The following is a 60948-nucleotide window of genomic DNA, read 5'->3' on the forward strand; positions in this document are numbered from 1 at the left end:
TAACACCATTACACTACTATCTCATTTTCACCTCCTTTAAGACTGTGGAATAAAGGCCATCAGGAGCTGGAGACTTATTGACCCACATATCCATCACTGTTTCCACTGTTCACCTGGGGACCTCTGGCAGGGACTGAGTTCCCAGTGGAGCTGTCGCTCTGGAAGTCTGAATGATGAGGGCCTTGATGTTGGACATGTTGTCTTGAGAGAGGCAGCTGCTTCTCGTATTTCTTGCTCCCACTTCATCCCAGTCCATTATCCCCAATTTCTGCTTCCTCCCTCCTAACCACACCTCTACACACATCAGGAGGTTATCTCCATTTTCTTGGGCTTTCCATTTTGCTAACAGTCTCTCAAGTGGAACCAAATTCAGCGCCTTCTGGAAATCCATAAATGTGAAAATGATGAGTTATCCTTTATCATCCATATTTGTAATGCTGCTCAAAACAATGAACATTGTTCATTGTATAAGGCATGCCTTTTACAAATGTATGCTGATTCCTTCTGTCATCTCAGATTTCTCCAAAGTTCCCAGTCACTCAATTCCCAGTAACTGATTTTTGCCATGGTTCCAGAGAGGCTGTTCATGACCAGATTAATCATTTCAAACTGATCCCTCTGTACTCTTAAATCAAGAATGGAAGTTCAGGGAACAACAGGGCCAACAACTGAAGGAGACGTTGGGATTAAAAGCAGAAGAGAGAGAAGAAACATCAGATGGTTGGATAACACTGTGGCACGGACTTAGGGAGGTTTGGTGAAGGCCAGAAAAAAAATTAACAACTCCAACTATAGCAATGGATGACTCACCCATAACCAGACCATTCTTTCAAACGTTTCAGTGGTGTTGGTTGTTTTCCAAATCCAAAGTGGCAATTCCTGAATGAAGAACATTTTTGAAGAATTTGATTAATCCATCATTTCCTCATTGGTTCCTCAAGGTACATGGAGCTGGAAACCATCAGAACCAGAACAGTTTACCAGCTTCAGTCCCATTATTTCCTCCACCTTTATTGAAACTTACACTGAATCTATTCAGCTCCCACTTGGAGAGTCTAGATTAGATTAGATTCCCTACAGTGTGGAAACAGGCCCTTCAGCCCAACATGTCCACACCGACCCTCTGAAGAGTAACCCGCTCAGACCCATTTCCCTCTGACTAATGCACCTAACACTATGGACAATTCACCTTACCAGCACATCTTTGGACAGTGGAAGGAAACGCACGCAAGACACAGGGAGAATGTGCAAACTCCACACAGACAGTCGCCCGAGGCTGGAATCGAACCTGGGACCCTGGCGCTGTGAGGCAGCAGTGCTAACCACTGAGCCATCAAGTCATTGAGTCATAGAGCACAGAAACAGACCCTTTGGTCCAACCATTCCATTTCGAACACAATCCCAAAATTGACTAGTCCCACCTGTCTGCTGCTGGCCCATATCCCACCAAACCTTCCTTATTCACGTATGTTTGAAGTGTCTTTTAAACATTGCACTTCTACCTACATCTACAACTTCCTCTGGAAGTTCATTTCTGAATTATTTCAAGTTTCCCTCAAAGGATCTGCGCTTCCCTCGAAGGATCTGGTTGGGCCTTAAGGATAAAAGTACAATGGCCTCACCATCCCATTCAGCAGGTACCAAGTTGCCAACTCAATAGACAATAGACAATAGATGCAGGAGTAGGCCATTCAGCCCTTCGAGCCTGCACCGCCATTCAATATGATCATGGCTGATCATTCCCAATCAGTATCCTGTTCCAGCCTTATCTCCATAACCCTTGACTCCACTATCTTTAAGAGCTCTATCCAATTCTTTCTTAAATGAATCCAGAGACTGGGCCTCCACTGCCCTCTGGGGCAGAGCATTCCACACAGCCACCACTCTCTGGGTGAAGTAGTTTCTCCTCATCTCTGTCCTAAATGGTCTACCCCGTATTTTTAAGTTGTGTCCTCTGGTTCGGCACTCCCCCATCAGCAGAAATATGTTTCCTCCTGCCAGAGTGTCCAATCCTTTCATAATCTTATACGTTTCAATCAGATCCCCTCTCAGTCTTCTTAACTCAAGGGTATACAAGCCCAGTCGCTCCAGTCTTTCCGTGTAAGGCAATCCTGCCATTCCAGGAATTGACCTCATGAACCTACGCTGCACTCCCTCAATAGCCAGAATGTCTTTCCTCAAATTTGGAGACCAGAACTGTACATAGTACTCCAGGTGTGGTCTCACCAGGGCCCTGTACAGCTGCAGAAGCACCTCTTTGCTTCTATACTCAATTCCTCTTGTTATGAAGACCAGCATGCTATTAGCCTTCTTCACGACCTGCTGTACCTGCATGCTTGCCTTCATTGACTGGTGGACAAGAACACCCAGATCTCTCTGAACAGCCCCTTTACCTAATTTGATACCATTGAGGTAGTAATCTGCCTTCCTGTTCTTGCCACCAAAGTGGATAACCAGACATTTATCCACATTAAACTGCATCTGCCATGCATCTGCCCACTCACCTAACTTGTCCAGGTTACCCTGTAATCTCCTAACATCCTTATCACATTTCACCCTACCACCCAGCTTTGTATCATCAGCAAATTTGCTAATGTTATTGCTGATACCATCTTCTGTATCATTAACATATATTGTAAAAAGCTGCGGTCCCAGCACGGATCCCTGCGGTACCCCACTGGTCACTGCCTGCCATTCCGAAATGGAGCCGTTAATCACTACCCTTTGTTTCCTATTAGCCAACCAATTCTCTATCCAATCTAGTACTTTGCCCCCAATACCGTGCGCCCTAATTTTACTCACTAATCTCTTGTGTGGGACTTTATCAAAAGCTTTCTGAAAGTCCAGGTACAGTACATCCACTGGATCTCCCTCGTCCATCTTCTGAGTTACATCCTCAAAAAATTCAAGAAGATTAGTCAAGCATGATTTCCCCTTCATAAATCCATGCTGACTCTGTCCTATCCTGTTACTATTATCCAGATGTGCCGTAATTTCATCCTTTATAATAGACTCCAGCGTCTTTCCCACCACTGAGGTCAGACTAACTGGTCTATAATTTCCTGCTTTCTCCCGCCCACCCTTCTTAAAAAGTGGCACAACATTAGCCGCCCTCCAATCCTCAGGAACCGACCCCGATTCTATTGAACTCTGGAAAATAATCACCAGCGCATCCACGATTTCCCGAGCCACCTCCTTCAGTACCCTGGGATGCAGGCCATCAGGTCCCGGAGACTTATCAACCTTCAGACCTAACAGTCTCTCCAACACCAAATCCTGGCAAATAGAAATTCCCTTAAGTTCAGGTCCTTCAGCCACTGTTACCTCAGGGAGATTGCTTGTGTCTTCCCCAGTGAACACAGATCTGAAGTACCCATTTAATTCCTCTGCCATTTCTTTGTTCCCAGTAATATATTCCCCTGTTTCTGTCTTCAAGGGCCCAATTTTTGTCCTAACCATTTTTTTGCCTTGGACATACCTAAAAAAGTTTTTACTATCCTCCTTTATATTCTTGGCCAGTTTACCTTCGTACCTCATTTTTTCTCTGCTTACTAATTTCTTCTTACTTATTTCCTTCTTACTAATCCTCTGTTGTTCTTTAAAAGCTTCCCAGTCCTCAGTTATCCCACTTATCTTCGCTAAGTTATGCTTTTTCTCTTTTAACTTTATGTGTTTCTTTACTTCCCTCGTCAGCCACGCCCGCCCATGTCTCCTCCTGGGATCTTTCTTCCTTTTAGGAATGAACTGATCCTGCAACTTCTGCATTATACACAGAAATATCCGCCATTGTTCCTCCACGGTCTTCCCTGTTAAGGTATTGCACCATTGAACTTTGGCCAGTTGCTCCCTCATAGCTCCATATTTCCCTTCATTCAACTGAAATATTGTCACTTCCGATTGTACCCACTCCCTCTCAAATTGCAGATTGAAACTTATTGTATTATGGTCACTACTTCCCAATGGCTCCTTCACTTCGAGGTCACTGACAAATTCTGGTTCGTTACACAATACCAGATCCAGAATCGCCTTATCCCTGGTCGGCTCCAGCACCAGCTGCTCTAAAAATCCATCTCTGAGGCACTCTACAAAGTCTCTTTCTTGAGGCCCGATACCATCCTGATTCTCCCAGTCTACCTGCATGTTAAAATCCCCCATAACAACTGTAGTAACATCTTTGCGACAAGCCAATTTCAGCTCCTGATTCAACTTACCTCCAACATCCAGACTACTGTTTGGGGGCCTGTAGATGACTCCCATGAGGGTCTTTTTACCCTTAGTGTTTCGAAGCTCTATCCACACTGACTCTACATCCCCTGACTCTAGGTCCCCCCGCGCAAGGGACTGAATATCCTCCCTTACCAACAAGGCCACCCCACCCCCTCTGCCCGTCAGTCTGTCCTTTCAATAGCACGTGTAGCCTTGAATATTCATTTCCCAGGCCCTGTCCCCATGAAGCCACGTCTCAGTTATCCCCACAATATCGTATCTGCCAATTTCCAAAAGAGCCTCAAGCTCATCCACCTTGTGTCTAATGCTTCGTGCATTCATATATAGAATTTTTAATTTGTTACTGCTCTCACCCTTATATCACTCAACTTTACAGCATGATGCCTTTTCCAGTTTTCTGCCTCCTTGATACAGTTGTCTTTCTTGACTTCTCTTGTTCTAACTACCCCTTCAATTTCCTTTTTAAACATCCAGCTTGTCCCCTCCCCCCCCGCTACTTAGTTTAAATGTAGCGGTGTTGCAGCAGAAAACCTGCCTGCCAGAATGCTGATCCCTGACCTGTTAAGGTGCAAGCCGTCTCTCTTGTAGAATTTATGGTTACCATAAAATATACCCCAGTGATCCAAGAACTTGAAACCTTGCTTCCTGCACCAGTTCCCCAACCACACGTTCAAGTCCATTATCTCCCGGTTTCTGGCCACACTAGCCCGAGGAACTGGAAGCAAACTGGAGATAACCACCTTGGACGTCCTGCTTTTTAGCCTTCTTCCTAGTTCTCCGAAGTCTCGCTGTAGTATGTTCCTCCTCTTCTTCCCGACATCATTTTTGCCGACGTGTACCACCACCTCAGGCTCTTCACCCTCGTCCTTGAGGATGTCCTGCACTCTGTCCGCGATGTCTTTCACTCTAGCACCAGGAAGGCAACACACCATCCTTAAATCCTGTCTGCTGCCACAAAAACCCCGGTCAGTTCCTCTCACGATGGAGTCCCCTATTATCACGGCTCTGTGCGATGTCCGACTCTTCCGCTCTGCTTCTGTGGCAACTTTTGATTGACAAACATGGCCGCCTTGCGAACTGGCAGTGTCATCAGACTCTACTGTTTCCAAAAGCTTCAACTTGTTCCTGACAGGTACTTCTCCCGGCGTCTCTTGCACCTGTCTCCTCTCTGCCTTCCTCATCGTCTGCACTCTTCTGGCATGATTGGTGTAATAACATCACTGAAGGTCTTGTCCAGAAAGATCTCGTTCTCTCGGATGAGCCTGAGGTCTTCGAGTTCTTTCGTCAGTGCTGCAATATGCTCGGTCAATTGCTGAATGTGCGCACACTTTCCACACATATACGAGCCAGACACACCAGAGTCGTTGACCTGCCACATCAAACACGTAGCGCACTGAACCAGCTGAGCAGTCATGCCTTCACCCTCTTCAACTGTGGCGTAATCTCTTTACTCAACCTCCTTATCAAGATTCCTGAGCTGAAGCCTCACTCTTCGATCTAAACTTCCTTAGACCCTCTTCCTATGGCAAGTCTGTGGACTCTTAATTGAGGTTAGAGGAGGAGGGAGGGAGACCCTACTTTGTAGGACCTGGGTTTTAGAACACACCCACTCTAATAACAATCACTTACCTAGCCGACCGGCTTTGCGCTCCGTCTGAACTTCCGCCCAGCTCCCGCCGCTCTCTGCTGCGAAAAGACCGTTGGTGTCGAGGTAAGTTCTTTATATAACAATCACTTACCTTCCCAACTCTAGTTGACCTGTGCCAATCCAAGCTCTCCTGCTATTCCCATTGGTCACTGAGCATGACTGACCTCAAGCCCTTTGGCCATGCCCAAGAAAATTTCACATCCCTGGCCCACCGGTCAATGCCAGTACCACCAACATGCTGATAACCGAGGAGGGTGAATGGATGGAGGCATATTTTGGCGTTTCGATTGGGATTGGGATTGGGATTGGGATTACCCCCCAATACGGAGTGAGTAAATCCATCTCGCCGTTGGCGCCAAGGGGCCATCCCGGGGACGGTTGGTGATGGGGCTGGGCGGGAAAGTTCGAACCTGCCGCGAGACAGGCCGCTGGGCGCACGCGCGGGAAGCCAACCGTCGCCCTCTCCCTTATTCACGGCTCCGCCCGCTTTTGGCGGCAGTTTTTTTTTCCCGCGGGATTCCCATTGGCGGGAGAGAGTCCTCATTGACCTGAGAGAGAGAGAGAGAAAGCAAGCAGGAAATTGGAGGGAGGGGATGTGAGAGCAGAGAGGAGGACCATCTGACTGAGAGAGAGAGAGAGAGAGGGAGGTGTGAGCGAGGGTGATGGGTGGGTGGGAGGGAGGGTATGAGGGAGGGAAGGATCGGAATGTGAGCAAAAGTGGAGGTTGAGAGAGAGAGATGGGAATGGGAAGGTTGAGGTGTTGAGGGAGGGAAATGTGAGAAGGAGGTTATGAAGGGGTGACGGAGGAATGGGATGTTGTGAGGATGAGTAATGGGGAGGATGGGGTAGAGGAAGGGACTGCGGATGAGGGAGATAAGGAGGAAGGGACCTGACAGGGAGGGCAGAGGGAATGTCAAGGAGGAGGGTGCTATGGGTAATATGTGTGGGGACATTTGCTGTTGAGAAGGGGGCTGACAGGGTGGGTGGTGTATGGGGTGCCGATGAGGAGAGAGGGGTAAGGAGTTGTGAGAGACGGGTGCATGAGTGGTAGGGTCTGAGAGGGTAGGAGGTAACACATTCCCTTCTTGAACCAAAAGTATTATGGAAGAGCTAACTGTTCCCTGGTGTATGCTCCATGACTAAATTTCAACCAATTGGAATTCACTTGCCAACCTATCAGCCCCTTGTTTCTCATACAGTATAAGTTGGTGTTCCCTTTGAAACTTGGTATTCCTACATCTGTCCTCAGCAAGACTCCCGTTTGTTCAGCCAAGGAATAGTGGGAAGGGCTTTCCTTGGATGAGAGACTGTGCTAATGAGAGTGCAGTATGAAGCTTGCAGGTAAGGCCTCTGGGTCAAATCATCCCAGCTGGATTTGTGAAAATTTCCTTTTCTATCCTCTCCTTGTCGATGCCATTTGCAAGGTGGTCACCAACAATCTGAAGAGGCACAACCAGAATTTGGGCTCCAAACACCATCACGACCAAGGTGGTGAGACCAAAGAAAAATTGCAGATGAAGGGTGTCAACCTGAAACGTTGATTTCTCCACCTCCTGAGTCTGCCTGCTTTGCTGTGTTCTTCCAGCCTCCTGTTTGTCTATCTTAACCCCAAGGTGTTGGTCTGATTAATAAAAAAAGTTATAAATTTACATATATTCATATCATTTTGGAGTTTAGATTTCAAAATAGTGGCATATACCTATATATGTTGGTGACTTTTGTGAGAGGATTTCCGAACAAAAGTATGGTCAGTGAGTCCTCCTGAAACAGTGACCTAATCTGGTATGTATCAAATTGCAGAAGACTGCAAAGCCCTGGAGTTTTAATGGAATAAGACGTATATACCTTGGGTTTACGATAGGTTGGATAAATTAATAAGTTCATTAGGTTTGTTTTCAGGTACAGTGAAGGTGTGATCAGCTGTTGTTTTAAATTTATCTTAGCAACAATTTGTTGTTTTAAATTCAGTTCATCCTACACCAGTAATGAGTTCAGAGGTCAATATAGTTTCTCCCCTTGAAGAAGGATTCAGGCAGTTCTGGGACTAAGTTACCTTCACAGTAGATTGTAAAAGTTTTAAGTGTGGTGGAGTTTGGCCAGAAGATTGCAGGTTATTGGAATTGAGAATGTGTTGGCTCTCAAATGTATATAAAAGTTCACATTGGCAGATTTGGAAAAGACTCATTGATTTGACTCTACACTCCAAGGCAAAAGAAAACTGTACAGAATCAGTTACGTAGAAGCAATGACATATATGGTGTGTGATTATATATGTTTAAATGTCATTTATTTTGAAATTAGAATTTTGAAGTAGTGGCATATGAATTTTCTATGTGATGGGAGAAGTTTAATGATTAATTTGTGAATATTTCTGTAAGCATGGTGATAAAACAGTTTGAATGAGATAGACTCAAAGATTTAGTGGGTTTTTATTCACAATGGGAAATTTTATGAGTTAACAAAGTACACAGCGCAGTTGGTTTGTGGAATGGTGGGCATCTTTGTAAAGGAGTGTTTTTGGGTTCTATAAAGTAATGTTTTGGGGATTCGTGGGCTTATGCTTTAACCATATTTATTGTGTTTAAAAATCTTTAAAAGTACTATATGCCAATAGTATCATTCATTCTATTTTTATCTTCAGTTCTTCTGTGTAATAAACTCGTTAAAGCAAATCTGTAATATCGCTTGCTTGTGTCCCAGTGTGAGACCATTTCATCAAAAATGAAGAAAAAGTGAAATGTGATCTGGAAAGTCAGGTTTCACTCTGGGATCTGACTTGGCCAGCTGTCCCATCAGCTGGGTTCTCAACAAGTGGGAGCTCTTACCTAGTTCTGAATTCATTGAAGTTAAGACGGATCTGAGTCTTGAGTTGCAACATAAGTTCAAAATCTGTCCCCTTGAGCAAGTCTATAGCCTTAAAGCTGTCTTTAAACATCTAGATTAAAATGTAGTGCTGAATTATAGAACACATTTGCTGCACTAAAAAATAGACAGGCAGGAAGGCTGTGATAAAGGGAGGGGGGGGGGTTTTAAGGAGTGCAGAAGAAAGGGACATCTGTGCTCACCAAGTGATAACAACAGGATGCTCTCAGGCAATTAAGAACATTTGCCTTAGCATCAGTGAATCTGTGTAAACAGGATACTAAGTGATACCATTCAAATGGTATTATCAAAGCCTTGTAATGAACGATCAGATCCTGTCAGTTATAATGGATTCTTATTACCCCTTGCAAGTGGGGCAAACACAGAGAGGAAAACATCTTCGCTGTTACAAGACCCTGACTTGAGAGTTCAAAAGGACACGAGAGAGAGAGAGAGAGAGAGAGAGATAGACCATTTTAGTGCTGATTTTGGATTAGTGGTACTGGAAGAGCACAGTAGTTCAGGCAACATCTGAGGAGCAGCAAAATCGACGTTTCGGGCAAAAGCCCTTCATCAGAAATAAAGGTAGAGAGCTTGAAACGTGGAGAGATAAGCTAGAGGAGGGTGGGGGTGGGGAGAATGTAGCATGGAGTACAATAGGTGAGTGGGGGAGGGGATGAAGGTGATAGGTCAGGGAGGAGGGTGGAGTGGATAGGTGGAAAAGAAGATAGGCAGGTAGGACAAGTCATGGAGACAGTGCTGAGCTGGAAGTTTGGAACTAGGGTGAGGTGGGGGGAAGGGGAAATGAGGAAACTGGTGAAGTCCACATTGATGCCCTGGGGTTGAAGTGTTCCGAGACGGAAGATGAGGCGTTCTTCCTCCAGGAGTCTGGTGGTGAGGAAGCGGCGGTGAAGGAGGCCCAGAACCTTCATGTCATCGGCAGAGTGGGAGGAGGAGTTGAAATGTTGGGCCACAGGGCGGAGTGGTTGATTGGTGCGGGTGTCCCAGAGATGTTCCCTAAGGCGCTCTGCTAGGAGGCATCCAGTCTCCCCAATGTAGAGGTGACCACATCGGGAGCAACGGATGCAATAAATGATATTGGTGGATGTGCAGGTAATACTTTGATGGATGTGGAAGGCTCCTTTAGGGCCTTGGATGGGGGTGAGGGAGGAGGTGTGAGCGCAGGTTTTGCAGTTCTTGCGGTGGCAGGGGAAGATGCCAGGATGGGAGGGTGGGTTGTAGGGGAGTGTGGACCTGACCAGGTAGTTACGGAGGGAATGGTCTTTGCGGAAGGCGGAAAGGGGTGGGGAGGGAAATATATCCCTGGTGGTGGGGTCTTTTTGGAGGTGGCGGAAATGTTGGCGGATGATTTGGTTTATGCGAAGGTTGGTAGGGTGGAAGGTGAGCAGCAGGGGCATTCTGTCTTTGTTACGGTTGGAGGGTTGGGGTCTGAGGGTGGAGGTACGGGATGTGGACGAGATGCGTTGGAGGGCGTCTTTAACCACTTGGGAGGGGAAATTGCGGTCTCTAAAGAAGGAGGCCATCTGGTGTGTTCTGTGGTGGAACTGATCCCCCTGGGAGCAGATACGGCAGAGGCGGAGGAATTGGGAATACGGGATGGCATTTTTGCAAGAGGTGGGGTGGGAAGAGGTGTAATCCAGGTAACTGTGGGAATCGGTGGGTTTGTAAAAAATGTCAATGTCAAGTCAGTCATCATTAATGGAGATGGAGAGGTCCAGGAAGGGGAGGGAGGTGTCAGAGATGGTCCAGGTAAATTTAAGGTCAGGGTGGAATGTGTTGGTGAAGTTGATGAATTGCTCAACCTCCTTACAGGAGCATGAGGTGGCGCCAATTCTGTCATCAATGTAGCGGAGGAAGAGGTGGGGAGTGGTGCTGGTGTAATTACGGAAGATCAACTGCTCTACATAGCCAACAAAGAGACAGGCATAGCTGGGGCTCATACATGTGCCCATGGCTACCCTTTTGGTCCAACTTTAAACCTGAAGAGTTCGGACCCGAACAGGTCAAACAGTACAGACTACAGATTCAAACACACCAGTAACAGTTCTCCTTCAAGATCCTCCGCTCCACGCTCGCACCTAACCTCTCTACAGTCAGCCCTGCTTCAGCTGAGGTCCACACTCTCTCAGAATTGCAAAGGACCCACTCTGTACTACATCCTCAGGAGAATTCATACTCTCAACAAACAATATTTCAACTCCATCTCAAACATCAAAAACTGTAAGCACAACAAACTTTTATCTACCCACCTCCATAACCAGCGCTCCTCAAACATTCCAGAAGATTCCCCTGGCCTCTGGAACTAGTTGGACCCCATTAGCCATGCGGCTGGTGCAGCTGCCACCCACACGCTGATTGATGATGTCACTTCCGCCCCAATCATGGCCACTCCCACAACCACTTCCGCCCCTCACAATTCCTCATACATCACATGTGACATCACTTCCGCCCCTCACATCATCTCTGATGTCACATGCTCAGTGACTTCCGACACCCTTACTGCCGTGTCTGCCACCACTTCCGCCCCCACCAACGCCACTCACCTGCATTCTGCAGACACACCTCCCACAGACCCCACTGTCACCATTCCCGGTCCCCAGATCCCTGAGGGGAGCACCACCCCTGCTCATGACTCCACCCCCATTCCCCCCACCTCCAGTTACAGGCTCTGCCCCCACTCCCAGCTCTACACCCACACCAGATCTTAGCTCCCAGCCCTGCCGAGTTTTCACCATCCCCCCCAGACCTTCCCCTCACTGAGGACGAACGATCAGTCCTCAGCAAAGGACTCACCTTCATCCCCCTCCGTCCACGCATCAATGAATCTAATACACGCCGTGATGTCGACGTGGACAGGTTGGACTGAAGTGTCTCCGTGCTGTACATCTCTATGACTCTGAGTGTCAGATAGTGCCGCTCTGAGAGCAGCCTCTGAGGGACCTGGAATCAGTGTGGAAGTGAAGGACTCTGCCTTTTAAAGAGAAGAGGAGACTGAGTTTTGTTGGTGTCATTGCTTTAAGGAGGAGGTTATTTTGAAGTTCTTTGTTTCTTCTTTATTGTTTATTGAGATTGTTTGTTTGTTTGCTTACTGGCTTTTCTTTTCTACTTATTTCTACTTAAAAAAAGAAAAAAACCGGAATATCAGAGGTTCTGTTCACATTGAAAGCTGGCTCTCAGGGAGCTGGATTAGTGTCAAGGACTTCCATGTGTAAGTCAAGGGTGATTTGATGATGGAATAGCAGTGTTGTGGAGTTATTTCAGTCTCTCCTCATGACTGAGACTTTTAATCCCAGGCAATATCTTGGTGAATCTTCTCTACGTCCCCTCCAATGCAATCGTATCTTTCTGATAGTGTAGCGACCAGAACTGCATACATCTGTGGCCTAACCAGTGATTTATAAATTTGTAACAAGAGTTCTTTGCTCCTATATCTGCGTCATGGTTCGTAAAGACTATCATCCCATTTGCTTTCTTCATCACCCTGTCTATTTGTGCTGACACCTTAAGGGATCTATACCAAAGTCACTTTGTTCCTCAATACTTCCTCAGGACCTACCATTCATTATGTATGACCTTCTCTTGTCAGACATCCCAGAATGAATCCCCTTGCATTTATCAGAATTACATTCCATCTGCCATTGCAGTGCCTAATTTATCAGCTGGTCAATATCAGACTGTAGCCTGAGACCATCTTCCTCAGGTACAAAAACACCAGCAATTTCTGTGTCAACTGCAAACTTGCTAATTGAAACTTCTGGAATCAAATCCATGTTGTTAATGTACATATCAAACAGTAAAAGTCCCAGTACTGATCTTTGTGCTACACCGCAGGTCACAAGCTTCCAATTACTGAAACAACCATCCTATTTACCTCTTACTACCTCTTTGCCTCCTATTTGACATCAGTTTGCTAAGTTACCTTGAATCCCATGGGCGCTTTCCTTTTGGATGAGCCTTCTCAAAGCCTTAATGAAGACCATGTAAACATCAACTGGACTGTTCTCATCAAGTTTGTTTGGTCATATCCCCAAAAAAACTTAGTTATATCAGTCAGACAGCAACTCCCTCAAAAATCTGTGCTGACTATCCCTTTCGAAGTATTGAGCAATCTGTCGTTCAGAATTTTTTCAATAATTTCCATCACTCACACCAGACTGTAATTACCTAGCCTGTCCCTGAGATCTTCTTGAACAAAATAATGAGCCATAATCATCTGGCACTTGGCTTGTGGCTGGCAGTGTATTAAATATTGTCACCAGGGCCCCAACCATCACCTCCTTTGCGCCTCAAAGCAGCTGAGAGTACATCTCATCTGGCTCTGAGAATTTATGCACCTGTATTCCCACTAAAACTTTGAATAACTCCTCCTCATTAATCCTAAGAAGCTGCAGAATGTCGTCATACTGACTGATATCCCTGGCTACGACGTCTTTCTCCTCTGTGAATACAGATGAGAAGTATTTAAGACCTCACCCACATCATTGGCTCAATGCACAGGTTGCCCCTTTGGTTCCTAATAGGCCACATTCTTTCCTTGGCTATCTTCCTACTCTTCATATACTTACTAAAAGCCACTCAGCTTTTCTTGATCCCACGTGCCAAAGATATTTTGTGAACCCTCCTTGCCCTCCTAATTTCCTTTATTCTTCTCTACACTAAATTCTGTCTGCCCATCTAAATTCTGTGGTAGTTGATTGGCATCATCCTCTCTTGCACCACACCACTGTGAATTAGTTGTAATTTTACTGAAGACTTTAACATTTAATGAAAGACTTTATCTCAGCTGTCTTTCCAAGTTAAAGACAGTCTACTTCCATTGGTATGAGATTATAGAACTAAAGAGTACAGTCTCAGAATTAGGGCCAGAGTATTCAGAAGAGATGTTAGGAAACAGTTTAACGCACAAAGGGTAGGAGATATTTGGAACTCCCCTCCATAAACAGCAGTGGATGCTGGATCAATTGTTCATTGTATATCTGAGAGACATACTTTTTAATGAAGCAAAGGTATCAAGGAATTGTGGCCAAATGCCACAGATATGTGGAGTCAGGCCACTGATCAGCCATGATCTCTTTGGATAGCAGAAAAAAATTGAGGGGCTGAATGGCCGACTTCTGTTCCGATGTTAAACACGTAGGCAAAACAAGGAAGCGTTTCTAATGAAGAGGGGAATGTTGTTGAAACTCATTCATTCATTCTCCATATCCTCATGTTGCCCACAGCAATCCTTCACATGGTCCCTAACTTCATAGGGTTGGAGAATCCAAATTCACATCTCAATTGGGAAAGCTGCAGCAACAGAATGGAATGCAACTGCTTATGTTTGGTCACCTCATTATAGAAGAAGGACGTGGAAGCTTTAGAGATGGTGCAGAGTAGATTTACCAGAATGCTGCCTGGACTGAAGGGCATATCTTATGAAGAAAAGTTCAGGGAACTAGGGCTTTTCTCATTGGAGTGAAGAATGATGAGAGGTGACTTGAGTGAGGTGTGCAAGATTATGAAAGACATAGAGTGTGAAGCCGGAGACATTTTCACAGGGTGAAATTGGCTATCACAAGGGGACATAATCTTTAGGGTGATTGGATGAAGGTTTAGGGATGATGTCAGAGGTAGGTTCTTTACACAGAGAGTGGTATGCACTGCCAGCAGTGATAATACAGTCAGATGCATTAGGAACGTTTAAACAACTTTTTGATAGACACGTGGATGAGAGTAAAATGTAAGGTATTTATGTTAGTTTGATCTTCGAGTAGGATAAAAGGTTGGCACAACATCAAGGGCTGAAGAGCCTGAACTGTGCTGTACTATTCTATGTTCTATGTCATTTGTCCTCAGATTCAGTTTACACTGCCAAATAAAGCAGTAACTTTCAGAATGGAATGCACAGGAGTAGACATGGTAAATACATTGATGTAAAACTGAGTGAAATCATTCCTTTAACAGCACAATATTTGAGTTTATTCCTGAAAGATGTTTAATTAAGAAATTATCCACGACATTATGGTGTTTCCATTGTATCCGTTGGACTGGGGTGGACAAATTCCTGATGAAGGACTCTTGCCCAAAACATCGATTCTCCTACTCCTTGGATGCTGCCTGGCCTGCTGCTTTTCAGCACCACATTCTTGACTCTGATCTCTAGAATCTGCATTACTCACTTTCTCCTGGACAAAGTCAGAGGTCACACGATGCCAGGTGATAGTCCAACAGGTTTATTTGAAACCACACAAGCTTTTGAAGTGCTGCTCCTTTGTCAGTTGTAGAGAGAGAGAGCACCAACTATGATCTTTTGATCCTTCTACCCTTTACACCTCTGCCTATAAACTATGTGTATTTGCCCTCCTCTCTCACTGCATCTGACGAAGGAGGAGCACTCCAAAAACTTGTATGATGTCAAATAAACCTGTTAGACTATAACCTGGTGTTGAGTGACTTCTTACTTTGGATCCAGCAAATTCTGACATTAAATTAAGAGCTGTTTGTTCAAGTGAATGTAACTAATTGCAGTGCTCAAGGGTATAACCATGTCAATGGAAAGCTTTTCCCGGATGAATCAGGGTCCATTATAAACAGTTGAAATAGAGAGTGTATCAGTGCAGTGGGCTCCTGGAACACAGAAACTGCTTCTCACAGAAATGGGATATTTGCTTATCTATCAGATACAGGATATTTACTTTCCTGTGTGCGCGGCTGTTGGAATCAGTGGTAAGTTGTTATCACTGTTGTCACTGTTTTGTGTCAGTGTTAATTACTTTGCTCACAAATGAAAAACAGCATTTGCTGAGAAAGCTCAGCACAACTGGCAGCATCTGTGCAGAGAAATTTGAATTGATGTCTTGGGACAGGTGACCCTTCCTCAGAACTGATGGTAGCTAGGAAAATGTATGTTTATATGCAGAAGATGGAGTAAGGAGTAAATGATAGGTAGGGATAGAGTTCAAAGATACCTATCTATCCATACCTATTGTTTACTACTTATTCCTTCCCTCAACCTATCTCCTGCAAATAAACCAACATTTTCTAGCTACCATCCTTTCTGAGGAAGGGTCACCGAACCCGAAATTGACTTCCCTTAACAGATGCTGCCAGACCTGCTGAGCTTTTTCTGCTTATCCTTCTTCTGGTTTTTAGTTATTTTGTTGCTGTGCTCGGTATTATTTCAGACTGGTTTTTTTTGTCTGTTGCTGTGGAATTTCCTCAGCTTCTGTCCTTGCAGGAACTGCCTCACATTTGTAGTGGTTAATGTTGATCTGATCCTGGAACAGTCACTTACTGGATCATTCTCTGTTCTGGACATATTGGAATCAGGTCTCTGTGCCAAGAGGAGAAACAAGACAATCAGAAGCTGTTGAACTTTCAGATTATAAACTGGCCTCATTTATCCTTCTGTCTCCATCTTGATTTCACGCTCTTGCCTTCAGTCTGAGCTAACCTTTAGTCTGCCATTAACACTGGACTAATAGTTTGATCCTTCACCACTCACTGCTGTTTGTTCTGTGACAACTTTGATGTCTATTTATGTAAAGTTGAATCAATTTGCACTACATCTGCTGGAAGTATCTGTTGTAACCATCATCTGTAAATGGCAGTGGTATTGTTGGTGTATCATTTATTGATCAATGGCACCATCTAACATTGCACTTTATAACTACAGGGGAAGGAATTCCCACACTTCTGAAGTGTGCCTGGAAGAGACAAACAGATAGGTCCAACCTACATGTTAGATGATGGCAGCAGCGTCAGTGAACAGAGTGGGGCCTTGAGTGATGTGTAGCAACATTCAGATTTTCAGAGACTGTACCATTGAACAAAGTGACCCTGAGAATGGAATCAATGAATATGGAGCTAGAGAACAGAAAATCACAGCATGTTAATAATAACTTGAATTTGTACAGAGACAGCAGGAAGCAATTAATGACAGTACAAAAAATACAGTAAGGAGCGGCAAAGAAATAGTTAGGAGAGTTAAACCGTACGGGATGGGTGGGTGAGTAAACAGATGCAAGGACTAAGAGTTGTGGCAATATTACTAATGAGCCAGAATTCTGCTCAGTGTTTAAGATCATTTGGAAATGTTGATTTAGAATAGTGGTGCAATAGAGTTGCCATCTCTAATCTGAGAAGTTTCATTAACAGAACATCATTTTGAAAAGTGAAATTAGTACTTTATTTCCAGTGGCATTGTTACATAGACCGAGTCCATCACAAAACGTAATGAAGTTAATTGCCAAAATCTTTACAGTGGTGATCATTATGACTTTGGAGTTTGTTAGCTTAGTTGGCTGAATAACTGGTTTACAATGCAAATTGCTCAGTGCAACTCCTGCACTGGCTGAGTCTACTATGAAAGACTCTCCTTCTCAACATGTTCTCTCATACTCTCTCTCTCTCTCTCTCTCTCTCTCTCTCTCTCTCTCTCTCTCTCTCTCTCTCTTCCCCCCCCCCCCCCCCCCCTCTCCCCCATGATCTAATAGGACTGTGGCTTCTTATGACAAATAGAAAAAAAAAACATATAGTTGTGGCCCCTAGTGGTTTCATTTCAGTTCAGAAGAACAGTTTCATCCGAGGAAAAAATAAGTTTGTTAACTTGTAAAATCTTCAAACTCTAAGAGTCTGTGGGTGTGGCTTTCAGAACTGAAAAGGAATCTGGGATCCTGGAACGGGTAAGAAATCTCCTGACCAACTGTTAAAAAGTCAGTTTTGTAAGAAACTTCAAGTTGGTGTCATGGATCCCTGGGATTGAGTATTCATGACAGATATTGCTGGGAAATATATTGAATTATTCTTTTTTGCTGTTTGTTACGATATACATGTGTTTGCTACTCTACTGTGTGTCACAAACTGATGTTATTTTGATAAACACTGCAGTCTCAACATGAAATTTTCTGTAACTGAGCATCACAGTAAAAAAAATTTGAAAGAAATGTCATCTTTCAAGTTAGGTTTCCCTTTCAGATCTGATAAGTACAGTATTACCATCAGTAAGAATCATGACCAAATGAAATTGTTGCATTTCTAGTATAACTATAAGGAAAAGTTCAATGGTGATCGAATGAAGAGGTTTTCAAAATTTAAGATATATATGGTATTTTGTAAATATTTGTCATTATCAGGACCCGAGTAAGTGTTGGTGAGGATCCTTTTGCATGTTTCTTGAATGAATTATGTGATTATTCTGCATTTAATGCTGTGCATTCAACAAAGACATTGTTTATTTAATTTGTACACTTTAACTTAATTTTAAAAGACTGAAGTGCAAATTGATCAAACACATGATGTATCCAATGAGATTTTCTGCAGTGCCAGTAAACTCTACCAAAGTCTAGTTTATCAGGTCGTGTTGCAGCTGTACAGGACGTTGGTTAGGCCACTCTTGGAATAGTGCATGCAGTTCTGGTCTCCTTCCTATCGAAAAGATGTTGTGAAACTTGAAAGGGTTCAGAAAAGATTTACAAGGATGTTGCCAGGGTTGGAAGGTTTGAGCTATAGGGAGAGGTTGAACAGGCTGGGGCTGTTTTCCCTGGAGAGTCGGAGGCTGAGGGGTGACCTTATAGAGGTTTACAAAATCATGAGGGGCATGGATAGGGTAAATAAACAAGGTCTTTTCCCTGGGGTGAGGGAGTCCCAAACTAGAGGGCATAGCTTTAGGGTGAGAGGGGAAAGATATAGAAGAGATCTAAGGGCACCCTTTTCATGCAGAGGGCGGTATGTGTATGGAATGAGCTGCCAGAGGATGTGGTGGAGGCTGGTACAATTACAGCATTTAAAAGGCATCTGGATGGGTATATGAATAGGAAGGGTTTGGAGGGATATGGGCTAGGAGTTGGCAGGAGGGATTAGATTAGGTTGGGATATCTGGTTGGCATGGGCAAGTTGGACCAAAAGATCTGTTTCTGTGCTATACATCTCTATGACTCTATTTGATTACATTCTCTAAAAACAGCGGAAGCTCAGCCGAACGCTTCAACTGGATTGGATTTTCTGTTAATCTGATACTTCTGTTTGAACGCTTTCCAATATCATGTACTTTACCTTCTCAGTTTCTGTAGATTTTTCTTGTCTCCCTCACATTTGCACTCAGCTTTGGGCTGCCTATTCCAACTCTGAAACCTCAAACTCACTCCTATTTCTCTCAGCAATTTCCTTTTTTTGTTTTTGCCCAACTTGTATGCAACTCAACACAGCATCAAAACGTTTGCGTGATTCCTGTAGCGTTTTTTTCTCAACATGTTTAGTGGACTCTGTTCAGGTTTAATTTAGTTTCTCTACTGATTTGCCAATGAATAATTCACAATTGACTGTTTCTCTATGGCAAAGAAACGTCCAAGTCAATGAATATGTTTTCACTAAACAAAAATAAAACCAAAGAATTTGCATGTAATTCTGGTCTCCTTCCTATCGGAAAGATGTTGTGAAACTTGAAAGGGTTCAGAAAAGATTTACAAGGATGTTGCCAGGGTTGGAGGATTTGAGCTATAGGGAGAGGCTGAACAGACTCGGGCTGTTTTCCCTGGAGCGTCAGAGGCTGAGGGGTGACCTTATAGAGGTTTACAAAATTATGAGGGGCATGGATAGGGTAAATAGGCAAAGTCTTTTCCCTGGAGTCAGGGAGTTCAGAACTAGAGGGCATAGGTTTAAGGTGAGAGGGGAAAGATATAAAAGAGACCTAAGGGGCAAGTTTTTCACACAGAAGATGTTACGTGTATGGAATGAGCTGCCAGAGGAAGTGGTGGAGGCTGGTACAATTGCAACATTTAAGAGGCATTTGGATGGGTACATGAATAGGAAGGGTTTGGAGGGATATGGGCCGGGTGCTGACAGGTGGGACTAGATTGGGTTGGGATATCTGGTCAGCACGGATGGTTTGGACCGAAGTGTCTGTTTCCATGCTATATATTTCTATGACTCTATAATTGTGAATGCTGGAAATCAGAAACAAGATCAGAATTTGTTGGTCTGAAAGTATCTATCAAGACAAAGTAGACTTCATATTTTGGGTCTGCTCTGAAGAAAGTTCACTGGACTCTGCTTTCTCTCTGCTCAGTTTTTTTGGTAAATAGGGATTTTGTTTTTCAATAAGTTTTTACTATTTGATGATGTAACAATGCTTAAGGTTTCATATTTGTCCCTTTAAACTGCTCATTTTATTCTAAGTCCAATCTTGAAATTATTGGATTTGTTTCCCTCTCTTCCAGTTAACCTGTTCGCAATTGTTATCCTGAGTCGGGGAAAATGTGGTCTCTCTCAATGTATTACTCAGTATTTGGTGGGCATGGCAGTGGCTGATCTCCTCGTTGTTATCTTCGATGTTATATTGAACTGGACTACTTCAATTTATTTTGAAGATTCATTCCTAGATATTACTCCAGTGTGTAGCCTCATCCTCACCCTGATGTTTACAACCACGGGTGCTTCTGTTTGGCTCACAGTTGCTTTTACCTTCGATCGATTTGTGGCCATTTGTTGTCAGAAGCTGAAACCAAAATATTGTACCCAGAAAACGGCAGCTGTGGTTGTGGGAACAGTGAGTGTGCTGAGCTGTTTAGAGGCATTGCCCTGGTATTTTACATATGAACCTGAATATTCAATTGATAATGTTCCTTGGTATTGTGTTTTTAAACCAAACTTCTACACTTCCCCATGGTGGGCTGGATATGAACTGCTTCACCTGATTTTAACTCCATGTCTCCCATTTGTTCTGGTTCTGCTGCTTAATGCTCTGACAGCGAGATCTATTTTAGTGACGAGTCGAGTCCGCACGGCACTGCGGGGTACCAGCAGTGGTGAAGATCACAAGGACCCAGAGATGGAGAACCAGAGAAAATCCATCATTTTACTCTTCAGTATATCTGGCAATTTCGTATCGCTTTGGATGATAAACGTTGTGTTTAACCTTTATCGGAGAATTGCTCCTGATCATTATGATTCCTCCTATACAGATACAATATGCAGCATTGAATCCATGGGAGAAATGCTTCTGATTCTCAGCCTCTGTACCAACACATTTATTTATACAGTAACCCAGACTAAATTCAGAGAAGAAGTGAAGAATGCATCAAAATACCCATTCAAATTAATTCTCAAATCTGCTAAATCATAAAAAAATCTGTGATTTCACGAAACTGGAAACCAATTGCACTTCATATTCCAACACTGACTCTCCCGACAGTGCAGAAAGTCTATTCACAATACAGAGGCCTGTGCATATTTGTTTTGTTTGCTGAGAGAGGGAACCTTTGTATGAAAGTACATCTCTTCTAGCAAGTGAAAATGAGCCACCTATTGCATTTGAGTAAATAACTTTAATTTTAGCACAATCTGGATTGTCCGGCTAATCTTGTCTCCAGCTGCACAATCACAGTAGGCATTTTGTTTAAAGTTTTGTTCTTGTGTCTTTTACAGGGCAGTTGCAGTGGCTCCATGTGTATTGCTTCTGCCTAAGAGGCTGAGGACCTGAAGATTAAGTCCCAATCCCAGAACTCACTGGCTATGAACAAAATCGGACTAGGAAGCATGGATTTAAATTGATTAGGAAAAAAGAATGGGGGAGGAGGGTGGGAGAATCTCATCTCACTCATTCTTTTAGAGTTTTACGAGGATGTCTCCACCAGAGTGGATAGAGGAGAATCAGTGGATGTGATGTATTTGGATTTGCAGGAGGCATTAAACAAGCTCACAAGAGGTTGTTATAAGTTATAAGGTACGAGTGCATTGGAGGAGGATTCTTGTCATGGATAGAAAATTGGCGAATGGGCAGGAGACAATGAGTGGAGATAAGGGGTTCCTTTTCAGGTTTGAGACCCTTGACCAGTAAAGGTCCACAGGGATCAGTTCTGGGACTACAAGTGTTTACAGAAGGTATTACTGACTTGGAGGAAAGAAATGGATGTACTGTAGTCAAATTTGCAGATGATAAAAATAGGTGGCAAGCCAAGTTATGAGAGGAATCCAGATTTATAAAGCGATATTAACAGGTTAAGTGGGTGGCCAAAAAGTTGGCAAATGTGCAACGTGGGAAAATGTGAAGTTGTTTATTTTGGAATGGAAAGTTGCAACACAAAGCTCAGGGTACTTGTGCACAAAACACAAAGCTAGTACAGAGAGAGCAGCAGGTAATCAGGAACGTGAGTGGAATGTTGGCCTTTATTTCAATGGGTTTGGAGGATAAGACGAAGGAAGTCTCACTGGAACTGTACAAGGTGCTGTTGGGACCTAATCTGGAGTACTGATACCAGCTTTGGTCCCCTTATTTAAGGAAAGATAATTTCATTGGAGGCAGTTCAGAGAAGGTTAACTGGGATGGTCCCCGGAATGGAGGGATAGCCTTATAAGCAAAAGTTAAACATGTTGGGACTGTAGTCATTGGAGTTTAGAAAAATGAGAGGTGATTTCATTGAACCATATCAGATTCTGAATGGGTTTGACTGGGTAAATGCTGAGAGAATGTTTCCCCTTCCTGAGAGAGCCTAAGACCAGGGGGCATAGTCTCAGAATAAAGGGAAACCAATTTCAAACTGAGATGAGGAGAAATTTCTTCTCTCCAAAGGCTAAGAGTCTTTAGAACTCCTTGCCACAGCAAACTGTGGGGTAGTCTGTTGTGTCTATTCAGATGGACTTTTGATCAATCGGAGAATCAAGAGTTATGGAGAAAGGGCAGGAACATGGACATGAGGAATGTGAGATCAGCCATGATCCTATGGAGTGGCAGAGCAGACTTGAGGGGCCGAATGGCCTCCTCCTGTTCCTATTTCTTATGAAAGATAAGCAAAGATTTTGCACTCGAACGAGTTGGAGATGTGGATCTCACTATTTGAAAGGTGATCAAGATGGAAACCCTCACCTTCTTTAAAAAAATGTCTGCATATTGGCATATAATTTCTGAAGTCCACTATCTTCCAGGGATGTGGGCCACTTGCTGGAAAGTGGGATAAGGCTGGGTGCCTGGCTTCCTGACTGGTCTCCTTCTGCATTGCACAACATTTCGTATTATTGAAATATTAAAAATACGCTGCTGAGGTGGACTGTGGGTAGAGGGGTGGGTGAGGAGCAGTGCTTGTTTGAAGGACTAGAATGGGTAGAATAGCTTTGATTGATGCTGTAATAATTACAGGAATTTCTGATTCTGCCTTCTCGATGAGCACATGTCCCTTTTCCCAGTTCTGTTTATATATTTGTGTACACAAGATCCTGGTCCCACTGGTAGTTTTCGTACAGGTTACCTTCTAGGTTTGAATTCGGGTGAAGGTTAGATTTCATTTCTAGCCCCTCGTCATCTTTCCTCTGTAATAGAAAGGGAATTGAGAGGTATGACAATCAGAGTGATCAGTGATTGATATTATTGATTCCAGTAAAAAAAAAGTACAGTATAAAAATACAACATTTTGCGCCATCAGCAAATTTAGCAACTGAAAAATAAGTTCTTATTATTACTTAGATTGTAAGTGGTTGAGGCTCCAGCACTGATCCTTGTGGTACTTCACCAGTTCTATCTTGCCAACTTGGAAATGACCCATTTCTCCTTCCTGTCTGTTTCCTGTTTGCTGAGCAACCCGCTATACATGATAATATATTACTAGCTGCACCAAGAGCACTTTCTACATTTAGTAACTTCTGCTGTATGACCTTGCTAAATACTTTATGGAAATCTAAGTATGCCACAGTTACAGTTCTCCTTTTATCCACAAATCTTACAATTTCCTCAGTCATCTCTCTGAGTAATCAAGCATGATTTCCCTTTCAAAAACCATGTTGAGGCTGCGTGAAGGCATTAAGTTTTACAATCATGGATTCTAGCATTTTCCCGTAGAACAGCTGAGAAGCTTAACTGGCATTGAGTTTCCAACCTTCTGTTACCTTCCTATCCTGAGCAGAGGAATGCTATGCAATCCCCAAGAGGGATCGAGGCAAAATTTAAAAAAAATTAAAACCAGTGCTTCAGCTATCTCAGCCGCTGCTGTTTTTCAGACCTGGTGTTGTCAGGCCGAGGTGAAAGGAGGTTTAACCTTAGCCCTCTTAACTTCTGTCACTCCTCTGTAGTGCTGTGGTTGATCATATGGGTCTAACATGTGATAACTGAAGCCTCATTTTGTGTGAAGTGGTAAAATGCCATGCAGAAAGATATCATTCCTTTATCTTATCATGTTGGACTCTGCCAATTCGATCACAGAAATGCTGCGATGTATGCCCCCAGACATGGCAAAGAGCTGTTACCTGGTTCACTTTGCCTCGCGTGACAAATGCTTCAACACATTTCTCCATTTGCTTTGGCCTCACTGACATCAGCTCAGACTTTGTCGTTGAGTTTGCCTTCTGTGTTCGTTTGATTCCATTTCCTTGTGGCCTGAAGGCACATATTTTTTTCAAGCAAAATGATAAATGTGGGGAACAATTAAGGGAGAGACCAACATGCTTCTCAATCAGTGTTCAATGATGACTATACACATTTCTGGAGCAGATGGGAGATGAACCTGGGTAACCTAATTCAAAGATAAGGGCCCTGTCTACCTGCCACAGGAGCAGAGGCCTCAAGTACAGTTTTTAATCAATGTGGTCAGGTAGACCTTTGGGGTGGGTGGGACTTGAACCCAGATCATCTGGCCTAAAGATAGGGATTTTACCAATGAATGCACCACAGGAGCGGCTTGTTAAGAGATCACCCCATTGCACACACTGAAATGGATGGTGGGTTATCTTAATTTGATCATACTTTAATGATTGTGGATAGTTCATTATCTGAAGTACAGCAGCGGTCCCCCACGTTAAAACTGGACAGCAATTCAGGAAGGTGAGGATAGTCCAGTGCTTTCTGAACAGGGACAGTTCAAGAGGTTGGAGGAGAAATGACACTTCACACACAATTCAGAGATGATTTCAAGAAGAGGTGCTGGCTGTTTGAAAGGCCTTTCCTTTCAGTCTCTACTGCTCACGTCGCTCCTTCCCCCACTTCCAGGAAATATTTCAGAAGTTTCTGTTGAAGCTACTTCCACTGCCATTTCAGGCAGAACGTCCCAAATCACAACGTCTCACCTTCGCTTTTTTATTATTCACACCCAGGATGGGGGCATCACTGGCTGGGCCAGCATTTATTGCCTGCTCCTAACCCTTGAGAAGATGGCAGTGAGCTGCCTTCTTGAACCACTACAGTCCACATGCTGGAGGTAGACCCACAGAGCCCTTAATGAGGGAATTCCAGGAGCTTGACCCAGTGACAGTGAAGGAGGCATGATTCCTCCCCCGCCACCCCTGGAGTCTGGATGATGAGTGGCTAGAAGGGGAACTTGCAGGGTCAGTGTTTCCACGTGTCTGCCCTTGTCCTTTCAGATGGAAGTGAAGTGGGCAGGGGATTGGAAGGTGCTGCCTCAGGGGCCTTGTTAGATGTACTTCAGAAGTTCAGTTAGGTACAGACACCTCCCAGATCAGAACACATCAAAATTCAAATTTCTATCTTTGACTGTGGGGAGATTTGAACCCAGGTCCCAAGGATGAGGTTACTGGGAAAGGGAGGGATGTCGGCACTGGAGGAGGTTACAGATAGAGAAGGGTATGGGACTGGAAAGGGTTGCGGAAATAGGATGGATGTAGTGGTTGAAGAAGGTTGCAGAGATAGGGAGGGGTGTATAGACTGGAGGATGTTACAGAGATAAGGAGGGATGTAGGGTTTGAAGGAGGTTAGAGAGATAGGGAGGGGTGTAGGGGCTGGAGGAGGTCACAGGGATAGGGAGGGTGTGGGTGGTGGATGTGGTTACAGAAATAGTAATGAGTGTAGGGTTCAGAGGAGGTTACAGAGATAGGGAGGGATGTAAGTGCTGGAGGGCGTTAGAGTTAGGGTGTGGTATGGAGGCTGCAGGAGGTTGTAGAGATAGGGAGATGTGTAGGGGCTGGAGGGGGTTACAAGTGTGGGAAGAGGTATATGTCATTCACTTACTTGTCTCTTCTCTTTCTGGCCTTGACAATGAAGTAAATCAGAAGTGGTGAGGTGATGAGCAGAACAGCGCCTCCTGCAGCTACCAGTCCGTATTTCTGTATCAGTTCCCATCTCATTCCCACTGATTGTGAAGGATTGACAAAGAGATAATTGTACTGATCAGATGAAAGTTTTCTGAAGTCCACTGCACAGCTTTCAAAGAATTCCCTTTCCTTTGGCTACTGAGGGGTAATGTGAACTTCACTCAATTTCAATTTCGAGAGTCATCTGACTCTCGAACAGAACAGAGGTGAATGATGATAGGAGCAGACCCTTCAACCTTTCCAGCCTGTGCCGCTAGTCAATACACTGTGTCCTGCAGGAAGGGCCCCTAGGGGACTGATATATTCTTGTCTCCGCCATCATCACTTGCTGTTTGAGAGCCAGCTACATTCTATTGTGGCCCTCTCAGTTTCTAAATCAACAGATTCAAACATCTCAACATCAACCTGATCAAAGTCATATCATCGTTTGAAGCTGTGTATCAGGGCAACCTTCAGTCGTCACTCAAGAAAACAATCTCCAGCCTGGTAAATCCTTCTTGGTAGTAACAATTTCTCAGTCTGGATTCAAGCTGACACATCTGATTTTCACTTTCTCCAGCACCTCTACACCCTCTCCATAAATGTGGAGACAGGAATTGTGTACAGTGCTACACATGTGGTCAAACAAAGGGATACGTAGACTGGAACTGTACACAGTACTCCGAGTATAGGCTGACCAGAGGCATATAAAAACCATTCGCCATGATCAGAATGTGGTCTGAATAATGCTCTGTAAGTTTAATGTAACTTTCTTACATTTCGATTCTACTTTCAGTTCTATGGCCAGAAATAGAAGTTTATCTTGGGTTTCATTTGTTAAAAATACATACATTCTGCAAGCAGTTATTTTCCAGTCACAGTGAAATTTTTGTTGTAACTTACCATTGTGACATCTTTCTGAAGCATGACAGGAACCTCCCTTTGGGAATTGCTGAGTGTGGAGTTACTTATCGTAGGGGAAGAATCTCAGTTGTCAGCACAAATACAGCACAGGACTTAACAACACAGCTTCTGGTCCCTAATAAATAGCAGCTGGTATCTGTCAGTCCACAGAAAGACTCAGTCCTGTGATAGGGAGAAAGTGAGGACTGCAGATGCTGGAGATCAGAGTCGAAAAATGTGGCGCTGGAAAAGCACACCAGGTCAGGCAGCATCCAAGGAGCAGGAGAATCACTATTTCGGATATAAACCCTTCATCAGGAATAAGGGGAAGGGGGCTGAGAGATAAATGGGAGGGTGGGAGTGGGGCTGAGGGGAAGGTAGTTGGGAAGATGATCAGTAGATGCAGGTGGGAGGTGACAGTGATAGGTTGGCATGCAAGTCCTGGGCCTCCTCCACTGCAAATTCCAAGCCACCTCACACCTGGAGGAAGAATGTCAGATCTGCGGCCTTGGGACACTCCAACCACATAGCATCTACAGCGATTTTATCAGTTTTCTAGTTTCCCCTCTCCCCACCTTATCCCAGATCCAAGCTTCCATCTGGAATCGCTTTCTTGACCTGTCCAGCCTGGCCATCTTCTGTCCCATCTTTCCACTCCACGCTTCCCTTCAACCTATTACCATCACACCCCATATGCATCTACATATTGCCTTCACAGCTACCTCCCCACAGCGCCACCCTCCTATTTATCTCTCAGCACCCTTCTCCCCATTTCCCCCCACGTTCCTGATGAAGGGCTTATGCCTGAAATGTTGATTATCCTGCTCCTCAGATGGTGCCTGACCTGCTATTCTTTTCCAGTGCCACACTTTTTGACTCAATCCTGGAACATCCAGCCTTGAGCTCCTTCGCCATGATAGGGGAGCTGGGAAGTAGAGCAGGGAGAGGCCGCTGACACAGCAGAAAGCATCAAGGATGCGTGCATTGCTTTAGCCTCTCAGGAAGTCCTAAAGTGTGATGCATTCTCATCACTGACCCTCTGACAGCATGGCATTCCTTCAGCACCGACCCTCCAACAGTGCTGCACACCCTGAGTCCTGACCCTTCTATAGTGTTGCACTCCCTTAGTACTGACCCTTCTACACTGCAGTGCTCCCTCAGCACTGACCCTCTGACAGTGCGGCACTCCGTCAGCACTGACCCTCCGACTGTGCAGCGCTCCCTCAGTACTGACCCTTCTACAGTGCAGCACTCCCTCAGCACTGACCCTCCTACACTGCAATGGTCCCTCAGCACTAACCCTCCGACAGTGCGGCGCTCCCTCAGCACTGACCCTCTGACAGTGAGACAGTCCCTTGGCACTAAACCTCCGATAGTGCGGAACTCCCTCAGCACTGACCCTCCGATAGTGAGGCACTCCCTCAGCGCTGACCCTCCGACAGTGAGACAGTCCCTTGGCACTAAACCTCTGATAGTGCGGAACTCCCTCAGCACTGACCCTCCGACAGTGAGGCACTCCCTCAGCGCTGACATTCTGACAGTGAGGCACTCCGTCAGCGCTGACCCTCCGACAGTGCAGCACTCCCTCAGTACTGACCCTTCTACAGTGTTGCACTCCCTCAGTACTGACCCTCGTACACTGCAGTGCTCCCTCAGCACTGACCCTCTGACAGTGCAGCACTCCCTCAGCACTGACCCTCCGACAGTGCGGCGCTCCCTCAGCACTGATCCTCTGACAGTGCAGCACTCCCTCAGTACTGACCCTTCAACAGTGCTGCACACCCTCAGTACTGACCCTTCTACAGTGCAGCACTTCCTCAGTACTGACCCTCCTACACTGCAGTGCTCCGTCAGCACTGACCCTTCGACAGTGCGGCACTCCCTCAGCACTGACCCTCCGACAGTGCGGCGCACCCTCAGCACTGACCCTCTGACAGTGCAGAGCTCCCTTAGCACTGACCCTCCAACAGTGCAGCACTCCCTCAGTACTGACCCTTCTACAATGCAGCACTCCCTCAGCACTGACCCTCCTACACTGCAGCACTCCCTCAGCACTGACCCTTCTACAGTGCAGCACTTCCTCAGTACTGACCCTCCTACACTGCAGTGTTCCGTCAGCACTGACACGCCGACAGTGCGGCGCTCCCTCAGCACTGACCCTCCGACAGTGCGGCACTCCCTCAGCACTGACCCTCCGACAGTGCGGCACTCCCTCAGCACTGACCCTCCGACAGTGCGGCACTCCCTCAGCACTGACCCTCCGACAGTGCCCACTCCCTCAGCACTGACTCTCCGACAGTGTGACAGAGAGGAACATGCAGTGCCTGCAACTGGAAAGCATCCATCTTTCCTACTTTCTTTACCTCTTGCAGAGATAACTGCAAAATCTTGATATAAATTGAGAAAAGACCAAGATGTAACCAGCCAAACAGTAAATTAGGGTTTTTACAAATAGATGAAGCACAAAAGGGTAACTAGGGAGAGAATAGGGCCCCTCAAAGATCAGCAAGGCGGCCTTTGTGTGGAGCCACAGAAAATGGGGGAGATACCAAATGAATATTTTGCATCAGTATTTACTGTGGAAAAGGATATGGAAGATATAGACTGTAGGGAAATAGATGGTGACATCTTGCAAAATGTCCAGATTACAGAGGAGGAAGTGCTGGATGTCTTGAAACGGTTAAAGGTGGAATAATCCCCAAGACCTGATCAGGTGGACCCGAGAACTCTGTGGGAAGCTGGAGAAGTGATTGCTGGGTCTCTTGCTGAGATATTTGTATCATTGATAGTCACAGGTGAGGTACCGGAAGACTGGAGGTTGGCAAACGTGGTGCCACTGTTTAAGAAGGGTGGTAAGGACAAGCCAGGGAACTATAGACCTGTGAGCCTGACCTCAGTGGTGGGCAAGTTGTTGGAGGGAATCCTGAGGGACAGGATGTACATGTATTTGGAAAGGCAAGGACTGATTTGGGCTAGTCAACTTGGCTTTGTGCGTGGGAAATCATATCTCACAAACTTGATTGAGTTTTTTGATGAAGTAACAAAGAAGATTGATGATGGCAGAGCAGTAGATGTGATCTATATGGACTTCAGTAAGGCGTTCAACAAGGTTCCCCATGGGAGACTGATTAGCAAGGTTAGATCTCATGGAATACAGGGAGAACTAGCCATTTGGATACAAAACTGGCTCAAAGGTAGAAGACAGAGGGTGGTGGTGGAGGGTTGTTTTTCAAACTGGAGGCCTGTGACCAGTGGAGTGCCACAAGGATCGATGCTGGGTCCTCTACATTTTGTCATTTACATAAATGATTTGGATGCGAGCATAAGAGGTACAGTTAGTAAGTTTGCAGATGACACCAAAATTGGAGGTGTAGTGGAGAGTGAAGAGGGTTACCTGAAGTTACAACAGGATCTGGATCAGATGGGCCAATGGGCTGAGAAGTGGCAGATGGAGTTTAATTCAGATAAATGTGAGGTGCTGCATTTTGGGAAAGCAAATCTTAGCATGACTTATACACTTAATGGTAAGGTCCTAGGGAGTGTTGCTGAACAAAGGGACCTTGGATTGCAGGTTCATAGCTCCTTGAAAGTGGAGTCGCAGGTAGATAAGATAGTGAAGAAGGCATTTGGTATGCTTTCCTTTATTGGCCAGAGTATTGAGTACAGGAGTTGGGAGGTCATGTTGTGGCTGTACAGGACATTGGTCAGGTCACTGTTGGAATATTGTGTGCAATTCTGGTCTCCTTCCTATCAGAAAGATGTTGTGAAACTTGAAAGGGTTCAGAAAAGATTTACAAGGATGTTGCCAGGGTTGAAGGATCTGAACTCCAGGGAGAGGCTGAATAGGCTGGGGCTATTTTCCCTGGAGTGTCGAAGGCTGAGGGGTTACCTTATAGAGGCTTACAAAATTATGAGGGGCATGGATAGGATAAATAGGCAAAGTCCTTTCCTTGGAGTTAGGGAGTCCAGAACTAGAGGGGCATAGGTTTAGGGTGAGAGGGGAAAGATATAAAAGAGACCTAAGGGGCAACTTTTTCACGCAGAGGGTGGTACGTGTATGGAATGAGCTGCCAGAGGATGTGGTGGAGGCTGGTACAATTGCAACATTTAAGAGGCATTTGGATGGGTATATGAATAGGAAGGGTTTGGAGGGATATGGGCCAGGCGCTGGCAGGTGGGACTAGATTGGGTTGGGAAATCTAGTCGGCATGGACGGGTTGGACCGAAGGGTCTGTTTCAATGCTGTGCATCTCTATGACTCTATGATTCTAGATAGCAACCATCATCTAGAAACAATTTCATGTCAATGTTGCTAAAATTAAAAATTCATGCGCCTGTATTCGAAAATGATTGTCCACCTTGCAGACTGCATTTTGATCTTCAAAGTTTACTTTACTCTGTCTGTATTGTTTTGCATCCATTGTCTTTGTGTAAAACTGTCAGTCATTTGTCTGTCTTAATCCTGAATGTGTGTATGTATGTATGTGTGTATGTGTGTGTGTGTGTTTTGCTGTTCTGAAGGAGTAGAGTCCAAGTTGCATTGTAGTAAATTAGAAGTCCATTAATTTTTCTGCTCTTATTGAAGTTAAGTGTGTTCCAATAAACAAAGCAACTTTCTATTAATTACAAAACCTGCTGTAGATTCCTTTTATCCAGTCAGATGAATTGGTGGCCTAGTTGTGATCTTTGGTGATTATTTCATGAACAGTGTGGCATGAATATCAGCTCACTCAGCAGTGTGAGTGTTCCTTGATCACATGGACAGCAACTCACTAGCACCTTCACAAGGGTGAGTTAGGGATGGCCAATAAATGCTGGCCTAGGCAGTGACACCCACATCCTGTGAATTATTTCTTTTAAAAGGAAAGCTTTTGTTAAATTGACCTTAGGCAGATACTGACCTGGGCTGCCATCAGACTGGATTTCCAAAAGCCTCTGTAAGGGTCTTCCACCTCCATCATCTGCTATGGAGCAGTTTATCCCCTCAAACAGTTTGCCACCTCTGATGGTGAGAGTGTTGGTCATCAAGGAGCTGTTTGTGACTGACTGTACTTCATAGATTCCATCTGATCCCGTCTCACCAGTGCTTCCATCTGGAAGAGCCCATGTGACATTAACAGTGGAGTTGGTCTGGACCAGACAGAGGCAGATGATGTAGGTCTGATACTGGGTACACCTTGACTCTGGCAATATGACAGCACCATCTGTGAGACACAGTAAAAACAATGAGTTCAGGGGGACACCATGGTGTTGTAGTAATGTCACTGGGCTGGACACCCAGTCAGATTCACTAACGCCCTAAGAACTTGTTTAGGAACCACTAAGAGGTGGTTCAATTTAATTTCACATAATGCAATTCTCAGGGACGATGATATTCCTTATTGGTATTCCGTATTGTCAAGCTCCACCTGGTTCCCTTTGTGATAAATGCCATAATGCCATTTACCTCCAAAGTCATAGCAACATAGAAAATAGGAACAGGAGTAGGCCATTTGGCCCCTCAAACCAATTCTCCATTCAATCGGATCATGACTGATCATCCAACTCACCGCCCTGTTCTTGCTCTCTCTGTCCATACATTCTGATTCCTTTAGTCCCAAAAACTTGATCATCATCTTGTAAGCATTCAGTGATTTGGCCTCAACTGCTTTCTATGGCGGAGAATTCCACAGGCTCCCCATGCTATAGGTGAAGAGATTTCTCCTCATTTCTGCCCTAAAAGGCCTACTCTGTATGCTTAAACTGTGATCCTCAGATCTAGCCTAACTGGTATTTGAGATCATCCTTCCTGTGTCTACCCTGTCTAGTCCTTAGAGTTTTGTAGGTTTCTATGAGATTTCCCCCCTCATTCTTCTGAACTCCTGTGAATATAGTCCGAACTGATTCAACCTCTCTGATGTCACCTGATGAAGGGTTTATACCCGAAACATTTATTCTCCTGCTCCCTGGATGCTGCCTGACCAGCTGTGCTTTTCCAGCACCAGACTCTTAGAAAATGTGAAATTGTTTTAAAACGAGGATTAAAATTACTCACATGCTGTGGGAATATGAACAGGGAGAGACTGTGAGCTGCCCAGGCTGTTTGTTGCAACACAGTAGTAGGAGATATCCACCTCAAATCCATAAGGAACAGTGATAGTTTGACCAGATAATGTCAGATTGGTGACATTTCCTTCGGAAATCTTGAACCAGTTGAATCTGTGGACAGCTGGATTCCCATCACTAGAACAGCTTAAAGAGACGGTCTTTCCTTTTCCTGTTGTCATTCTGACAGATGTATTGCGAGGAGAATCTTTCAAATACAAAATTATCAACACGTTAAACTCTGAGCTAAAGGAAGGAGTGCAATGGAATATTCCTCATTGCCTGGATGGATACAGGTCCAACGACACTCAAGAAGCTCAGCACCATCCAGGACAAAGCACCACATTCACAACCATTCGCTCCTTTCACCACCAGTGGTCAGCAGTGTGTTCCATCTGTTATGGACCAGACCAGACCCCTTCAAAATATTTCAAGAAAGTAGCCCAGACCCTAATTTTGCTCGTTGTTTTAAGCAGGTGTAACATGGATATTCCAGGAGGGATGTAGCTGGTCAACCTACTTAGTTTTAAATGAAACAGAATTCATTTGCAAGAATATCGAATGAAACACAAGCAAAAGAGAACAGATTGCAGAATAACTTAACCTCTCGGAAAACCCAAACAGATTATTACAATTTAATGATGCTATTCCAAATATTTGCAACAATCCCCACAAATATCCCTTGGCACAAAAGGTAAAATCCAATACAGGGTCATACAAGAGAGGAAGGATTAGCATGGAGCTGCTTCTTTGAGTCCAGCAGCTTCACAACTGCCTGACTGCTTTCAGTGAATAGCTAGACTGTCAAAAAACCAAACCAAACCAGAGAAACGCTGAGGTGGGAGAACTGGCCACCGTCCTTTCGTTGTATGTGTTTTTTTAAAACTTAAAGGCCTTTTGCCTGAGGCAGTATCTGTTAGCTATAATCAAATTGGCCCTAAAACCCTTCAAACTTAAACTTTTCGGAGTCTGTGTCTTTTACCACTTCTCTGAACAAAACGCCAAGGACAGCATAACCTTGTTAAATGAGCAGCATCACCACACGTTCATAAGGTCCACTGCAGAACTTCCTCGAGGTGCCTTGGACAGCACCTTCCAAACCCATGACCCCTTCCATCTAGAAGGACAAGGACATCAGATACATGGGAACACCACTCCCTGAAAGTTCTCCTCCAGTTTGTTCACCATCCTCACTTGGAAACATCGCCGATACTTCAATATCACTGGCTTAAAACCCTGAAACTAACTACCCCCTTTCCCTTAGTTTGGAGAGTCACAGAATTGTTACCATTCAGAAAGAGTTCTCCTGCTCCTCAGATGCTTCCTGACCTGCTGTGCTTTTCTAGCACCACACTCTTGACTCTGATCTCCAGTGTCTGCAGTCCTCACTTTCTCCCACAATTCAGAAAGGCAATCTCCTGTCTTTTCCCCATTACCCAGCATATTGTGTCTGTTTGAATAAACGTCCTATTTCTTCTCCAGTGTCTCAATTGAACCTGCCTCCATCACAATTTCAGGCAGTGCATTTCAGACCCAAACCTGATAAAGATTTTCTGTGATATACATTTGCTTGTTTTGCAAAACATTGTCAAACTGTTCCCCTTGTTTGTTCCTCTGTTTATTAGTGGGAACAGTTTCTCCCTTTCCACTCTGTCCAGACCACTCATGAATCTCTCCTCAGCCTTCTCCTCTCCAAGGAGAACAGTCCCAACCTCTTCAATCTACCCTCCCTGCTAAAGTTTCTCTTACCATTCCTGGAACTATTCTTGTAAATATCTTCTGAACTCTCTCTCCAGTGCATTCGCATCATTCCTATAATGTGGAGCCCACAACTGTACACAATACACAAGTTGAGGTCTAACATGTACCTTGTACAAGTTGAAATCGCTTCTTTGCTGCTGTACTCTAAGCCGGAATGGGACTATTTGGCGCTGCCCTTTTGGCGCCAATCATTTGGCCTCGCCGCTTTGGCTCTAAACTGTTTTGGCGCTCATTACTTTGGCGCTGAGCTGTTTTGGCGCCAATTCAGAATAAAAAATGTCTTGTAGACCATGTAAGAAATTAGTTTTTATTGCATTGTAAGAAATAAATCTAATTCTTTTTTATTCATTATTTTAAACCTATTCATTATAAAAATGAATTTCTACATTTTGCTACATTTATCGAACACATATAGATAACCATCGTGTGAAAACTTTGGTTCGTCTCTCTTGCTTAGAATGTTTTCAGCCATTTCTGCTGGGGGCTGTACAAGGAAATACAAAGAAAATTGTATTACAGCTTTCCAATATGAAGACAGAAGGGCTTAACTATCATCAAGGCAGTAGATGACTATTAACAATTGTTAAATGAGAAAATGATTACAAAACGAGATTCAAATCTACAGTGGGTCATTACAGCTTTGATTATCAACTCTTACTAGTTGAGAAAATTACATCTGGTCATCCTCTCTTCTTTAACCAAACAAGACTTTTTAATTCTGAATTGGTGCCAAAACAGCTCAGTGCCAATCTAATGAGCGCCAAAACAGTTTAGAGCCAAAACAGCGGGGTCAAATGATCAGCGCTAAAAGGGTGGCGCCAAAACCTACCCGACCCACTCTAAGCACCCATTAATGAAACATATGACACTGTATGCTCTATTAACTGCTCCTCACTGGTCCTGCTACCTTCAATGCTCCTGTACATACTTCTACCCTTTATTTTATCTCTCCATATTCTTTGCACCAAATTGTGTATGTGAGCCAACACATATATCTCATACTTCTCCTCATTGTACCTCATCTGCCACTATTCCATCTTATTCTGAACTTAACACTTACCAAAACCTGAATTAACCCATTGGAGTTATTTAGGGCTGCCTTCTATTGGTGGCCCCTCACTCCCGTCTCCCAGCTGGAAGCATCCTCTCTACATCTCCATGAATTTTAAAGACCTCAATCAGGTCATTCCTTCGCCTCCTCATTCTAAAGCTAACAAAAACATGAACTCTCTCTCTCTCTCTCTCTCTCTCCCTCTCTCTCTCTCTCTCTCTCTCTCTCTCTCTCTCTCTCTCTCTCTCTCTTTCTCTCTTCTCTCTCTCTCTCTCTCTCTCTCTCCCTCTCTCCACAGACTCTGGTTTCATTTCGTCCTCAGCCAGCTTTTTTCTTGGAGAAAGGAAACCCAGCCTTTTTTTTGTTTCCCCTGGTAGTTATAATCTCTTAGTTCTGGAATCGTCCTTTGTAAATTCTGCACCCAGTTTAAAGTCTTATTTCATATCCAGACTGCATTCTGTTCCATTTTGATGTATTTGATAATGGTGAGCCCGTATCATTTTTACATCACTAACTGATCCTTGGGAATAAAACTGAGTGCCTTGCTGGGGCTGTTTGAGATGGCAGTTAATTGTCAACCACATCAATATCTGGGTAGGAATGACAGATTTAGTTGGACTGAAGGGTCTGTTTCCATGCTGTATGATTCTATGATTTAGTGAACTGTGATATTAGTGAACCCAGTAGGTTTATGTAATAATTGACAGTGGTTGCATGAAGATGCTTTTTTATTCTACGTTTTTGTTGAATTCTAATGTCACCACCTGACATGGTGGGTTGGAATGTCATGTCCCCCATGAGCATGAGCTTGGGTGGGGTCTGGATTATCAGGCCAGTGACGTTTCCAGTACACTGCCACCTCTACTGTTTCAGTGATGAGACCAGTTCTCCAAATGTGTTCAGGGCACCACACAGCTGTAACAACACCATTAACTTTTGTTCCCAATTACCATTGGAACAACCATCAACATCCCACTTGCATTCCAAAGCACTTGCTGCACCTGAACCCTGACATTTTTTGTGACCCACGTTCCAGGAATCATCCGAGAGAGCATTAAAACTTCTGAATGACAGAACACTGACTGAAAAGGTATTTGCTTCATCCCGAAGTTTCAAGGTGATGTGAAGTTGTTTTAAAACGAGGATTAAAAGTACTCACATTCTGTGGGAATATGAACAGGGAGAGACTGTGAGCTGCCCAGGCTGTTTGTTGCAACACAGTAGTAGGAGATTTCCACCTCAAATCCATAAGGAACAGTGATAGTTTGACCAGATAATGTCAGATTGGTGACATTCCCTTCGGAAATCTTGAACCAGTTGAATCTATGAACTGCTGGATTCCCATCACTGGAACAGATTAAAGAAACGGTCTTTCCTTTTCCTGTCGTCATCCTGACCGATGTGTTGTGAGGAGAATCTTTCAAATACAAAATTATCAACATATTAAATAGTGGAATAAAATCAGGAGTCTGATGGAATACTCCCCACTCAAGAATCTCAACACCATCCAGGACAAAGCATCCTACTTGATTGGCATCACATCCATAAGTATCCACTCCCTCAATCATCGACACTCATTAGCAGCAGTGCGTACCATCTACAAGATACATTGCTGAAATTCACCAAGGCTCCTTAGACAGCCCCTTCCAAACCCATGACCCCTTCCATCTAGAAGGACAGGAGCACAAATACGTGGGAACAATACCCCCTGCAAGTTCCCATCTGAGGCACTCACCATCCTGACTTGGAAATATATCATCTGGTTCACTGGGTCAAAATCCTGGAATGCCTTTCCTAAAGGCATTGTGCATTGTGGGTCTGCCTACAGCACATGGACTGCAGCAGTTCAAAAAAGCAGCTCACCCCCACCTTCTCAAGTAGCAGTAAATACTGGTCCAGCCAGCTTTACCCACATTATGTAAATAACTATGCAAGAGAATAAGGTTTAACCACCAGATATGGATAGCAATTGAAAATAATAATGAGCTGCAGACAACTTCAAGTTTATAAACTGTGCTGGTCCCTGACCCGCAGATAATTTTACACAGAATTACAACAAAACTACAACACAGGAACATTCCTCTCCTCTCCTCTCCATGCCGGTGTTTCTGCCCCACACCTCTTCAGCATCTGCCATCCCTATCACCATCTCCTTCTCTCCATTTCTCCCTCATCTGTTTATCCAACTTCTCCCACTCAAATACATTGAAATAATTCACCCCAATGCTCCCCTTAGGAGTGAGTCCCACATTCTCCCCCCACATTTCTGTGGGAGCGAGTCCCACATTCACTCCCCCCCCACCCCTCACTCTCTGTAGAAGGGAGTCCCACATTCTGCCTCTGCATTACCCCCCTCCCACCCTACACTCCCCGCTGGAGCAAGGCCGCATTCTCCTGCCTCCAAACTCCCTGTGGGAGTGTGTCTCACATTCTCCCCACCCCCACTTCCTATGGGACCGAGTACCACATTTCCCTCCAGCCCACTCCCTTTGGGAATGAATCCCACATTTACACCTCCTGACCACTTTCGAGGGAAAGATGTTTCTTCTGAATTGCGTTTGGATTTTTTAGGGAGTGCATTCTATGATCGACCCCCTGCTCCCACAACTGGAAACATCTTCTCTATGTTTCCCCGATGGAAAACCCTTTCACAATTTTAAGCACCTTCGATTAGGTCACCCATCAGCTTCATCAAGCATCAAGAGCAAAGAGCCTCAGATTGTTTAGTCTCTCCTGATGGCTATAACCTCTCAGTTCTGGCATCATCCATTATAGATCCTATTTGCACCTTCTCCAATACTTGATTTAATACAAGACCAGTGCAATCTCAATCACAGGCAGCAATATGTTACCAATAACTTACATTTCACACTCAAGGTGACTGAGTTGAACACTCGATGGTTCGTTTGAGGGTAGACACATGTACAGCGGACAATTTGATTGTGATGCCTGTATGAAGTGTTAAAAGTCAGCACTGTAGAAATCTCGTCCCCGCTCTCTATGGTGTCACTCACTGAGGAAGATGGCAGTTGACTCCAGGTCAGTTTGGGAGGGTTGTCAGGGCATGTGTGGAGGGCTTTGCAGATGATGTGTACCAGTGTCCCTTCCTGTATATCCTCTGGGAGTAACATCTTGGGACGGTCAGGAGCATCTGTAAAATGGGAAGAGCCAGATGTTAGCATCCATTGGAAGGATGTTGGGGTTGGTTCTATGGTATTCCGTCAGAATTCAGAATCTTAAAAACTCAAGGACTTTCAGCCCATCCACTCCGTGCTGGCTTGCCCTGTAGAGCAATCTAGTTCGTCCCATTCTCCTGCTCTCTTCCCGTCATTCTATGAGTTTTTTTCACTCAAGCACCCATCCAATTTTCTTTTGAAATCACTGACAATAACCCCTTCCATTCCACCTTCAGCTCCACCATTCAGTATAATCATGGCTGATCACCCAGCTCATTCCCTGTTCCCCATTTTCTCCCCCATACCCTTTGATCCCTTTAGCCCTTATTATCATATCTGACACCTTCTTGGAAACATTCCATGTTTTGGCCTCAACTACTTTCCGTGATAGAGAATTACACAGACTCTCCACTCTCTGGGTGAAGGCATTTCTCCTCACCTCAGTCCTAAATATTTTACCCTCTTTGCTTAGATTGCCACCTTTTGATTGTGTACTACTCTGGTCATTGGGAACATCCTTCCTGTATTTACCCTGTCTAGTCCTGTCAGAATTTTAAAATTTTCTTTGATATCCCCTCACCTCTCCAACTCATTCTTCCAAACTCCTGTCTTTCCTCACAAACCCCCCCTCTATATCTCTTCCACAGAAGCTTCAATCTGTCTCCCCTGGTCCTTGTATCATCAGTCACCCGTTACACAGTGATTCTGCTGTGTAGATTCTCCTACATAGATTCTCCTCTCTAGAATTTCCACTCTAGATTGTCCTGGGTCATCTTTTCTCCAGTCTTCTGCTGCACAAAATTCTTATAAACAGGTACCTTTCAGAGAGATATTCTGCTAGCAGTCCGTGTTCATTGGTGCTCTTTGCCACTCTCCTCCTAACTGTTCAAGATGTCTGATTTTATACCCCAAAACATTGGATCATTTCATTGGTTTGATGCCATTCAAAACAGTGAAATTCAACTTTGATCAGATTTTGGTATCCAGGGCATAATTTAAACTGGCCGAATTTGAATTTGTTTTGTACCATGGTAACGCAGCATCATCCAAATGTTACATTTTTAAATCTTCCAGCACACTCTGAGCCTCCCTAAGTCCGTGCCAGCTACCACTCTGTCTTAAAGGTACAGTACAGACCTACACCTTCATAACAATGGAAACAGCTTTCTTTTGTTTCCCTGATGTAAACCTGTCCTCAATCTGCACCACCTTGGTCAGACTGCCCCCAGTCTCCTTCACTGTGAGGGGAACAGCTCTAGCTTCTTCACCTGAAACCTGTCACTAAAATCCCTGCTCCCGGGAACCATTCGGTCAATCTCTTCAGCACCATTTCCAGAGCCTTTGCATCTTTGTTATAGTGACTGGGAGCTCAGGTCAGTACTGAACTGGAGCTTAAACTATCCACTTCTAACCGTGCAGCAATCTCTCTCTGCACTCACCTCAACTTCAGGTTCAAAGCAAAAGGGACCCATGTACTGTTTCAACCACTTTATTAGTGTATGTCTGTCTGTCCGGCTACAATTGTTTGTTGTCTGTGTTCTTTCTTTGTTAGTCCTATCAAAGTATGTCACTCCACACTTCTCAGCACTGAACTGTCCTTGCCATTTCTCTGCCCAGATCACTGCTCCCTAGCACAGCTCTCCTTGAATCTCTCTTCCTGGTGACCAACCACGGTTGCAAGGTCTGTATGATTTTCAAAACTTCAAATTCAGTTCCACTGAATGGTGAAAATGTTCAAAACAGCAATAGTCTCTCCTCTTCTGAATCTCCAAGTCCCTCCACACAGACGTCCTCTGGTTCACAAACAGTGATATGGCAAATGTGGGAGCCAATATAACTGGCAATTATTAAACTCATTTACCGACCTGTCAATAATATAGAAATCCTTCAGTACTGACCTTCTAACAGTGCAGCCTTCCCTGAGGGCCGATCCTCTGACAGCGCAGCGCTTCCTCAGTACTTACCCTCCGACAGTGCGGCACTCTCTCAACACTGACCTTCCCACAGTGCAGTGCTCCCTCTGCATTGACCCTCCAACAGTGCTGCACTCCCTTAGCATTGATCCTCTGGCAGTGTAGTGCACGCTCAGCACGGACCCTCTGACAGTGCGGTGCTCCCTCAGTATTGACCTTCCGACAGTGTGGTACTTGCTCAGCGTTGACCCACCGACAGTGCTGCACTCCCTCAGCATTGACCCTCTGACATGCAGCACTTGCTCAGTACTGACCCTCCAACAGTGCAGTGCTCCCTCAGTACTGACCCTCCAACAATGCAGCGGTCCCTCAGCACTGACCCTCTGACAGTATGGCATTCTGCCAGCACTGACCCTCCAACAGTGCTGCATTTTAGCTGTACTGGCCCTCCAACAGTGCGGCACTACGTCAGTAGTGACCATCTGACAGTGCAGCACCCTATGATCCAATCAGTGAGATATCTCCTGCAGTGAGACCTGAACACACAACTTTCAGTCTGACCCATACCCCAATGGACTGTTACAGGAATTGAGCTTACCTAGAATCTGTAGCTGGATTGGTTTTCTGAAGGTGTGATCATCAAATCCCTCTACATCCACATAAAAGTAATAGTTGTCACTGTCTTCAGGTCTGAGGTTATCAATCTTCAAGGAGCAATCCTTCTGCTCCAAGTCCCCAATTATATCTGTGCGTCCAACAAAGGTGGACATCCTATAATTGGGATCTTTGCTGTAGGCGATAGTGTATTTCCATGAGTACCAGTACTTAAACCAAGCTCCGTGCACGGCCTTGTAAGTGTGGGATGGAAAGTCAAACGTACAAGGTATAACCACACACGACCCACTGATGGCCTTTCGATCTGAAGTTGTCATTGTCCAGTCTTCTGTCGCCACATCTGAGTAAGAGAGACAGAGAAATAGGGAGAGGTACAGGGCATTACACAACCAATTATCATTGAATTAGGAGACTGAGTACAGAGGAGGCTGGCTGACCTTTAACATGGATAACAGCACATGAACATCTGAATCTGGAACAGAAATTGGCCATTCAGCCCCTTGATCCTGTTCCACTATTCAATAAGGTCATGCCTGATCTGTTTATGTTTAGATTTCCACATTCCCATCTATCCCCAATAACCGCTGATTCCCCAGCCCAACAAGAATCTACCCCTGCCTTAAAAATATTTACAGTTCCCACTTCCACCATTGCCTGAGACAATGAGTTCCAAAGTCACATACTTGTTCTGTTTTAAAATTTAGCACAGAGTCATAAAAGTGGATAAATCCCCAAGACCTGATCTAGTGTATCCCAGGGTGCTGTGGGAAGTTAGGGAGGAATTTACAGTGCTCTTTCGGAAATATTTGTATCATCTATAGCTACGGGTGAGGTGCAGGGTGACTGGACAGTGGCTAACAATGTACCATTGTTTAAGCAAGGCTGCAAGGAGAAGCCTGGGAACTATAGACCTGTGGGTGGTGGCCAAGTTGTTGGAGGTGATTTTGAAAGTTAGGATTTAGATGCATTTGGAGAGGCAATGAATGATTAGGGACAGTCAGCATGGTTTTATGTGAGGGAAATCGTGTCTCACCCACTTGATTGAGTTTTTGAGGAAGTAACAAAGAAGTTGATGAGGGCAGAGCAATAGACATTGTTTACTTGGACTTAGTAAAGCCTTTGACAAGGTTCTGCATGATAGACTAATTAGTAAATTTGGATCACATGATATTCAGGGTGAGTTTGCCAATGGGAAAGAAAATCGGCTTAAAAGCAGGAGATAGAGAGTGGTGTTGGGCGGTTGTTTTTCAGGCTGGAGGTCTGAGACCAGTGGTGTTCCACAGGGATTGGTGTTGGATCCCCTTACGTTTGTCATAGATGAGAATATAAAAGGCATGGTTAGTAAAGTTTGTGATAACACTAAAGCTGGTGGCATCATTAATAGTGAAGACAGCTGTCTAAGATTCCTAAGCGATCCTGATTGATTGAGTCAATGGTCTGAAGAGTGATAGATGGAATTTAATTGGATAGATATGAGGTATTGCATTTTGGTAAAACCAACAAGGGCAAGTGTCATACAATAATTGTAGGGCCTTGGGTAGAGTTGTGGAACAGAGGGACCTACAGGTTCAGATGCCTAATTCTTTGAAGTTTGCATCACATGTAGACAGGGTAGCTAAGAAGATGTATACTATGCTTGTCTTCATTGCTCAGGCCTTTGAGTATAGGAGTTGAGGTTGTAAAGGACATTGGTGAGGCCTTTTCTGGAGTACTGTGTGCCATTCTGGCTGCCTTGTTATAAGAACATCAGAAATAGTAGCAGGAGTAGGCCATCTCCACAATTCAGTAAGATCATGGTTGATCTTTTCGTGGACTCAGCTCCACGTACTCGCCTGCTCACGGGAATCCTTAATTCCTTTACTGTTCAAAAATCTAAGTTTGCCTTAAAAAAAATTCAATGAGGCAGCCACAACTCCTTCACTGGGCAGGGAACTCCACAGATTTTGTTGAAAAAGTTCCTCCTCAATGCAATCCTAAATTGGCTCCTCCTTACTTTGAGGCTGTGGCCTCTAGTTCTGGTTACACCCACCAGTGGACTCAACCTCCCTGCTTCTTTCCTATCTATTCCTTTCATAATTTTATATCTTTCTAAACTCCAGTGAGCATAGCCCTGGTCTACTCAATCTCTCCTCATAAGCCAACCCTCTTAATTCCGGAATCAATCTGGTGAACCTCCTCTGCACCCCCCTTCAGTGCCAGTACATACTTTCTCAAATAATGAGGTCAAAGCTGTACACAGTACTCCAGGTGTGGCCTCACCAACACACTATACAGCTGCAGCACGGACTCTCTATTTTAAACTCAATGAAGGACAATACTCTATTTACATTCTTGATTATCTCCTCCACCTGCAAACCAACTTCTTCATGATTCATGCAGAAGACACCCAAGCCCCTCTGCACAGGAGCATGCTGCAATTTTTTACCATTTAAATAATAGTCCATTTTGTTGCTATTCCTACCAAAATGGATGGCCTTTACCAACATTGTACTCATTGACCAGTGCCTTATCCACTCATTTGTCCATAACCCAGTGCAGCGTTTCAGTGTCCTCTGCGCACTTTGCTTGACTACTCATCTCAGTGTCACCTGCGAACTTTGACACACTACACTTGGTCCCCAACTCTAAATCATCTTTGTAAATTGTAAACAATTGAGGTCTCGACACTGATCTCTGACGCACACCACTAGCCACTGATCTCCAATCAGAAAAAAAAACATCCATTTATCTGGGGAAGAATATTATTAAGCTGAAGAAGGTTCAGAAAAGATTTACCAGGTTGTTGCTCGGAATGGAAGAGAGCGGCTGGATAGCCTGGGACTTTTATCACTGGAGTGTAGGAAGTTGAGGGATGATCTTAAAGAGGTTTGTAAAATCATGAGTTGTATAGATAAAGTGAATGGCACGTGTCTTTACCCAATGGTGGGAGATTTCAAGAATAGGTGGCATATTTTTAAGGGGTGAGGCTAAAGATTTACAAAAGACATGAGGGCAAGGTTTTTACACAAAGAGTGGTCTGTATGTGGAGTGAACTTCCAGAGGAAGTGTGGTTGCAGGTACAGTTACAACATTCAAAAGACATTTGGATAATTACATGAATAAGAAATGTTTGGAGGGGCATGAGCCAAGTGCAGGCAGTTGGGACTGGTTTAGTTTGGGATAATAGCCAGCATGGACTGGTTAGACCAAAGGGTTTGTTTCCCTGCTGTGTGACTCTAAGAGGATACATCCTTGCCACATCCAATTTGAAAAGACCTTTCAGGATCTAATAAAGTGCTGGTCTTTTGAGCCAAGTGAAAAGTGTTTATTCAGATTTAATTGGCAGTGTTTGGTATGTTTTCCTTTATTGGTCAGAGTATTGAGTACAGGAGTTGGGAAGTCATGTTGCGGCTGTACAGGACATTGGTTAGGCCACTGTTGGAATATTGTGTGCAATTCTGGTCTCCTTCCTATCAGAAGGATGTTGTGAAACTTGAAAGGGTTCAGAAAAGATTTACAACGATGTTGCCAGAGTTGGAGGATCTGAGCTACAGGGAGAGGCTGAATAGGCTGGGACTGTTGGATAGGAGGGGTGACCTTATAGAGGTTTACAAAATCATGAGGGGCATAGATAGGGTAAATAGACAGGGAATGGAGGAGTCCAGAATTAGAGGGCATAGGTTGAGGGTGAGAGGGGAAAGATATAAAAGAGACCTAAGGGCCAACGTTTTCACACAGAGGGTGGTACGTGTATGGAATGGGCTGCCAGATGAAGTGGTGGTGGAGGCTTGTACAATTGCAACATTTAGAAGGCATCTGGATAGGTTATGAAAAGGAAGTGTTTAGAGGGATGTGCGCCGGGTGGTGGCAGGTGGGACTAGATTTGTTTGGGATATCTGGTCGGCATGGACGCATTTGACCAAAGGGTCTGTTTCCGTGCTGTACACCTCTATGACTCGAAAGCAGATTAAAGAGTGTCAGCCTCTGGAAAAGGCACTGTTTAAAAAAAAATCAAAATTGAAATCAACAAAAGTCAAAACAGTGTTGTTTCTTTGGAGTTGAAGAATGGAATGCACTCGTGTTCTAGTATAGACAGTCTGCAGTAAGGCTGTGGACACTGTCTTTATGTATTTAATGAGAAGGCAAACACAATATCAGATTTTATTGAAAAAGAGATGGAGTGCAATCATTTTGCAACAGTTGTATAGGGCACTGGTTGCTGCATACCTCACTGACATGCTTGATCTTGCTCTTTAAGGACAGACAGATATCTGTTTGGGAGATTGGGGGGGGGGGTGGTGGGGGGTGTCAGTCACCAGAGGGAGACAGATTGGAGAGAATCAGGAAAAGAATGGGAGGAGGGGGAGGGAGAGGAGGAGGATTGTTTTTTTGACTCAACAAGTTTTTGTGCTCTGAGTTCCTTTGCCTAAAAGGAAGTGGGAGTACATTCAGTAGGAACCTTTGAAAACAGTGGTGTCAGTGAAATACTGCAGGGGGAAGAGATTGCAGGGACAGTGCAGGGTGGGGAGGGTGGTAAGCATGGGAAGACTGAAGCTAAGTGGAGAGATCTTTCAAAGAGCCAGCCAGGCTCGATGGCCTGAATCATGTCCTTTTGGCGAGATTAGGTAATAATTGCTTTGTACCTGACAGCAATCTGAGAGTTATCAATACCACAGCCATTCTTCCCATCTTCAGTTCCTCACCTAAACAAAAAAAAGAGACATTTTAATAAAATACTTCATCAAAGCACAACAACCAGTGTTCAAGTACACGTTTTACAGAGTTAAAAGTTTCGAGTTGTCACTGTCTCTTTCTTTCTGTCACTCCCTCTGTCTTTCTCTCTCTCCCCTGACAATTGCTGTTCTTTCTCTGTCTCTTTCATCTCTCTCTTTTCCATGGTTTCTGTTTTTTCCAGTTTGTCTGCCTCTATCTTTTTCACCATCCATCTGTTTCCCTCTCAATTTCTTTCTGTCTCCACTCACTTTCTCTACCTCTCTCTAATTCCTTCTCTATCTTGGTTTTCTGTCTCTGTTTTCTCCCGTTGTCTCTATCTCTTCCACCGTTTCTTTGTTTCTTCTTCTCTTTTGTAATCTGTAGCCCTCAAACTGTCTCTCACTAGCTCTCTCCCTCACAATTTGTGTCTCTTAGATTTAAACCCGCTTCTGTCTCTGACTTACTGTGTCCAACTTGCTTTGTCTCCTGTTCTCTTTTGATTTTGCTCTTTCTCTCTCTTGCTCCTCCTGCATCAGATTACAGCCAGGGTGGGACTTGACCTCAAAGCTCAGGCTGAGATCCTCCAGTATTAGGAAGGACTGCCGTGTTGTCAGAGGTTCAGTAATGAGGGTGAACCACACTGTCGGAGGATCAGTGCTGAAAGTGTACCACACTGTCAGAGAGTGCCGCAGTATAGGAGGATCAGTGCTGAGGCAGTGCCTAGATATTGATATAACTAATAACTTGAATACTGCTCTCAGAGTATTTTCTCCAGGAATGGGTGGAGGTTTCATTTCCTGAGAAACCAGCTGATGAAACCTGTTTTTGAATAATGTGAGCTTGATTGAGGAACGGGCTGTTTTTGGAGACATTACGTTCAATGGAGTAGCGCAGCTGGCAGAATTGAGGATGATTTCCAAATGGTGATTTGGAACATGCCTGTTAGTACAATGACGAAGAATCGCTCAGTAGTCACTGAGATACTTCATCTTGTTCACAATATTACACAATCAGCAACGAGCCATCCTCGTTTGATCTAACCTCGTTGGTAATGTGGTATCCTCCTCCAATTTCTATTGCACAGCAAATATTTCACCCGAGGCCCAGGAGCAATACTGGGAACATTTCTCTCAGTTGCTGAGCTCAGAGTCTCTGGAGGCAGGTAACACAGGATATTGCTCCTCCTGATTCCAGTTCCACTGTCATATGGACTCCATTTCCACTTAAATGACTCCAGAAAAGGCAATTAGGGGCAAGCACTACTGTCCACCAGGAACTCAAATTTATTAAAACTTTATTCAGGGAGGGGTGCATTTACGGAAGATCGGTACTGAGGGAGTGCCGCACTGTCGGAGGGTCAGTGCTGAGGGAGTGCGGCACTGTCGGAGAGTCAGTGCTGAGGGAGTGCCGCACTGTCGGAGGGTCAGTGCTGAGAGAGTGCTGCACTGTCGGAGGGTCAGTGCTGAGGGAGTGCCGCACTGTCGGACGGTCAGTGCTGAGGGAGTGCCGCACTGTCGGAGGGTCAGTGCTGAGGGAGTGGGCACAATCGGAGGGTCAGTACTGAGGGAGCGCCGCACTGTCGGAAGGTCAGTGTTGAGGGAGTGCTGCACTGTCAGAGGGTCAGTGCTGAGGGAGTGCTGCGCTGTCGGAGGGTCAATGCTGGAGGGAGTGCTGCACTGTCGTAGGGTCAGTGCTGAGGGGGTGGACACTGTTGGAGGGTCAGTGCTGAGGGAGTGGACACTGTCGGAGGGTCAGTACTGAGGGAGTAGACACTGTTGGAGGGTCAGTGCTGAGGGAGTGCCGCACTGTTGGACAGTCAGTGCTGAGGGAGCGCAGCACTGTCGGAGGGTCAGTGTTGAGGAAGCGCCGCGCTGTCGGAGGGTCAGTGTTGAGGAAGCGCCGCACTGTCGGAGTGTCACTGCTGAGGGAGCGCCGCACTGTCGGAGGGTCAGTGTTGAGGGAGCGCCGCACTATCGGAGGGTCTGTGCTGAGGAAGCACCGCCCTGTCGGAGGGTCAGTGCTGAGGGAGTGCCGCACTGTCGGAGGATCAGTGCTGAGGGAGTGGACATTGTCGGAGGGTCAGTGCTGAGGGAGCGCCGCACTGTCGGAGGGTCAGTGCTGAGGGAGCGCCGCACTGTCGGAGGGTCAGTGCTGAGGGAGCGCTGCACTGTCGGATGGTCAGTGCTGAGCGAGCGCCGCAGTGTCGGAGGGACAGTGCTGAGGGTGTGCCGCACTGTGAGATGGTCAGTGCTGAGGGAATGCTGCACTGTTGGAGGGTCAGTGCTGAGGGAGTGCCGCACTGTCGGAGGGTCAGTGCTGAGGGTGTGCCGCACTGTTGGACAGTCAGTGCTGAGGGAGCGCAGCACTGTCGGAGGGTCAGTGTTGAGGAAGCGCCGCACTATCGGAGGGTCTGTGCTGAGGAAGCACCGCACTGTCGGAGGGTCAGTGCTGAGGGAGTGCCGCACTGTCGGAGGATCAGTGCTGAGGGAGTGGACATTGTCGGATGGTCAGTGCTGAGGGAGTGCCGCACTGTCGGATGGTCAGTGCTGAGGGAGTGCCGCACTGTCAGAGGATCAGTGCTGAGGGAGTGGACATTGTCGGATGGTCAGTGCTGAGGGAGTGATGCACTGTCGGATGGTCAGTGCTGAGGGAGCACTGCACTGTCAGAGGGTCAGTGCTGAGGGAGCACCGCACTGTTGGAGGATCAGTGCTGAGGGAGTGGACATTGTCGGATGGTCAGTGCTGAGGGAGTGCCGCACTGTCGGACAGTCAGTGCTGACGCAGCACTGTCGGAGGGTCAGTGTTGAGGAAGTGCCGCACTGTCTGAGGGTCAGTGCTGAGGGAGCGCCGCACTGTCGGAGGGTCAGTGCTGAGGGAGCGTTGCACTGTCGGAGGGTCAGTGCTGAGGGAGTGCTGCACTGTCGGAGGTCAGTGCTGTGGGAGTGCTACACTGTCAGGGGGTCAGAGCTGAGGGAGCGCCGCACTGTCGGAGGGTCAGTGCTGAGGGAGCGCCGCACTGTCGGAGGGTCAGTGCTGAGGGAGCGCCGCACTGTCGGAGGGTCAGTGCTGAGGGAGTGCCGCACTGTCGGAGGATCAGTGCTGAGGGAGTGGACATTGTCGGATGGTCAGTGCTGAGGGAGTGCCGCACTGTCGGATGGTCAGTGCTGAGGGAGTGCCGCACTGTCAGAGGATCAGTGCTGAGGGAGTGGACATTGTCGGATGGTCAGTGCTGAGGGAGTGATGCACTGTCGGATGGTCAGTGCTGAGGGAGCACTGCACTGTCAGAGGGTCAGTGCTGAGGGAGCACCGCACTGTCGGAGGGTCAGTGCTGAGGGAGTGGACATTGTCGGATGGTCAGTGCTGAGGGAGTGCCGCACTGTCGGACAGTCAGTGCTGACGGAGCGCAGCACTGTCGGAGGGTCAGTGTTGAGGAAGTGCCGCACTGTCGGAGGGTCAGTGCTGAGGGAGCGCCGCACTGTCGGAGGGTCAGTGCTGAGGGAGCGTTGCACTGTCGGAGGTCAGTGCTGTGGGAGTGCTACACTGTCAGGGGGTCAGTGCTGAGGGAGCGCCGCACTGTCGGAGGGTCAGTGCTGAGGGAGCGCCGCACTGTCGGAGGGTCAGTGCTGAGGGAGCGCCGCACTGTCGGATGGTCAGTGCTGAGGGAGTGCCGCACTGTCGGATGGTCAGTGCTGAGCGAGCGCCGCACTGTGAGATGGTCAGTGCTGAGGGAATGCTACACTGTCGGAGGGTCAGTGCTGAGGGAGCGCTGCACTATCGGAGGGTCAGTGCTGAGTGAGCGCCGCAGTGTCGGAGGGTCAGTGGTGAGGGTGTGCCGCAATGTTGGACAGTCAGTGCTGAGGGAGCGCAGCACTGTCGGAGGGTCAGTGTTGAGGAAGCGCCGCACTGTCGGAGGGTCAGTGCTGAGGGAGCGCCGCACTGTCGGAGGGTCTCTGCTGAGGGAGTGCCGCACTGTTGGAGGGTCTGTGCTGAGAAAGCACCGCACTGTCGGAGGGTCAGTGCTGAGGGAGTGCCGCACTGTCGGAGGGTCAGTGCTGAGGGAGCGTTGCACTGTCGGAGGGTCAGTGCTGAGGGAGTGGGCACTGTTGGAGGGTCAGTGCTGAGGGAGCGCCGCACTGTCAGAGGGTCAGTGCTGAGGGAGCATTGCACTGTCGGAGGGTCAGTGCTGAGGGAGTGCTGCACTGTCGGAGGTCAGTGCTGTGGGAGTGCTACACTGTCAGGGGGTCAGAGCTGAGGGAGCGCCGCACTGTCGGAGGGTCAGTGCTGAGGGAGCGCCGCACTGTCGGAGGGTCAGTGCTGAGGGAGTGCTGCACTGTCGGAGGTCAGTGCTGTGGGAGTGCTACACTGTCAGGGGGTCAGTGCTGAGGGAGCGCCGCACTGTCGGAGGGTCAGTGCTGAGGGAGCGCCGCACTGTCGGAGGGTCAGTGCTGAGGGAGCGCCGCACTGTCGGAGGGTCAGTGCTGAGGGAGCGCCGCACTGTCGGAGGGTCAGTGCTGAGGGAGCGCCGCACTGTCGGATGGTCAGTGCTGAGGGAGCGCCGCAGTGTCGGAGGGGCAGTGCTGAGGGAGCGCCGCACTGTGAGATGGTCAGTGCTGAGGGAATGCTGCACTGTCGGAGGGTCAGTGCTGAGGGAGCGCTGCACTATCGGAGGGTCAGTGCTGAGTGAGCGCCGCAGTGTCGGAGGGTCAGTGGTGTTGGAGTGCCGCACTGTTGGACGGTCAGTGCTGAGGGAGTGCCACACTGTCAGAGGGTCAGTGCTGAGGGAGCATAGCATTGTCGGAGGGTCAGTGCTGAGGGAGCATAGCATTGTCGGAGGGTCAGTGCTGAGGGAGTGGACATTGTCGGGTGGTCAGTGCTGAGGGAGTGCCGCACTGTTGGCGGGTAAGTGCTGAGGGAGTGCTGCACTGTTGGAGGGATAGTGCTGAGGGAGCACCGCACTATCGGTGGGTCAGTGCTGAGGGAGGGATGCACTATCAGAGGGTCAGTGCTGAGGGAGTGCCGCATTGTCGGAGGTTCAGTGCTGCGGGGGTGCCGCGCTGTCGGAGGGTCATTACTGAGGGAGCGCCGCACTTTTGGAAGGTCAGTGTTGAGGGAGCGCTGCACTGTTGGAGGGTCAGTGCTGTGGGAGTACTGCACTGTCGGAGGGTCAGTGCTGAGGGAGTGCCGCATTGTCGGAGGATTGGTACTGAGGGAGCGCTGCACTGTCAGAGGGAGTGGAGCACTATCTGAGGGTCAGTGCTAAGGAGTGCTGCATTGTCGAAGGGTCAGTGCGGAGGGGCTGCCGCACTGTTGGAGGATCAGTGCTGAGAGAGTGCCACACTGTTGGATGGTCTGTGATGTGGGAGTACTGCACTGTCGGGGGGTCAGTGCTGAGGGAGTGGGCACTGTCAGAGGATCAGTGCTGAGGGAATGCTGTACTTTCGGAGGGTCAGTGCTGTGGGACTACTGCACTGTCGGAGGGTCAGTGCTTCGGGAGTACTGCACTGTCGGAGAGTCAGTGCTGAGGGAGTGCCGCACTGTCGGAGGGTCAGTACTGAGGGGGTGGACGCTGTTGGAGGGTCAGTGCTGAGGGAGTGCCGCACTGTCGGAGGGTCAGTGCTGAGGGTGTGCCGCACTGTCGGAGGGTCAGTGTTGAGGAAGCGCCGCACTATCGGAGGGTCTGTGCTGAGGAAGCACCGCACTGTCGGAGGGTCAGTTCTGAGGGAGTGGACATTGTCGGATGGTCAGTGCTGAGGGAGTGCCGCACTGTCGGATGGTCAGTGCTGAGGGAGTGCCGCACTGTCGGAGGATCAGTGCTGAGGGAGTGGACATTGTCGGATGGTCAGTGCTGAGGGAGTGCCGCACTGTCGGATGGTCAGTGCTGAGGGAGTGCCGCACTGTCAGAGGATCAGTGCTGAGGGAGTGGACATTGTCGGATGGTCAGTGCTGAGGGAGTGATGCACTGTCGGATGGTCAGTGCTGAGGGAGCACTGAATTGTCAGAGGGTCAGTGCTGAGGGAGCACCGCACTGTTGGAGGATCAGTGCTGAGGGAGTGGACATTGTCGGATGGTCAGTGCTGAGGGAGTGCCGCACTGTCGGACAGTCAGTGCTGATGGAGCGCAGCACTGTCGGAGGGTCAGGGTTGAGGAAGTGCCGCACTGTCGGAGGGTCAGTGCTGAGGGAGCGCCGCACTGTCGGAGGGTCAGTGCTGAGGAAGTGCCGCACTGTCGGAGGGTCAGTGCTGAGGGAGCGCCGCACTGTCGGAGGGTCAGTGCTGAGGGAGCGCCGCACTGTCGGAGGGTCAGTGCTGAGGGAGCGCAGCACTGTCGGAGGGTCAGTGCTGAGGGAGCGCCGCACTGTCGGAGGGTCAGTGCTGAGGGAGCGCCGCACTGTCGGAGGGTCAGTGCTGAGGGAGCGCCGCACTGTCGGAGGGTCAGTGCTGAGGGAGTGCCGCACTGTCGGAGGGTCAGCGCTGAGGGAGTGCCGCACTGTCGGATGGTCAGTGCTGAGGGTGTACCGCACTGTCGGAGGGTCAGTGCTGAGGGAGCGCTGCACTATCGGAGGGTCAGTGCTGAGTGAGCGCCGCAGTGTCGGAGGGTCAGTGGTGTTGGAGTGCCGCACTGTTGGACGGTCAGTGCTGAGGGAGTGCCACACTGTCAGAGGGTCAGTGCTGAGGGAGCATAGCATTGTCGGAGGGTCAGTGCTGAGGGAGCATAGCATTGTCGGAGGGTCAGTGCTGAGGGAGTGGACATTGTCAGGTGGTCAGTGCTGAGGGTGTGCCGCACTGTTGGCGGGTAAGTGCTGAGGGAGTGCTGCACTGTTGGAGGGATAGTGCTGAGGGAGCACCGCACTATCGGTGGGTCAGTGCTGAGGGAGGGATGCACTATCAGAGGGTCAGTGCTGAGGGAGTGCCGCATTGTCAGAGGTTCAGTGCTGCGGGAGTGCCGCATTGTCGGAGGTTCAGTGCTGCGGGGGTGCCGCGCTGTCGGAGGGTCATTACTGAGGGAGCGCCGCACTTTTGGAAGGTCAGTGTTGAGGGAGCGCTGCACTGTTGGAGGGTCAGTGCTGTGGGAGTACTGCACTGTCGGAGGGTCAGTGCTGTGGGAGTACTGCACTGTCGGGGGGTCTGTGCTGAGGGAATGCTGCACTGTCGGAGGGTCAGTGCTGAGGGAGCGGCGCAATGTCAGAGAGTCAGTGCTGAGGGAGCGCCGCACTGTCAGAGGGAGTGGAGCACTATCTGAGGGTCAGTGCTAAGGAGTGCTGCATTGTCGAAGGGTCAGTGCGGAGGGGCTGCCGCACTGTTGGAGGATCAGTGCTGAGAGAGTGCCACACTGTTGGATGGTCTGTGATGAGGGAGTACTGCACTGTCGGGGGGTCAGTGCTGAGGGAGTGGGCACTGTCAGAGGATCAGTGCTGAGGGAATGCTGTACTTTCGGAGGGTCAGTGCTGTGGGACTACTGCACTGTCGGAGGGTCAGTGCTTCGGGAGTACTGCACTGTCGGAGGGTCAGTGCTGAGGGAGTGCCGCGCTGTCGGAGGATCAGTGCTGAGGGAGCGCCGCACTGTCTGAGGGTCAGTGCTGAGGGAGTGCCGCACTGTCGGAGGGTCAGTGCTGAGGGAGTACCGCACTGTCGGAGGATCAGCGCTTAGGGAGCACCGCACTGTCGGAGGGTCAGTGCTGAGGGAGTGGGCACTGTCGGAGGGTCAGTGCTGAGGGAGTACCACACTGTCAGAGGTTCAGTGTTCACGAGTGCTGCACTGTCAGAGGGTATGTACTGAGGCAGTGTTACATTGTCAGAGAATCAGTGCTGTGGGAGTACTGAACTTTTCATTGAGTGTCATGAAAGACAAAATTGTATAAAGATACTTGCCACTATCCTCTAAATCTAATTAAGAAATATGGATTGCTTATCCCACCTTTTCAGTACAGCCTTCCAAAAGTGGAAATGGATATGACTCAGACTTTACAACTGCATTGCCTTTGCAATAGTCCAGGCATAGTCATTGGGTACCATCTACATTTCTTGCAGTGTGCAGTAATGTTAAAGGAGGCAAAATGTGGTGGAACAGCACCTAAAGAGAAACAGCTAAAATACAGTAGTATTCTCAAAGAAGCACCCTTTATTGGGCCAATATTGAAATAATCTGCTTTTAGCTTTTAAATCTTTTTAAGAGTGTGAACGCAGTCCCCCACTGTGACAAGCTTTGCAATCGAATTTCCTGCTTTTGGGGACATTGCAGGGGTTAGCACACCCAAAGTACAATGGGGTAGTCTTGTCCTGGGAGAACCTCCTTTTAATTTCAAATATGTACTTTATTCATAAAAAATACCTTTATATATGTACATAGTTACAAACACAATCCTGTGGTACACAGTTGCAGATCAAGGAAACAAACACACATTTGAGTTTGACTGTATCCCAAAAAACCAAAGTCCTCACCAACACATACAATACTGTATTTACATACATTTTTAGCTGTTGGAGGGTCTGAAAACTGAATGGATCCCCATTTAACTTCAGCAGAAAGACCCCAGAAAGCGGTCTTTCCCCACTGCACCTTGGCAATAGCTTCCCCAAGCTTTAGTGCTTCACTCAGCACGTAGTTCTGAACCTTGGGATGTGCCAGTCTGCAACACTTAGTCAGGGTCAACTCCTTGTTATGGAAGGTCAACAAGTTTCAGGCAGACCAAAGAACATCTTTCAGTGAGTTGATGGTCCTCCAGGTGTGCATCCCAGGAACAGACCATAGAGCACGGAGTCCCATGGCACGGAACTGCTCGAGATGAACCTCGAGACAAAGTACTGCATCTCTCTAGACTTCCTTTACAAAGGCACATTCCAGCAGGAGATGTGTGACGGTCTCATCCCCTGCCACCAGTAGCTGCTTCAAGGGCAGCCTGTGGTGGTGCAGACCAACCAGGCATGCATGAAGTATCAGGTTGTTGGTTTGCTCGCTGAGCTGGCAGGTTTGATTTCAGATGTTTCATCACCATGCTAGGTAACATCATCAGTGAGCCTGTGGTGAAGTTCTGGTGTTCTGTCCTGCTTTCTATTTACGTGTCTTGGTCTGTTAGGGTGGTCGATATCATTTCCGGTTCTTTTTCTCAGAGTTTGGTAAATAGGGTCCAGATCGATGTGTTTATTCACTGAGTTCTGGTTTAAATGCCAGGCCCCTCAGAATTTCCATGCATGTCTCTGTTTAGTGTGTCCAAGGATGGATGCCCATTTAAACAATCATCCCAACACCCACAAACGTAGCTGCATCAGGACATTACTTAAATGGGCCACAATACATAGCAGCAACCAGGAACTATAAACAGCAGAAGAAAATGCAGCATATTCAAGAAGAATAAACACAGTCCACCAATTCTTTAACAGCAAACCCCAAACAAAGTAGATAACATGCTCAGAGTCTAGCTACACTTCCATATATCAAAGACATCTTGGAGATGACTACCAGACTACTCTGACCTCTGGCATCATGGTAGCCCGCAAATTTACCAATACATAGAAAAACAGCTACTGATGAACCCAAAGAATCCTATACGAACAACCAGCAAAATGAATGTCATTTACAAAATACCATGCAAGGACTAATAAACACTACATCGGACAGCCAGGCAGGAAACTAGCCACCAGGGCACATGAACACCAACTGGCCACAAAAAAGAAATGGCCCACTATTACTAGTATACTTACATACAAGTGAAGAAAGACATCACTTTGACTGGGACAACACATCCATCCTAGGACAGGCTAAACAGAGACACACTCGCATGATTTCCTAGAGGACTGTCATTCAAACCAGAACTCAATAAACACATTGATTTGGACCCCATTTACCAATCTCTGAGAAAAAGAACCTGAAATGATATCACCCACCTAAATAGAAAGTGGGACAGAACACCAGCACTTCACCAGAGGCTCACTGATGATGTTACCTAACATGGTGGTGAAATGTCTGAAACCAAACCTGCCAGCTCAGCGAGCAAACTTACAACCTGAACCTCAACCTGAGCTACAAATCTTCTCCAAAATTGTACATGAAGGATCTCACAGGTATTGCCCTTCTCACTGCCGGCCAAGCGATGTCTTGGTGCTTGTTCGATGAGGCATTCTGCCAAATGACTTTGACAGTCTGCTCAGGGAACCACATGACAGGATCCATTCTCTCCTTTTCCCTCAGGGTCTTGTGGATCCTACGTGTTGACCGCTTCCTGATGAACTTATGGTTGATTTGTTTTTTTTTGCAAATTTCTCCATGAAGGACATATGATATAGAATGGTCGAACTCTTGGAGCATTCCGCGGCATTGAGGCCAGTCCCACCTTTGCAACAGCGGGGACAGGTAGAACCTCAGTATGTAGTGACACTTGGTGTTTGCCTATCAAGGATCTGTGCACAGCTTGATGCAGCCACACTCAAAGTGGCCAACAGGATAAGGGTGACATTGGGTAGATTATTGCCCTAGCCCCCACCCCCCCCCTCCTATTGATAGCTTTGTGCAGGCAGTCCCTGCAGATCCAGTCTATCTTAGACCTCCAGATGAACTGAAAGATGGTTCAGGTGACTGCAATGGTGCAGGTTCTGGGAATGGGCCAGCCCTGCGCTATATGCAACAACAGAGAGAGTGCCTCACATTTGGTTTTTACCCATAATGGAGAGGGAGCAGTGCTCCCAAAAGACCAGTTTCTGCTTCACCTTGGTGCTGCACTTCTCTGAAGATTTTTCACATGCCTCAGCCCCTCCAAACTATAGTCCCAGCATCTTCAGGTAACCTGCCGTGATGGTGGAGGGGATAAAAGATTGGTCAGCCCAGTTCCCAAAGAACATTGCTTAGCTCTTGCCTTGATTTCCCTTGACTCCCGAGGCCAGTTTGGAATGGTCACAGATTTCAATGAGTCTGTGCACTGACAGCGTATCTGAGCAGAAATGGGGACATCAATCATGTACAGGGAGGCTTTGAGCTGCTGGCCATCGCTGCCTGGAATAGTCACCCTCTTGGGCTCACAATCTTTCTGATGTACTCAGCAAAGGGCTCTATGCAACACTCAAACAAGGCAGGAGAGAGTGGGCAGCCCTGCCTGACTCCGGATCTGATCGACAAGCTTCCTGATTCCTACCCATTGAGACTGCACTAACAATGTTGGGGCGAGCAATTGGATCCAATTGTGTATTCCCTTCCCAGACTCCATTTTGGAGAGTACATTCCACAGGTACATGTGCTATATCCTGTCAAAGGCCTTCTCCTGGACCAGATCGATGAGGCAAGTGTCCAATTCCTCTATCCTACAAATAGGCATTTGTATCCCTGAGGAGCACAAGGCTTCCAGAGATCATCCTGCCAACTACAGCACAGGTTTGGTCAGGGTGAATCACTGATCCCAGAGCAGACCTTACATGTTTAGTGATGACTTTAGACAAGAGTTTTGTCATTTGCATTCAGCATGAAATTAGTCACCAATTTCAAATCTCCTCCCTCCTGCTTGTGGAAGATGGTGATGATGTCTTTTTGCACATAATATAGTGGGAGCTGCTGCAGAATGGCCAGTCGCTCACTCTTTACTAACGGGGCTTATGTATTAATTAATTTTGGGAACGTCGCTCTATGTAACGTCTGCTATGAGGAGGCGGCCACCCAACCCCTCCTTAACCTTGGAGATAGTGAAGTTGCCTCCTCACAGTAGAGTACCCAGGCAGGAAGAACAATAACTGTTTCCCTTCTCCCCAACCAAATCGAAGGCCGTTGGCTCATTAGCTTGACCATCTCCTGTAGCTGCTAAGGTGCGGTACCCTACACTCCTGCAGAAACAGGGGGTCTGCTTTGACTTTGGCCAGGTAAAGCTGACGTGAAAACACATTGTACAATACATTTAAAGCTACACATATTAATAAAGGCAATTTTAAAATACATTTTGAGAGTTCATGGAATTACCCATTGACCCATTATCCGTTCACCGGCGATCTTGTCACTGGTGGACTCTCTGCATCCTCGTGTTGTAGGGTAACTGTTGAACACTCTCTGCACTGAGGTAGCTACCCTTTTCCTCCCTGGGAGGAAATGTCGGAATTTGGTGTCATTAGGGTGGGAGCGAAAGGATGTTCAGGTTCTGATGGACAGTCATCGAGACTTGAAATGTGAGCTTGCTCTTTCTCCATGAATGCTGCCTGACCCATGGTCATTTCAAGCATTTTGGTTTTCAGTTCCGATTCTGAGTCTGATAGAAGCACTGTCGTGCTCTGTTCCTAGTTCCGAATGTTGCTGCTCCCGGTTGCCCAGAGCTGTGATTTCAGAAGGCTGGATGTCGGGTTTTACCAGACCCCTTGGGACATTGGCTGTTTCTGGGTCAGTGGGTATTCCTCTCCTTCTCCCCCATGGTGTGAACCTCTTTTTCTGTTGGTGGCCATCGCTCTGCACACCTTCATCATGAGATGAGTTGCTGGTGTGTCCATCTTGCAGCTGCCTCTTTACTTTTAGCTATGGGCCTGTGGGGACCCAACGCATTTTCCGATTCTGGGCGTTTCTCATTGTTATCCATTCTCCCACCTCTTCCCTTTCCTCCTCCTCCATTGACTTCAACACCTCAGGTGGAGGTTGGGTCAGTTGTTGTGCCTCCACACTGGACAGTCAGTAGTGAAGGACAGGCACTGTCGGAGGGTAGGTATTGAGGGAGAGCCACACTGTCAGTGGGTCAGTTCAGAGAGGGTGCTGTACTCTTGGAGGGGCGTTACTGAGACAGTCGAAGCATCAGGACTGAAGGAATGCAGCACTGTTGGAGGGTCAGTACTGAGAGAGTGCCATATAGTTGGACGGTCAGTACTGAGTAAATGCCACACTGTCAGTGTGGGTCAGTATGAAGGGAGTGCTGCACTGTCAGAAGGTCGGTACTGAGGGAGAGTCGCACTGAGGGTCAGTGCTGACAGAGCGCCGCACTGTTGGAGGATCAGCACTGTCGGAAGATTAGTACTGAGGGAGAGCCACACTGAGGGTCAAAACTGAGAGAGTGCCACACTGTTGGAGGGTCAGTGCTCAATGAATGACACACTGTCAGTGTGGGTCAGTATGAAGGGAGTGCTGCACTGTCAGAGGGTCAATACTGAGGGAGTGCTGCGCTGTCAGAAGGTCAGTGCTGAGGGACTGCTGCATTGTCAGAGGGTCAGTGCTGAGGGAATGCTGCATTGTTAGAAGGTCAGTGCTGGTATTTCGTCCTTCATTGTGAAAGGGATTGAGTTTAAAAGTGGGGAGGTTATGTTGCAGCTGTGCAAGGTGCTGGCGAGGCCACACCTGGCGCACTGTGTGCTGTTTTGTTCTCCTTTCTTAAGAAAGGCACTGGAGGGGGTGCAGAGGAGGTTCACTAGGTTGATTCCAAAGTTGAGGGGCTTGTCTTCTGAGGGGAGACTGAGAAGATTGGGATTAAGTTCATTGGAAATCAGAAGATTGAGGGGGATCTTATAGAAACATATAAAATTATGAAGGCAATAGACAAGATAGAAGTAGAGAGGATGTTTCCACTGGCAGGTGAAACTAGGACAGGAGGTCATAGCCTCAAGATGAGAGGGAGCAGATTCAGGAGTGAATTGAGAAGGAACTTCTTCACCCAGAGGGTTGTTAATCTGTGGAATTCCTTGCTCAGTGAAGTAGTTGACACTACTTCAGTAAATATTTTTAAAGCAAAGGTTGATTTTTTTGAATAGTAAAGGAATTAAGGGTTACGATGAGCGGGTGGGTAAGTGGAGCTGAGTCTACGAAAAGATCAGCCATGATCTTATTAAATGGTGGATCAGGCTCAAAGGGCCAGGTGACCTACTCCTTATCCTAGTTCTTAAGTTCTTATGTTCTTATTACCTTGTACATCTCTATCAAGTCACCTCTCTTCTTTCTTCTCTCCAGTGTCAAAAGCCCTAGCTCATTCAACCTCTCTTCATTATACAAGTCGGCCAATCCAGGCAGCATCCTGGTAAATCTCCTCTGTCCCCTCTATAAAGCATCTATATCCTTCCTAAAATGAGGCAACCGGAACTGCACACGATATTCCAAGTGTGGTCTAACCAGGCTTTTATAGAGTTGCAGCAAAACCTCTCAGCTCTAAAACTTAATTCTTCTGTTAATGAAAGACAAAACACCATTAGCCTTCTTAACAATCCTATCAACTTGAGTAGCAACTTTAAGGGATCTATGTACATGGACACCACGATCCTGCTGTTCCTCCACACTCCCAAGAATCATGTCTTTAACCCTGTATTCAGCATTGCAATTCGGTCTTCCAAAATGAGTCACTTCACATTTATCCAGGTTGAACTCGATCTGCCACTTCTCAGTCCAGCTCTGCATCCTGCTAATGTTTTTATGTAGCCTGCAACAGCACTCAACACTATCTACAACACCACTGACCTTTGTGTCATCAGCACTTACTAGCCCACTTCACTTCTTCATTCAAGTCATTTATAAAAACTACAAAGAGCAGAGGCCCAAGGACAGATCCCTGTGGGACACCACTGGTCACCGACCTCCAAGAGTAATACTTGCCATCCACTACCACGGTCTGTTGTTTGTCGGCCAGCCAATTCTGTATCCAGACAGCCAAATTTCCCTGTATCCCATACCTCCTAACGTTTTGAATGAACCCACCAAGGGGAACCTTATCAAATGCCTTACTGAAATTCATACACCCCACATCCACTGCTCGACCTTCATCAACTTGTCTTGTCACATCCTCAAAGAACTCAATAAGGTTTGTGAGGCACAACCTGCCCTTCACAAAGCCATGATTTGAAATTCTGTGTGTTAGGATTGAGCCCTCCACTACCACCTGATGAAGGAGCGTCGCTCCGAAAACTCGTGTGCTTCCAATTAAACCTGTTGGACTATAACCTGGTGTTGTGTGATTTTTAACTTCACAAAGCTAAGCTGACTATCTTTAATCAAACTTTGCTTTTTCAGATAGTCATAAATCCTCCCTCACAGAAACTTTCCAGTACCTTGCTTACCGCAGATGTAAGACTGACC

General features: G+C 46.5%; 1 protein-coding gene across 1 annotated transcript; it reads right to left on the reverse strand.

Moving 5' to 3' along the window:
* Positions 1-21095: 21095 nt before the first annotated feature.
* LOC140459026 (myelin-associated glycoprotein-like) lies at positions 21096-46556 on the reverse strand. Its single transcript, XM_072553739.1, has 9 exons — positions 46407-46556; positions 45873-45932; positions 41234-41590; positions 38410-38697; positions 32685-32942; positions 31552-31854; positions 25686-25806; positions 23972-24101; positions 21096-23041 (listed from the first exon to the last, which is right to left on the reverse strand). Exons 2-9 carry the CDS (start codon positions 45916-45918, stop codon positions 22925-22927), a joined length of 1620 nt encoding a protein of 539 aa, XP_072409840.1. The 5' UTR covers positions 45919-45932; positions 46407-46556; the 3' UTR covers positions 21096-22924.
* Between the last annotated feature and the right edge of the window lie 14392 nt (positions 46557-60948).

Source organism: Chiloscyllium punctatum, chromosome 34 (genome assembly GCF_047496795.1).
Source record: "Chiloscyllium punctatum isolate Juve2018m chromosome 34, sChiPun1.3, whole genome shotgun sequence".
In the NCBI taxonomy this organism is placed as follows: Eukaryota; Metazoa; Chordata; class Chondrichthyes; order Orectolobiformes; family Hemiscylliidae; genus Chiloscyllium; species Chiloscyllium punctatum.

What these genes read in the sequence shown, in the direction of transcription:
- LOC140459026 (XM_072553739.1), bottom strand. Translation starts at nt 45,918, where the DNA reads ATGGGAAGAATGGCTGTGGTATTGATAACTCTCAGATTGCTGTCAG. An exon ending in TGTTCATATTCCCACAGCAT is followed by an intron (nt 31,855 to 32,684) that starts GTGAGTAATTTT and finishes TGTGTCTCACAG; the next exon opens with ATGGTGCTGTCATATTGCCA. An exon ending in CCAGTCTGATGGCAGCCCAG is followed by an intron (nt 25,807 to 31,551) that starts GTCAGTATCTGC and finishes CTTCACAATCAG; the next exon opens with TGGGAATGAGATGGGAACTG.